Source organism: Bufo bufo, chromosome 2, assembly GCF_905171765.1.
Source record: "Bufo bufo chromosome 2, aBufBuf1.1, whole genome shotgun sequence".
Lineage (NCBI taxonomy): Eukaryota > Metazoa > Chordata > Amphibia > Anura > Bufonidae > Bufo > Bufo bufo.
In genome coordinates, this window is record NC_053390.1 from 612,588,446 (window position 1) to 612,660,534 (window position 72,089).

General features: G+C 43.6%; 1 long non-coding RNA gene across 1 annotated transcript; it reads left to right on the forward strand.

Annotated features, from left to right (window-relative positions):
* Nucleotides 1-8,597: 8,597 nt before the first annotated feature.
* Nucleotides 8,598-32,670, forward strand: LOC120991716. Its single transcript, XR_005776777.1, has 5 exons — nucleotides 8,598-8,609; nucleotides 13,319-13,324; nucleotides 15,844-15,849; nucleotides 18,204-18,214; nucleotides 32,491-32,670. It is a non-coding gene; the product is annotated as an uncharacterized LOC120991716 (long non-coding RNA).
* The last annotated feature ends 39,419 nt before the right edge of the window (nucleotides 32,671-72,089 follow it).

Sequence of the window (72,089 nt, forward strand, 5' to 3'; positions counted from 1 at the left end):
TCCTGGATACAGGTGGTGCTGGGCTCCAGAACGGTTAGTACGGCCCCTTGGGCTCCTTACCAGGCTGATTTACACATATATAATCATTTTTTACACTCCATATAACCACTCAGAGATATGAGACAGGTATATTGCGGACATGCTAGCGGCGATCTAGCCGTGCATGTCCGCATCTCTATAGGGTAAAAAGAGGTGACAGAATCCCTTTAACTTGCTCTATACATCCCCTGTATGCTAATGCTATACATGTACAGCATTATGTGTTAAGGGGTTAAAGTATACCTCTAATTTGAAAAAGCATTTGATATGTTATAGCAACATATCAAAAGTTGTGATCTGTAGGGGTCTGAGTGCTAAGACCCCGATCAGTCCCTAGAACGAGGAAATATAAGTACTCACATAGAGCGCTGTTGCTCCGTGCTGCGGGAGACAGACTTATACAGTGCAGTAAATGGACTGTCTGTGTAATTAAATATGCTATTTGTAACCACTCCACTTTTGCCAGCAGTTAAAGGGAATCTATCACCATGATCTTGGATGATTTTCTTCATTAATACATAAGCAGCACTGCTGATAAGTAGGGATGAGCGAATCGACTTCGGATGAAACATCCAAAGTTGATTTGCATAAAACTGTTCTAATACTGTATGAAGCAGGAGCTCTGTACAGTATTATAATGTATTGGCTCTGATAAGCTGGAGTTATTGCTTCACGAAGTCTCGCGAGACTTCACGCAATAACTTCATAAATTAATTTGTACTGTAAAAAAAAAAGTTCCCGAACGCAGGTTCGGTTCCAAGTTTGGTAACATTTTTATTTTATTTTTTCATTAAAGCAGTTACATGTATACACATATTAATGCTTTATACATCTATATATATATATATATATATATATATATATATGTATAGTATATATCTTGTGTTCACAATATGAAGTATGTTTATTATAATATTTTATTTTTCCCCCGCTTCCCTCCCTCTCCTTTCCCAACTTCCCTTCCTCCCCTTTCCCAACTTCCCTCCCTCTCTTCCACCCCTTCTCTCAGCACAGTTATCTATTTTTAATGATACCGTATTGTCTCATTGTGTTTCAGTTTCCATCGATCCTCATTCATTTGAGCTAATATATTGTTTTCTTCGGGTGATATAGCAAACTATGTCCGGAATATGTTATGTTTCATCTGTCTCTCCTCTCTCTTCTGTCCATGGGTTTTTGGATCTATCTGTCTATCTGAAGTCTGCCAAATCTGTTGGTGTGTTTCCCTAGGAGATACAATGTTGTTAATTTGAAAGGTGCCACTATCATTTGTATTATATATATTGCGTTGGTGAATCTGGTAGTTGTATGTTCATTTTGTCCGGTATTGATTTGCGCATCTCTCCCCAGTAGTAGTGATGAGCGGCAGGGGCAATATTCGAATTCGCGATATTAAGCGAATATTTTCTAGAATATTCGTCATATATTCGTAAATTCGTGAATTCGAGATTATATTCTTGATTGCGAAAATCGTCAATCTATTATTCGCATAATGCGCATGAAATATCGGCGTGGGGTAGACAACTTTTCTATTGGTTGCTAGGGATGTTGCTAAGCTGTGACAAAGGCTTCTCATTGGCCCACAAGCTAGAAGAAGGTAGGGATGATCACCTGAAATGTACTGTGTTAAAAAAAAATATATATAATAATATTCGTCATTACGAATATATAGCACTATATTCTAAATATTCGCAATTATTTTTTTTTTTTATTGCTTTTCGAATATTCGGGCTCAACACTACCCAGTAGTCCTTTACCTTAGGGCATTGACAAAGGCCATGAAAGAGGTTGGTATTTTCCAAGTGGCACTTTTGACACTTAGCTATTTTAGCAGTTTTGTCTTTCCGAGTATAATAGCCATAAATAGCTTTATGAATTATGCGGAATTGAGTTTCCCTCCACGTTTTATTTACTGTTGCAGAGCATACCTTCTTCCATCCCTCCAACACCTCTAATGGCGTGTTTAATTCCGGTATCTATTTTTACAGTTTTGGAAGGCTATTGTTGGATGTTCTATTGATGTCTTGTGTCTGATGTCTTTATATAAGAATGCTAGGGTGACATTCAAATCTTTCTGTCCGATCATTAGATCAAAGTCATTTTGGGAGATTTCGATAGAGCAATCTCTCATTTTTTTTTTTTACCAGTGTGACAATGCTATAATAATGCAGGAAGAAAGATTCTTTTACTCCTGTTTTTGATCTGAATTCCTGAAAGGTATGGTATCTTCCCTGTTCCGGATTGCAGAAATCAGACAGGGTTTGAGTACCTTGCCAGTTTAGTGTTCTCCCTGCTGTTGATACACTTAGCTGTTTTATATCCAGGTATTTGGAACTTTGGCAAGACAGCCCAAAGAGCCTTCTGACTGTTTTCTATGTTGCCCACATGTCTTTGAATATCAAACTGCATTTTATTTTGGGGGGAATATCTACGAGTGTGGTGTGTAGTAGAGTGTTCAACTTCCACGGGTCAAGTAGGTCTGTTTCTAGTGAAACGTTTGAATACCAATCTTTTTCCCTTATCCAATCTATACAGTGTCTCATTAAACTTGCTAGATTATATGCACGGATGTCTGGGAAGTTGATTCCCCCATGTATTTTTATGAGTTGTAAGTTTTTTAGAGATATTCTAGGTCTTTTCTTAGCCCAAATGAAAGCTCTAAATGATTTTTCTAGTGTCACAATATCCTAATGTTTAATGAGTAACGGGATCGTCTGCATAAGGTATAGTAGTTTGGATGTGCTCATCATTTTTATAAGGTGACATCTTCCCAGGATGGAGATTGGGAGATGCATCCATCTGTCCAGGTCCCCAATTATCCTTTTATTTAAAGGAGGATAATTTAATGTGTATATTGAATGTGGTGTTTTACCTATGTATATTCCTAGGTATTTTATTGATGTGTGTGCTATTGCTATTGAACTTGTTATTATCTTGCGGTATCTGGGGGAGTTTGTCGGGGTCAAGTTTAATAGCTCACATTTATGCTGATTGATCTTACATCCTGATATGTTGCCAAAATGATCTAGTAGGTCCATTATTCCCGTTATATATTTACTTGAATCCTTCAAAAAGAACAGAATATCGTTGGCAAATAAAGCATGTCTTATTTCTGTTTTCCCTATCTGAATACCTTTGCTATTAGTTGATCATTGTATCGCTTTAGAAAGAGGCTCCAGTGCAAGGATGAACATCAATGGAGATAACGGGCATCCTTTCCTCGTACCTTTTTGTAATGTGTAAGTAGGTGATATAAAACCCGTTGTGTATAGTCTAGCCTGTGGTGTATTATATAAATTATCCAAATAGGTTTTAAAAGGCCCCGGAGCTTTCCTCAAGTGCAGCATCTTAATGGCATCAGTCACCTCTTGTGTTGTAATGGGTGCTTGAGTGAGCTAAGTTCTTCTTTTGTCAGTTTTGGCATAGATAATGAGTCTTGCCATCGTTTGGCTCCAGGACATGATTGACCACCATCAGAGTATAAGTTCTTATAGAATTCCATCAGAATATTATTTATGTTTTTAGGGTCGTGTGATAATACCCCTGAGTTATCTTTTAGTGCCATAATGGGAGATGCCAATAGTTTGCCTTTGGATAGACGGGCTAGTAACTTCCCTGTCTTGTTCCCATGTCGATATAGCTTAGCTTCTAGTTGTGTTCGGTACATGTCCTCACGTTTGCTCTGCCAATATTCATATTCGTGTTTTTGTTTTATCCATGACTGTTTATTTTCCTGTGTTGGAGTTGTGCAGAACATTGTGTATGTATTTTCAAGGTTTAGGCTATATTTTTGAAACTGTGATGTGGTCAGTTTTTTGCAGTGTGTCATATGGGCTATTATATGTCCCCTCATTTCTGCCTTTCCCGTGTCCCAAAAAAGTTGTTTGCTTTCCGTCCCCTCATTATCTTGGAGGAATTCTCACTCCCAGTGTGTCATCAATTCACAAAACGTTTCACTTCTCGCTAGTATAGAGGGAAATCGCCATATGAAATCTGACCCCTTTGGTACATGATCTTTGAGTGATAATATCACTGGTGCATGGTCTTAAATCAATAAAACCGCTATGTATGCATTCTGTACTTTATGTATATTTGGAGCTGAAATGAAGTTCTTGCAATGGTATATTTTCTGGTAGGCCTTATACGCAGGTTGCTCCGTCTGGAGCGATTCTCCAAATTGTCCACCTTATCTCCCAGACACTTTATCTCTTGCGCTGCCGCTTTTAATGCAGATTGTGCTGTCAGCATCCCTGTCGCCATCATAGTGCATTTTGGGTTTAGTCTGGAAGAATGCGTGCTGCTACCTCTAGAGCTAGTCGTCTATAATCTACTGTATTCGTATCATTATTGTTATGTGGGGCCTCAAAAAGCGCCATTTCCGGTGCTTCGTTCACGCGCTTGGATTGTCTGAGGGTCCCTTTCAATTTGGTTTTGTTTTACGGTATGTGTGTCCGTTTGGCTGGGACTTAAGCACCAATTGTTTGCATTAGAGGGTTTTCCAGGCCAGCGGGCAGATAGCTCTTGTTACACGTGGCTTTTCATGGCAGCGCTGGAACCAGAAGTCTGGGAAATGTTTTTTTTACAGTAAAATTTATTTATGACGTTATTGAGCGAAGTCTCTTGAGACTTCACGAAGCAATACCTTCGGCTCATCGGAGCCAATACATTCTAATACTGTACAGAGCTCCTGCTCCCTACAGTATTAGAAGTCGATTCGCTCATCCCTACTGATAAGGTGACCATATCACTTTTTTTTTTTTCAATTTTCATATTCCTCATTCCCTCACTCTCAGGGTTTAAAGTTGCACTTAAATATGTTGTCGGTGCGCACATACGTATTTTCCATTATGTTGTCATGGCACAGCAGTCCAGACTGTGTATATTAGTGCAGCTTTGAGTATTGATAGAGGGGGAACGGGGGCAGTAGGAAAAAATGGTGATCTGGACTCCATATGAGCAGTATTACTTGTATTACTGCAGATAATAGTCCAGAATATTGGTGACAGATTCCCTTAAAGGATCTATTCTTGAACCGAGGACCCCTCTACTAATTCAGAACTCCCTTATAGGGTATATGAAAATGGGTTATCAAATTTTAGAACCCTTTCAACCCCTCCCAAGGGGCACTGACTTTTCCTGTTTGATTCCCAAGACAGTGGACTAGATGAAGAGCCTGTCAGAGTATGGGCAGGGGTGAAAACTGAAGTAGAACTGTATAGTTGTCACGAGGGTGTCAAGAGCCACGTCTGACTCCATTATACCCGGGGTCAGGAAGTCACAGCGGGTGGCTGCGCGCTCTATGTCTAAAGATAGTGCTGTTTCTTAATGGTAGCTTTCTGGGTTTGCCTTGCAATCCTTTTTGGCTCACTCAGGGATCCGTAGCTTCTCCTCCTCAGCTGTTTTTTGTCCAGCACTCCCAACCTCCTTATATTCCCCTCTCTCACTTCTCTGGTTGCCAGATATAGAGCTTCCTGCCTGGACTTCTATACTGACCCACTGGAGCTGTGTAGCTGTGTAGCTTCCTGGTTGTTGTTCCAGAGCGTTACCCTCCGGATCCCTGTTGGGCTTTTGTTGTCCGCTGTTGTCGCCCACCTGGGATTATATGTTTTGTCTGTATTGTCTGTCCTCTCCTTGGTGTTTTCCTTGAATGTTAGTGGTGCGGACTAGTGTTCCCACCGCCCTATTCACTACGTAGGGCTCATCTTAGGAAAAGCCAGGGTTTAGGCACGTGATCGGCGTACGGGTGAGGAACCCGTCTAGGGACGACAGGGCAGTCAGGTGCCAGCCTCAAGGTGAGTTAGGGGTCACCACCTTTCCCTCTCCCTTGGACAGGGCCTTCCCATTTCCTTCCCTTTGCGTCACGTATGTGATCGGCACGCCGGTCATGATAATAGTGAAACAAGACAGGACCATCCAGTAACAAAACCAATGTTAGGGTCAGAATCAGGATCAGAATCTACTGGATTCTTCTTTTAATAGATTACAAGACTTGAGGTTATCGGCAGCCACTAGTTGCCGCAGAAACCTTATGTAACCGTAGGTGTGAGGAGGGTTAAGTAGCAACCTGCTATGGTCAACCACTGTAAACCATGGTGCATAGATACAGACAGATTTGGGTCAGCACTTGATGTTTGCTTTAATATACAGGTCCTTTAAAAAAAAATTGCATATTGTGATAAAGTTCATTATTTTCTGTAATGTACTGATAAACATTAGACTTTCATATATTTTAGATTCATTACACACAACTGAAGTAGTTCAAGCCTTTTCTTGTTTTAATATTGATGATTTTGGCATACAGCTCATGAAAACCCCAAATTCCTATCTCAAAAAATTAGCATATCATGAAAAGGTTCTCTAAACGAGCTATTAACCTAATCATCTGAATCAACTAATTAACTCTAAACACCTGCAAAAGATTCCTGAGGCTTTTAAAAACTCCCAGCCTGGTTCATTACTCAAAACCACAATCATGGGTAAGACTGCCGACCTGACTGCTGTCCAGAAACTCCATCATTGACACCCTCAAGCAAGAGGGTAAGACACAGAAAGAAATTTCTGAATGAATAGGCTGTTCCCAGAGTGCTGTATCAAGGCACCTCAGTGGGAAGTCTGTGGGAAGGAAAAAGTGTGGCAGAAAACGCTGCACAACGAGAAGAGGTGACCGGACCCTGAGGAAGATTGTGGAGAAGGACCGATTCCAGACCTTGGGGGACCTGCGGAAGCAGTGGACTGAGTCTGGAGTAGAAACATCCAGAGCCACCGTGTACAGGCGTGTGCAGGAAATGGGCTACAGGTGCCGCATTCCCCAGGTCAAGCCACTTTTGAACCAGAAACAGCGGCAGAAGCGCCTGACCTGGGCTACAGAGAAGCAGCACTGGACTGTTGCTCAGTGGTCCAAAGTACTTTTTTCAGATGAAAGCAAATTTTGCATGTCATTCGGAAATCAAGGTGCCAGAGTCTGAAGTCCAGTGTCAAGTACCCACAGTCAGTGATGGTCTGGGGTGCCATGTCAGCTGCTGGTGTTGGTCCACTGTGTTTTATCAAGGGCAGGGTCAATGCAGCTAGCTATCAGGATATTTTGGAGCACTTCATGCTTCCATCTGCTGAAAAGCTTTATGGAGATGAAGATTTCATTTTTCAGCACGACCTGGCACCTGTTCACAGTGCCAAAACCACTGGTAAATGGTTTACTGACCATGGTATTACTGTGCTCAATTGGCCTGCCAACTCTCCTGACCTGAACCCCATAGAGAATCTGTGGGATATTGGGAAGAGAAAGTTGAGAGACGCAAGACCCAACACTCTGGATGAGCTTAAGGCCGCTATCGAAGCATCCTGGGCCTCCATAACACCTCAGCAGTGCCACAGGTTGATTGCCTCCATGCCACGCCGCGTTGAAGCAGTCATTTCTGCAAAAGGATTCCCGACCAAGTATTGAGTGCATAACTGAACTTAATTATTTGAAGGTTGACTTTTTTTGTATTAAAAACACTTTTCTTTTATTGGTCGGATGAAATATGCTAATATTTTGAGATAGGAATTTTGGGTTTTCATGAGCTGTATGCCAAAATCATCAATATTAAAACAAGAAAAGGCTTGAACTACTTCAGTTGTGTGTAATGAATCTAAAATATATGAAAGTCTAATGTTTATCATTACATTACAGAAAATAATGAACTTTATCACAATATGCTAATTTTTTGAAAAGGACCTGTAGAGACACCTATATACCAAAACATAGCTTCCCAAAAGCTATTTATGGGGTAGTCTCCAAATGCTAAATGTGAAAAAATAGCATTATCGTGTGCTCCAAGATGCTGAAGATCCAGTCAACCTGTATAACTACTACAGTAGTCCTGATGACAACTACTCAGATCCTGAGCTCCCATTAAAGTAATCATATAGGACATCAAAATCACTGTTTCCGCTGTTGGTCAGTAATGGGCCCTTTACACAGGCGACAATTGAAACGATCATCACTAACCAGCATTACTAGTAATGCTCGTTAATGGTGATCTGGCGGTGTAAATGGACTGACGATTACCCGATAAACGAGCAAAACGTTCGTTCATTTGGTAATTGTATCTTTTGTGCAGCACAAAAGATTATCGTTTCCCAGTGGCAGATCGCGCTGTGTAAACGCGATCTGTTGCCAGAAAGCAAGAGACAGTATGGGGAAGAGCGATGGCAGAAGATCGATGCATGTAAATGCACCAGTCTCCTCTGCTAGCGATCAGCAGATTGTCAGGAAGGAACGCTTCCTTCCCAACAATCTGCTAGATCGACGTCTCGCGTAAAGGGACCTTAAGACATACAGACATTGTAGATGATTTTCATCACTATTAGAAAGCTGCCTGGTGGAAACTATGAGCCAAAAGCATTGTCAATGGCAGCATTTAAGAGATAGACTCAGTGGAATTTATTTTATGTAAATGGGTTTTATTTTGCACTCTATTAGAGATACATTCAAAGCAAGAAAGTTGTGGAACTCTCACTAAATAAATGATATGAGTTTTAAGATGCTTGTATGAACATAGCAAAGGCTACTTAAAGACTTTAAAGTCTAAGTCCAATGCATTTTTTATGCAGGTTGGAATAAACATCAGAGCAGCAGGCAAAGTCTTTCAGTTTTAGTTTTACTACGGACCAGGAAAAAAGCTGCCTGGGGATTTACAGGCTTTCTCTAAGCCAACTGACACAGTGGTAAAATATGTAACACGTATTCCCTAAATCTAAAAAAGGTGAGGACTATATGTACAGTACGTTACACTATGAATCAGGAGAGCAGAAGATGTTTGCAGATTCTGAGAATATTCTCGTATAAATTTTTCAGTAAAGCTAATAAATAAGGATTAATCTAGCATTTTTTTTGGAAGAATCTTCCGGTACAGTATTGATGACAGGTTCAATAAATCAAATTGATTGAAGCGTAAAATGATTAAACACCCTTAAAGGGGTTTTCTTATCTCAGACAATGGGGGCATATCGCGGTGGGACCGGCACCTATATCGAGAACGGAGCCCCGAAAGTGAAGGAGAGCGCACTGCGCAGCCGCCTTCCATTCATTTCTATGGGGCCGCCCAAAATAGCTGAGTGCTGGCTCGGCTATTGCCGTCTGCCCCATAGAAATTAACGGGAGCATGGACCGCGCATGCGCGGCACGCTCCCATTCACTTCTATGGGAGAGGCGGGGATTAGCGCTTGGTGGTGGACGGACCCCGGGAAATCTGGAGTCCTCCAGCCATAGTGCTCCCCGCTCCATTCTCAGTATAGGTATTAGACAATGGGGGCATATCCTAGCGATATGCCCGCCATGTCTAAAATGGGAATGCCCCTTTAAGTGTTAAGATTTCAAAGATAACATTTGCTTTCTTATTCAAATGTACTCTTGAAATGTTCTAGACAGATTAACCTGTTAGTGTAGAGAAAGCTTATCTTAATGTTGTATTTTATTACATTGCAGAGATCTTTAGTAAGCAGCAAAACAAGATTTAATGTCTTGTCATTCATATTTCTGTATTAAAGAGGTGCTTAGTGAATTATTTAAAATGGCAGCCACCTGTCTTAGAATGTGAGCAGGACTGGTTTCCACCACTGCAGAACTGCCTAGGGAGAAGAGGGAGTGGGGCCTCACTATACACTATGCTCTGGCACTTGCATATACTACATATTGGTGAGGTTTCCTGCCAGGCTGCTGAGTTATGTCATATCACAGGCTGGATCACATCATTACCATCTATTGTACAGCAGTGTAGTGTGTAATGATCAAAGGCCTAATTCGCATATTAAGAAAAAAGTCTCACTACTCAAGAACAAAGCCTTGGATCAACAACAAAAAACAAACAAACAAACACAAAACAGCTATTAATCAGGTGAACCTCAGCTATGTGTCTATACAAACAGTTTGATAGGGAGGTAGGTGGTGACAGATTCCTTTTAAAGTGGTTGTCCAACCTTTACTATGTGATGACCTATCCTCAGGATAGGCTATCATTAGCTGATCGGCAGGAGTCCAACACCCTACACTCCCGCAGATAAGCTGTTGAGGCATAGCTCCATCACCAGTTGGCAGCAGAACTTTGGCGCTCCATTGATATAGCAATGAGCTCCCTACACTACTATTGACTGTGCAGTCCCCACACTGACTTTCAGTGATGGAGCTGCACCTTAACAGCTGATTGGCGGTGTGCAGGCTGTCAGACCCCTGCCGATCAGCCAGTGATGGCCTATCCTGAGGATGGGCCATCACTTAGTAAAGGTTGGAGGCCCTTTCAAAAGCCTGGTCTTACTTCTCTGTAGGCAATGCCCTCAGATCTGTAGTATTAATTAGTGCCTTATTGACACATTTACACAAATTTGAATGGGTAGGGGTAGACTGGAAAATAAAGTGGCTCTGAACAAGAAATCGAAAGCTAGACAAACAAAAGTAGGCCGGGTCAGCAAACCTTTAGGGGTGGTAACTTTGCTGGTAAGTGGGCCCATGCAAAAAACAGATAGGTTATGCTCTAGATTTAGAAAAAACTTTGCTGCAAAAATATCAGTGCAGATTCCACAACTATAATTCTAGAATCAATGTGCAATATGTCTAAACTCATCCTTATACTGAATGTTCTAATACAGTTATATATCCAGTCACATGTGAGAAAAATCTGCAGTATTTATAGTAGCAGTAAAGTGGAAGAGATTTGAAAAAAATGTCATCAACACTGTCAGACAGCCAGGGAGACAGACGCAGTCTCACAGGAAGCATGTCACCAAGTGAAGACGTGTCTCTCATTCTCCCAGGGGGTCTCCAGCCCTCCGGCGAGACATCCCTCACCCCTTCACCCCTCGCTTACCACGAGGGGTGGGGTGTCACCCTCGGAGGGCGGAGCTAGTAAAGATTTGCGCTTTACACGCGCGCGTCACTCTGAGATCCACTACGGATCTTGGTACTGCTGGGAGACAGGGCACCGTCATTCCCAGAGCTGACGCTGGTCAGGGGTCCCGGGATGTCGGAACCCCTAGCGTCAGCTGTTGCCAGCGAACCTCTGTTGTCATGTATCCTGATTTGGACATGGGGTGGGAGGTTCCTTCCTCTGCACACTCTCAGACCTCGCCTGTGCTTCCCTGGTCTGAGGGTGGAGATTGGGTGTGACCTCACCACTGTCAGGTGATCTGTGGAGGGATATTTAAACCTGATCTTTTCCCCCATTCACTGCTGATTATTCAGTTACTTCCTGGTTCTGGATCTGATGACATCTGGTGAGTGGTTTCTCTGGTTATTGACTCTGGCTTTGGTTTTCGTTGTCCTCTGGTTCTTGTGCTTATGTTTACTGACCATTCACGTGATTCCCTATTGTCCATTGCATAGTGTCACGGTATTTACTTTGGGGTTTTGCCCAACTGCAGCCGGTGTGCCCAGCCACCAGCCACCCTGCTATTTGACACCTGGAAATGGCTCGGACAAAGTCCCCTTTCCTGCTGGAGGAGGATGAAGAGTACCCCGACCCTCAAGGGTGTTCAAAGTGTGTCTGGTACGCCGCATTTGCTGGCCGTCAGTTTGACTTTATCGTTACATTAGCATTACACACACCCTGTGAAAAGTTTGTTCAATCAAATTAGCTGATAACTTGTTCTTCTGTGGTGCAGATTTATGCCATGGATTACATACACCTTTTGCAATGAAAATGGTAAAATCTACCGCAAATCTGCAGCTCTAATATACAGATCTGCTACGAATTTTCCAAATTTTGGACTCCGCGCCCCCAAACTTTTCCCCATGAGACCCAGTAGCGTTGTTAGTTTTCTATAAACCATGTAGATTGTAAGCCCTCACCGGCAGGGCCCTCTCTCCTTCTGTACCAGTTTGTAACTCGTCTTGTTTATGATAAGTGCAATTGTCTGTATTATGTATGTATACCTCTTCTCATATGTACAGGGCTATGGAATTAATGGCGCTTTAATAATAAATAATAATAATAAAGATGTATATGATAATACAACTCTGAATAGTACAGTCATACAGTTAACAAATAATACTGTAACGGTCACGTCCACACACACACAGGCGGAAGGATAGTGACCACTGCGCTCCACCCTCACCCCTGGCCCTGCCTACTTGCCTCACGAGTCCTGATGAGAGGGGACAACTGGATGACAGTCCTTTACTTCGGATATGTGCAGGAACGACAGACAAGACAAAATACGAAACATGTACGGACCGGGTCAGAACCAAGAGAGCTACGCAGTAGAAAGGGTTAAGCAAAGAATGGTCAGGAGAAGCCGGGGTCAAATACCAGGAGAGTAGAGAAGTACCAGAGGAGTCTGCAAAGAGTAGTCAGGTGGGAGCCGAGGTCACAATACCAGGAGGGATGTGCAGTACAGGAGCAGCAGGCAAAGGATCGTCAGGGAACAGGATCAGGTGAGTATTCAGTAGTCCAACAAATAGCCAGGAACCTAGAATTAACAGGCAACCTGTGGCCAGCAGGCTGCTTGTATTTATAGTGGGGTCTGAGGGTCATGTGACGTGGCCAGCGCCACATGACCGACAGACAGACAAGTCGAGCACCGAGTGATCAGCTCGGCACTCAAGGCATACCTAGGAGCAGGGAGCCTCCCAGCTAGCAAAGCTGCCCTGGGAACGAGGCCAAACACAGATCGTCGCTCCCGAAGCTAAGCAGCAGGTCTGCGGCTGATGGGAGACCGAGTGTGCCTTTGGTGCCCCGTGACAAATACGCTATGTAAGTGATAATTATTGGGGAAGTGTGTTTTAGAAGGTAAAATAAAGTATATTGTATTTTAAGGGTTATTTATTTTTTGCTCGAAATTTGGTAATTATTATCACTATACTATTTATGAACAAAATCCAATAAACCAAAACCAATCCCACCATACCATGAGCACAAATTACCACCACATAGTGGCTGAACACCACCATGCTGACACTGATTAGAAACCACTATACAAACACCAAAATTACCGCCATACCATGGCCGTATAATGGTAAATACCATCTCTACCCAGACACTCTGCGCACCAAATAAATAATGACAGTACAGTCATTACTTGGTCATGTCATCTCTGATTGTTCACTTTTCTTTTTCTTCTCCGTCCAGCTCAGATTGCCATAAATAATTCCTCCAGCCGTGACTTGTATCTGTCAACTACAGAATCCTTTTGTTCTCAGGGAATGTAAATTGCTACTAGAGGTGTTTGGCAGCGGCGTTGTCCCCGCTTAGGACACATGCATTTTTTGCCTGAGGGGTTAGGAGGTGGAGGGTAGTTTGGAGGAGAGATAACTGTCAGTCAAATGAGCTTTCCACAACAACTATCAAATATCAGATATGTATGGCAAACCTAAGAGATTGCACAATTTTATTAAGGCAATAAATTCGCTTTTATTAAAGTATGTCTCCATTTACTTGCATAGGTTCCATTTTAGATTTTTTTCTAAGACTATTTAAAATTTCCAATTTCCCCTGCATGCAGTAGATGTGTTGCAGAAATTTCTGCATCTGGAAGTCAGTTGAAAAAATATGGATGAGGTTGTCATGGTGGCAATCACATGGATTTCTCCAAGCCCCATTCAGAAAAATGGGACATTCACAGACATTTCTGCAACAAATCTCAGAAATATACACAAATATATGAATTCAACCAAATAGAGAAAACTGAAGCTGAAGATGATCTGTCAGCAAGGCAGATAGGGCAGCATGAACTAGTGACACTGGCCCTGATAAAAAAGGTTGGGTCACTGACTTGGATTGACCCAGTGATTTTCTTAAAATCTAAATTGTGAATTATCGACCATTATTGTATTACGCAGTTAAAACTTAACTTCTCTTTTCACTAGCAACAGAAAGCCAATATCTTGGGGTACAGATTCCTCCTAATTTATCTGATTTGTAAACACTGAATTATCTACCATTATTGCAGTGTAGAACGCGGGACATTAAATCCTATGATAGGCCACAACTGTCTTGGTTTGGTCGGATAAATGTCCTTAAGATGGACATCTTACCACGCTTTCTTTATCTTTACCAGACTATACTGATCTCTGTACCAAATGCATTCTTCAAAAGTTTGCAGAGTATGACTAGAATATTTGCATAGCCATTCAATCCTTGTTCATCCGAAAACCATTGGAGGGACCAGTCTTCCAGACTTTCAGGTGTAATATGAGTCCAGTCCATTGTCTCAATGGTCCCTCCCTTGGATCTCATCCTTGGATTGGCCCCCCCTCACTCCGCCCCCCCCCCCCCCCACTGACTTCATTGTGTGTTCTGCAGCTATGGGAGAGGCTCCTTAGTCATAAGGGTCTCTCTCATTGGCCTGGCCTTAAGACTCCCTTATTTGATAACCCGATATTCCCTCTGGCTGAGGGTAGGGACCACTTTCTTTCTTGGTCTTCCTCGGATCAGACATGTCTGACACAAGTGATGACTGCTGACTCCTCCTTACCTCCACTCGCTGTTTTTCAGGAGGCATAATCGAATAGGATGCTGTCCTGGATGGAATGCGCTCAGCTAATAGACTTCCTCAAAACAAAGTTTCCATTGGGGATTCCTAAAATGCCCAGAACTGACTTTGAATCCCTGCTGTTGAACTCTTCCCCTCCTTTGCATGTTATCTCATCACTTTACATTCTTCTTTTTAACACACCCAAACCCTTGGCCTCCTCTTTCACCATTGCTTGAGAGACGGAATTGGGCCTTAGTCTGTCGGAGTGGCAGAGGGTCTTCCTTAGAGCTTATAAACTATCCATGGCATGGCATGGCATGTCTAGATGGTATCATTGGCCACTATTGTCCCTCTGGTCATGAAATGGAGCCTAGAAGTAGATCATATTCACAGAATGGAAACACTAATGATGGCTAGTACACCCCAAGCGCATAATACAGAGTTACTTTGGCTCCCCTAGCAGACGGCCCTCTCTACTGCACTTGGCTGGGTGATGCAGCCTGAATAGGTTCCCAGTCAAGCTCAGTGGGCTTATCCTTGATGCAACGACAGTATAGAGGATGCGGCTGAGGTAGTGTGTCCTGGCTCGTCGAACACCCTGCAGAAGGCTTCTAGGAAGGCCTGTAGATCCATTATGACTGGGTAATTCCTTTCCCAGAAAGGGTTGATCCAAGCCAGTGCCTCTCCAGTAAGGTGTGACATAAGAAAAGCCACTTTGGCTCGGTCTGAGGCAAATTGGTGAGGCAAGAGTTCAAAATGAAGGGTGCATTGATTTATGAACCCCCGGCACTGCTTAGGGTCACCAGATTCTAACAAAACATATGGCTGGTGGCAGTTGAAGATTTAAACAGAGCATGAGCGACCAGCTCAGTGAGATGGACAAAAAAATAAGGAAAAGAACAAACAGCAGGGGGTGCTATACAGATACATTTTATTGAATAGCTCATCGGCTGTATTAGATTTTCAATTACATGCAATTACAAATGTATTTAGATCCAGGTGCTGGTTTGAAAAACGTAGAATATGCTTTTGACACAACCCCTTTAATAGGTTAGGAATAGTTAAACAATGATCCTAAGATTGTATATGTAAATGTTCAGTACATTATGAGATGCTCTATTTAAAGGTTAGTTGTTTATTTTACAGAATGATTTTGCACTGATTAAAGTTATACTTGAGCATTGCACAGTTTATGCCTTGACACTGTGAAGGACACATAACACAACTCATGAATATGGAAATGAGACAACATAAATATTTCTGGGGCACAGTATCATCTGAATTGGAGATTTGTGTTCTGTTTTCCATTCATAGTTTTCTATACATGCTCATTAGCTCGAATGTTGTGCTGATGAGCAGATTCTAGTTTTGAGACTTGTCAGCCAATTAGGGCAGTATAAAAAAGCCTTCTAGCTCTCTCCCTAATGTTGCATTATGGTGGCAGAGTGCGTTCTTTCTCCTGGGGCTCTGTGTCAGCACAATGAAACTGTAGACTCCAGTTACACTCAGCATTTTGTCAAACAATGTATTCTCTAAACGCTTGTTAAGTGTAATGGTGATTACTAAAATGTTTCAAAATATAAATGTGCCTCTGATTACTGCAAAGAATAATCAATATACAGTAAATAGTTTTTCCTGGTGGAATAGTATACTATTATTATTACTAATAATATCGCTTATGTTGATTACATGGTGCAATATTATTTGCATTCCCTATGCATTTATTATTCCTTATTCATATTAAAAGTAATACTTATTACATGGATTAAGGTGTCATCTTATTTATATGCTGCAGCTTTAACATGTTTTACAGTGCCTTACATTCATGGGAAGTGGTAAAAATAGGAAATAAGTAAATAAAAAACTTTTTTTTTCTCTCACATACAGGGAGTGCAGAATTATTAGGCAAATGAGTATTTTGACCACATCATCCTCTTTATGCATGTTGTCTTACTCCAAGCTGTATAGGCTCGAAAGCCTACTACCAATTAAGCATATTAGGTGATGTGCATCTCTGTAATGAGAAGGGGTGTGGTCTAATGACATCAACACCCTATATTAGGTGTGCATAATTATTAGGCAACTTCCTTTCCTTTGGCAAAATGGGTCAAAAGAAGGACTTGACAGGCTCAGAAAAGTCAAAAATAGTGAGATATCTTGCAGAGGGATGCAGCACTCTTAAAATTGCAAAGCTTCTGAAGCGTGATCATCGAACAATCAAGCGTTTCATTCAAAATAGTCAACAGGGTCACAAGAAGCGTGTGGAAAAACCAAGGCGCAAAATAACTGCCCATGAACTGAGAAAAGTCAAGCGTGCAGCTGCCAAGATGCCACTTGCCACCAGTTTGGCCATATTTCAGAGCTGCAACATCACTGGAGTGCCCAAAAGCACAAGGTGTGCAATACACAGAGACATGGCCAAGGTAAGAAAGGCTGAAAGACGACCACCACTGAACAAGACACACCAGCTGAAACGTCAAGACTGGGCCAAGAAATATCTCAAGACTGATTTTTCTAAGGTTTTATGGACTGATGAAATGAGAGTGAGTCTTGATGGGCCAGATGGATGGGCCCGTGGCTGGATTGGTAAAGGGCAGAGAGCTCCAGTCCGACTCAGACGCCAGCAAGGTGGAGGTGGAGTACTGGTTTGGGCTGGTATCATCAAAGATGAGCTTGTGGGGCCTTTTCGGGTTGAGGATGGAGTCAAGCTCAACTCCCAGTCCTACTGCCAGTTTCTGGAAGACACCTTCTTCAAGCAGTGGTACAGGAAGAAGTCTGCATCCTTCAAGAAAAACATGATTTTCATGCAGGACAATGCTCCATCACACGCGTCCAAGTACTCCACAGCGTGGCTGGCAAGAAAGGGTATAAAAGAAGAAAATCTAATGACATGGCCTCCTTGTTCACCTGATCTGAACCCCATTGAGAACCTGTGGTCCATCATCAAATGTGAGATTTACAAGGAGGGAAAACAGTACACCTCTCTGAACAGTGTCTGGGAGGCTGTGGTTGCTGCTGCACGCAATGTTGATGGTGAACAGATCAAAACACTGACAGAATCCATGGATGGCAGGCTTTTGAGTGTCCTTGCAAAGAAAGGTGGCTATATTGGTCACTGATTTGTTTTTGTTTTGTTTTTGAATGTCAGAAATGTATATTTGTGAATGTTGAGATGTTATATTGGTTTCACTGGTAAAAATAAATAATTGAAATGGGTATATATTTGTTTTTTGTTAAGTTGCCTAATAATTATGCACAGTAATTGTCACCTGCACACACAGATATCCCCCTAAAATAGCTAAAACTAAAAACAAACTAAAAACTACTTCCAAAAATATTCAGCTTTGATATTAATGAGTTTTTTGGGTTCATTGAGAACATGGTTGTTGTTCAATAATAAAATTAATCCTCAAAAATACAACTTGCCTAATAATTCTGCACTCCCTGTACAGGTAGAAACCAGATACCTATACAGATAATTTAGTAAGGAGCAAATTAGTAAATTTATTGATGCTCATTTATGTATTAATTCCTGAGGTCAAAAAGAGGGACATTTAAAGATGAAAAAGGGACAGAGGGATTTGGGTCAAAAAGAGGGACTGTCCCTCGAAATAAGGGACACTTGGGAGGCATGTTTAAAGGTATCCAGCAAAGAACTGTGTACCACACAGTGTACAGTCCCATGTAGTTGGAACGATGGGTGATTGCATTAATTTCAGGCAAGGTTAAGGTATATATCCTGGTGTATAAATCAAATAGAGGTCTAAAATGTTATGTGAACAGACCTTTATGGTGGTTTTACACGGCCCAGTTGTCAGGCAGATTATGTCTCGTTCATCGGGTGATACAGTCTTTCGAGCAGGCAAGTCAATTATCATTCCTGGGCAGCAGATTGTGCTTTGTGAACAGTGATCTGCTGCCCAGAAACAATACAGCTGTATGAGGACAAGCAATTGCAATAGCAATCCCTAGTTCTCATACTCAGTGGCATGCCTAGGGTGTTTGGCACCCAGAGCGGGTCCTTTATTTGGCACCCCCAAATACTTATATAAAAAATTGTGTTCACCCTCACAGTAGTATTGCCCTCATTGTACAACCTTCACAGTAGTTTTGTCCAGATATGTGCCCTCTCACTGTAGTTATGCCCACACTGTGCCCCCTCAAAGTATTTATGTCCTCACTGTACAATTTTCACAGTAGTTATGCCCACATTGTGCCCCCTTCACAGTAGTTATCTATTCATTGCGCCCTCCTCACAGTAGTTATGCCCTCATTGTGCCACCCTCACAGTAGTTATACCCTCTGTGTGCCCCTTTCACAGTAGTAATCCACTATCTGTGCCCCCTCACAGTTGTAATGCCCTCTCTGTGCCCCTTTAGAGTTATGCCCTCACTGTGCCCCAATAACAGTAGTAATGCCTTCTGTGCCCCTTCACAATAGTAATGCCCATTGTGCCCCCTTCATAGTAATAATGTCCACTCTGTGCCCCATAACATTATGCCCACCCTTTTACCAGGGTAATGCCCTCTGTTCCTCCTTCACAGTAGTAATGCCCTCTGTGCCCCCTTCATAGTAGTAATGCCCACTATGCTCTGTTCATAGTAGTAATGTCCATTGTGCACCCTACACATTAGTAATGCCCTCTGTGCACCCTTCATAGTAATAATGTCCATTGTGCCCCCTTCATAGTAATAATGTCCATTGTGCCCCCTTCATAATAGTAATGTCCATTGTTCCCCCTTCATAATAGTAATGTCCATTGCGTCCCCTTTGCAGTAGTAATGCCCATTGTGCTCCCTTAACAGTAGTAATACCCATTGTGTCCCCTTCACAGTAGTAATGCCTATTGTTCCCCATTAATAGTAATAATGCCCACTGTGCCCCCTCCATAGTAATAATGTCCATTATGCCCCCTTAATAGTAGTAATGCCCTCTGTGCCCCTTTGTAGTAGTAATGCCCTCGGTGTCCCATCCATAGTAGTAATGCCCTCTGTGTCCCATCCATAGTAGCAATGCCCTCTGTTCCCCCTCCATAGTAGAAATGCCCATTGTGCCCCCTTCACAATAGTAAAGCCCTCTGTGCTCCCTCCATAGTAGAAATTCCTATTGTGCCGCCTCTGTGTTAAAAAACAAAAACACAGTAACTACTCATCTTATCCCATTCCTGAAGCTCACATCCAGCTCTCCCCTGCAGACATAGATCACTCTGCAACACTGTGTGGGCAGAGCTTAGGCAGATTCCCAGGCTGCAGGCTCCTCCCACACAGGCCAGCAGCGTGATCTGTGTCTTCAGGCTGAATGGCGGAACAGGGAGAACTCTCCCGACGGAGCTCTGGGAGCTGGTCTGTATTGATGGAAGCGCTCATTGCTTCTAGGCTCTGGCACTCCCCAGAGAGAGGGCAGCCCCCCTCCCCTCCCTTAGCACACCACTGCTCATACTGTGGAGGTGATAGCTGCATGTAAATGCAGTGCTTCACCTCCACTGAACGAGCAGCTAGTTGTAAACTTGCTTCTCCTCGCGAGTAAACCTGCCACAAGGGTCTATTTACTATGGGTTGATTCACAAAAAATCTATTATGCCTTATTGATGACATGTCCTATGTGTACAATGATAACAATAAAGCTTACAATGCAGTTAAAGGGAACCTGTCATGTGGATATTTGATTATAATCTAACTAATTATATACAATTATTAACTACTAAAAAGTGCCTTAGATGTATTCACTTACTGGTGTGACAGATGGTTATCTCATAATATACACACAAAGATGCTGCATGCCGCATGCTAATGAGCTGATTTGAGTCCGGCTTGATGTCATTGAGTCCAGCGTATATTTAATTCAGAGCTATAGCCACTCCCCTGCCCACCTGCTGCTGATTCATATGGAAAATAACTGTCAATCAGCAGCAGGTGGGCGGGGAGAGTCAGGAGCTCATGAATATTCATGACTCATCATTATCAGCTGCAGCTAGTTGACCTGCTAGCTGTCTGAGCCTAATTCCCCTTGTGTGAACTGTGCAGTATTTGTGAGATAGAGACGACCTGTCTAGGTAGAGCCCAGATAGGCAGGTGTTTATTTTGATGTTTTTTGGTGTTCTGTGCTACGGTTTCAGCCAAGTGACTCTTAACTTGGATGCCACGAATTGTGCTACGCTGAGGAGCAAATAAAGTGCTATTTGGACTTTTAACCCCTGAAGTCTAAGAGTCTGTGATTACTGACCCCACTGCAAGTACACAATCCCATACAGTTGGTGGAGATATGCAAAGGGTAAGTTGCTAAGGGCAACGGTATGACAGAATTGTTTTGGCAAACCTGTATGTCCTGGGCGAAGACTGCAGCCACTGTGCATGCCACTAAATCAGCTGGCACAAGCCAATGCAAAGTAACAACAGACCAATGCACAGCAACAGCAAGCTAAGCTGAGAGTTGAAGAGGCCCAGGCATGGCAGCAGATTGCTCATGAAGAAGCAATGGCAGCAGGAGACAAATCACCTGTTAATAAGTCAAATAGCTGCATTGAGAGAAACCAGAACTGTCCACAGAGTGGAGGAAAGGCCTATAGAAACTGTGAATGTGAGAAGAGCTATGCAGCAGTCCTTGCAAATAATGACACACGATGATGACGTTGAGACCTACCTCATTGTATTTGTGAGAGTGGCAGAGAAGGAGAGACTGCCAGTTGCGGAATGGGCAGAAGTGATTGCTCCCTTTCTGACAGCTGAACTGCAAAAGGCATACTATGACCTTAAGGAGCAGGATGTCCGGGACTATACCAAATTGAAATTGGAAATCCTTGCTCGCCTTGGGTTTACCCATGCCAAATCCCAGATGTATGACCTCATCCACCTCGTAAGGAGATGGCTGGAACCAGACTTGTGGAGAAGGTGGTGGTGGATCACAGCCTTCGAACCCTACCTGCTGACATTTAACGTTGGGTCGGGCATGGGGACCCAAAGGATGCCAACCAGCTAGTCAACTTGGTAGAACGGTTCCTGTCGACAGAAGACTACCTCCGCGATGTCCCAATGATGCCATCACCACCCAGAAGCCCCAACTGACAGGAAGCATCTGGTAAGAGAATTCCAGCTGTTGGCGAGTTGTGGAGGGGGGATCATAGAGGGGACAAGTCTCTGGAGGTTAGGCTTGGGCAAAAGACTGGTTGTCCCCAGTTGCAAGCTAGCCCAAGGAAGGACACCCCGCCAAGGAGACCAGGACTACTCCAGTCCTGGAGATTCCTTGAGTGGGAACATCTGGTTGCCCATTGCCCGCTTACCTCTGAGTCCATGGAGTGTGACGCTGACTGCCGTCAATCAATGTCCAGAGAGACTGTGTGTGTTATGCACCAGGACTGGGGACTGAGCCACAAATATGTAACATTATAATAAATGACTGTCCGGTCAAGGCTTTACTGGACTCGGTTAGCTTGGTAACCCTGGTACATGCCAGCTTTGTGGCTGGGGAATATTGAATGTTATGGACAAACTTATGAGTGTGCTTTGAATCCATTGGGGCACCAAAGTGCACTCAGTAGCATGTGCAAATGTTAAGACTTTTAAAGGAACTGCCACATGAAGTAGGGGTAGTGAAAAATGTAATGCATGGTGTGTATATATATATATATATATATATATATATACACACATATATATACATTGTTTACCCTTTCTGCTATGTATATGTAGAGCACTGTGATTTTACAGGCTCAGAAATTGAGCCCACTCCATCAGCTAATGTTGTCAGCTACAACATGCAGCTACTGTAACACACTGCAGTAGCTGTCAGGATTGGAGCTAGTTCCAATTCTGACATTTTAACCATTAAGATGCTTTGTGTAGACATAGCAAACATAATACATACTACACATAAAATGTAATACAATTTTATAAAATGTTTAAAAAAAACACAAAAAAGCCCCACCAAAACCACTTTCTCAATATGACCCCAACACCCCACACCCCCAATAATGAGTGGGGCGCTATGATTTCTACATACACCCTGGCAATATATTATAAATTAATGTATAATACAGATTAGTGGCCATATGCAATAGATTACTCACGTTCAGGCAACCACTTTTCCAATGAGGTCCCTCACACTTTGCCTTAGTGCTATATTAGACCTGGAGATAGTCAGCCAGATCATAGGAATAGTGTAGGTGCTGCCGATTATCCATTGAACAAGCGAACACTCGTTCATCGGGCAATCGCAATTTTTAAGCAGGTTAAAAAAAATCATTGTTTGCTGGCGGGAGATTGTGCCGTCGAATCAAGTTTTGCTGCCGGCAAAAAAATATTTTTTATGGGGACAAAAGACTGCTCTGCTTCTGTGTAGGAGATCACTGCATTTAATTGCAGCGGTCTCCCCACTGACGAGCAGGGGATTGTTGAGAAGAAATGCTTCCTTCATGAAAATTGAAATGCTGATCTGCAGGTCTAATACAGGCCTTAGATTGCACTTGATTGTGTCACCTTTACAGGCCATTCATGTCTAGGCACCTAAAACACTTGAAAAAAAACCATCCTAAATAGTCTGTTCTGTTCAAATAGATCAATAAGTTACCTTGGACTTTGCATTCCTGTTGTGACTATGAATTACAACTGTTCCCTCAGGTTCCCCAGGGAAAATGATCTCACTGTTGATTTGTGTTTACCTCTTGTACAAATGTCAGTGTTACATCACAGGACATACTGATTTCCAGAAGTCCATGGAGATCATTATCAGGAAGGCTGTTCTGGCCGCAATTTCTGCTCCTATTCTTTTCACTCCTCACTTGTCTGTCTTAGTAAATACTTTTTTCACATGAGCATTTATTTTTACAACTGCAATTTTGGCCATTCTGCTGTTATTCCTGCTAGAAGTTTATGAATAAAAGTACAGCTAAAAGGAAGGTAATAAGAGCAGAAGCTGAAGCCAGAAACAGATTTTCCCCAAAATTAGGTCAACAGTAGCTCCTGATAATGATGTCCATATCTATTTCTGGTGGTTGTTAGGTCATCTTTATTTATATTATCCCTTTGAACCTTTATACAGCTTTCATGACCAGGGATATCATGAACACCAGAGCAAGATGTAAGATTTTGGAATGCTACATATTATCTCCTTCCCAAGATCTGCCATACATGTATGGTGCAGCAGGCAAGGAGTTCCCTTAAGACATTATTAACCCCAAATGCCGGATCCCCATTTTTCAAATCTGACATGTGTCACTTTATGTGGTAATAATAACTTTGGAACACTTTTACTTATCCAAGCCATTCTGAGATTGTTTTCTCATAACACATCGTACTTCATGTTAGTGGTGAATTTGAGTTGATACCTTTTACTTTTATGCATAAAAAATCAAAAATTTGCAGAAATTGTTGAAAAATTTGCTATTTTAAAAATTTGAATTTCTTTGCTTTTAAGACGGATAGTAAAACTTTATAAAATAGTTATTACTTCACATTCTACATATTTTATACTTTATGTTGGCATCATTTTGCAGATGTTGTTTTATTTTTTTAGGAAGTTAGAAGACTTAGAAATTTAGAAGCACATTTTTACATTTTAAAGAAAATTTCCAAAACCCACTTTTTTAAGCACCATTTCAGTTATGAAGTCACTTTGTGGGGCTTACTGTCAATGCGGACGTGCACTCAGTATAACAGATAACTCCCCAACCAGGCTCTGGGCGAGAGACAGGGGAAGGGTCACCTCCTAGCTAATCCCTGACCTCTTTCTCTGCCCTGCTCAGCCCACCTACAGACCTTGAAGGTAGATCTGAGATGTCCCCGTGCCTGGGCTGACAAAACCCTGAATTCCCTGAGATGGTGAAGTGGGAAATAGGAGCAGCCTGCTCGCACAGAACCTGGATGGGATAGATGACACAAAACAACCAACTAGAAACAACACTTATCTTCCTGAGCTGGAACAGACAGCCAACCTTCCTTCCTAGCTTCCAAGACCACAATGATGAGTATAATCCGCTCAGGGCACTGGGCTGAGGAGCTATTTAAACTAATGACTCCACCCAGTGCACCTGATGAGGCGCGGATCCAGCACGACTCCAAAACAAACACTAAACTCGTGCTGCAATCCTGGCCGACCTCCGCACATCGTCAGAGTGGGGCATGACACTTACACAGTAGAAACCATCCATAAATGACCACATTTTAGAAATTACACCCCTCAAGTTATTAAAAATTGATTTTACAAACCTTATTAACCCTTTAGGTGTTTCACAAGAATTAAAGCAAAATGGAGGGGAAATTTTAAAATATCATTTTTTTGGGCAGATTATCCATTTAAATCCAATTTTTCTGTAACACAACAAGAGTCAACAGCCATAGAAACCTTAATATTTATTACCCTGATTCTGCAATTTACAGAAACCCCCCATATGTGGTCGTAAACTGCTTTATGGGCACACGGCAGGGTGCAGAGGGAAAGGAGTGCCATATTGTTAACGGAGGGCAGATTTTGCTATAATGGTTTTCAGGTGCCAAGTCACATTTGAAGAGCCCCTGAGGTACTCCTAGAAAGAAAACCGCAAAAAGTGACCCGATTTTGGAAACTACCCCCTTCAAGGAATAAATCTAGTGATGAAGTGAATGCTTTGACCCAACAAGTGTTTCATAGAATTTAGAAACACATGCCAGTGAAAATGAAAAATAAAGTTTTATTTCCAATATAAAGTTGCTTTAGCCCAAAATTTTTCATTTTAACAAGGGGTAACAGGAGAAAATGCACCCCAAAATTTGTTATGCATTTTTTTTTATAATACGGCAACACCTCATAAGTGGTCATAAACCGTTGTTTGGGGGCATGGCAGCATTCAGAAGGGTAAAAGCGGCATTGGGATTTTTAACATGTAATTTGCTGAAATTAGTTTAGGGCCCATTACATTTGTATTCTGTTGTTTAATATGGTTATGGCGATACCAAATTTATGTAGTTTTTTTGTGTTTTATTACTTTTTCAGCATAAAATCACTTTTGTGTTAAAAATAAATTATATTTTGCATTGCCATATATTAAATTCCATAACATTTATATTTTTTCACCATTGTAGCTGTGTGGGGGCATGTTTATTGCAGGAGGGGCTGTAGTTTTTATTGGTATAATTCTGGGGTACATATGTCTTTTTGATCACTTATTATACCATTTTTTGTGAAGGTGAAGTGGGCAAAAATGGCAATTCTGTCAGTATTTTTAATTTTTATGGGGTTCCTCTTGTGGAAAATATTATATGATTATTTTATTCTGTGGGTTGATGGGCTGTAGTTTTTATTGATATCATTTTTGGGTATTTATGTCTTTTTGATCACTTGTTAATTTTTTTTTGTGGACTTGTAGTGACAAAAACAGCAATTCCGTATTTTTTTCTACATTATTTTTTACAGCGTCCACCGTGCGGGATTAGTAATATGATACTTTGATAGATCTGGACATTACGGACGTGGCGATACCAATTATGTGTAGATTTTTTATTTTTTTATTTTTTTAATGACTTAAATGAACAGATATCAGAAAAGACAATTTAAATTTAAATAAAAAATTTATATTTTTTTATTTACATTTTTATTTTTTATTTTTCAAGAAGATCCAGTGGGCCTGATGGCTATACAGTGCATTGCAATAGTCATATATTGCAATGCACTGTACACCGTGTGCAGAATTATTAGGCAAATGAGTATTTTGACCACATCATCCTCTTTATGCATGTCGTCTTACTCCAAGCTGTATAGGCTCAAAAGCCTACTACCAATTAAGCATATTAGGTGATGTGCATCTCTGTAATGAGAAGGGGTGTGGTCTAATGACATCAACACTCTATATTAGGTGTGCATAATTATTAGGCAACTTCCTTTCCTTTGGCAAAATGGGTCAAAAGAAGGACTTGACAGGCTCAGAAAAGTCAAAAAATAGTGAGATATCTTGCAGAGGGATGTAGCACTCTTAAAATTGCAAAGCTTCTGAAGCGTGATCATCGAACAATCAAGTGTTTCATTCAAAATAGTCAACAGGGTCGCAAGAAGCGTGTGGAAAAACCAAGGCGCAAAATAACTGCCCATGAACTGAGAAAAGTCAAGCGTGCAGCTGCCAAGATGCCACTTGCCACCAGTTTGGCCATATTTCAGAGCTGCAACATCACTGGAGTGCCCAAAAGCACAAGGTGTGCAATACTCAGAGACATGGCCAAGGTAAGAAAGGCTAAAAGACGACCACCACTGAACAAGACACACAAGCTGAAACGTCAAGACTGGGCCAAGAAATATCTCAAGACTGATTTTTCTAAGGTTTTATGGACTGATGAAATGAGATTGAGTCTTGATGGGCCAGATGGATGGGCCCGTGGCTGGATTGGTAAAGAGCAGAGAGCTCCAGTCCGACTCAGACGCCAGCAAGGTGGAGGTGGAGTACTGGTTTGGGCTGGTATCATCAAAGATGAGCTTGTGGGGCCTTTTCGGGTTGAGGATGGAGTCAAGCTCAACTCCCAGTCCTACTGCCAGTTTCTGGAAGACACCTTCTTCAAGCAGTGGTACAGGAAGAAGTCTGCATCCTTCAAGAAAAACATGATTTTCATGCAGGACAATGCTCCATCACACGCGTCCAAGTACTCCACAGCGTGGCTGGCAAGAAAGGGTATAAAAGAAGAAAATCTAATGACATGGCCTCCTTGTTCACCTGATCTGAACCCCATTGAGAACCTGTGGTCCATCATCAAATGTGAGATTTACAAGGAGGGAAAACAGTACAGCTCTCTGAACAGTGTCTGGGAGGCTGTGGTTGCTGCTGCACGCAATGTTGATTGTGAACAGATCAAAACACTGACAGAATCCATGGATGTCAGGCTTTTGAGTGTCCTTGCAAAGAAAGGTGGCTATATTGTCACTGATTTGTTTTTGTTTTGTTTTTGAATGTCAGAAATTTATATTTGTGAATGTTGAGATGTTATATTGGTTTCACTGGTAAAAATAAATAATTGAAATGGGTATATATTTGTTTTTTGTTAAGTTGCCTAATAATTATGCACAGTAATAGTCACCTGCACACACAGATATCCCCCTAAAATAGCTAAAACTAAAAACAAACTAAAAACTACTTCCAAAAATATTCAGCTTTGATATTAATGAGTTTTTTGGGTTCATTGAGAACATGGTTGTTGTTCAATAATAAAATTAATCCTCAAAAATACAACTTGCCTAATAATTCTGCACTCCCTGTATAGTCAGTGCTAAACTTACACTAAGGCCTCTTGCACACGAACGTGTGCTGGCCGTGCCCGTGCTGCGGACCGTGGGCCAGTCGCATGTGGATCGCGAACCCATTCACTTGAACCCATTCTATCTTTTTGCGGAACGGAAGCGCGGAACCCCACGGAAGCACTCCGTAGTGCTTCCGTCCGTGGTTCCGTTCCGTTGCACACCGCATCTCCGAATTTGCAGACCCATTCAAGTGAATGAGCCCACATCCGTGATGCGGAATGCACACGGCCGGTGCCCCGTCTACAGAGACTAACCAATCGGAGACCTTCCCGGCAAGGGACCACTCTGATTGGTCCCTTGCTGGCTTCCCCCGGTGTCTCTCCTCTCCGAGAGAGCAGGGACTCCGGGGCTGTGACACTTTATAGTGTCACAGCCTCGGTAAGCAAATTGGATGTGACACTAATGCAGGATGTGACGTTCAAATGCAGAAAATCACTTGCAATTTGGACGTACAGTTACATGCAAATGCGTGAAAGGGTTAATGTTGGCTCAGAGATTGAGCAGGCACAGGAGCTGTGCTCGCTCAATCACGGAAGGGGCTTTGCTGTGACTGACTGCCAGGCTCCTGCTGTAACTGCCGGCAATGGAGACAACTCTGACACCAGCTATTTAACCCTTCAGATGCGACCATCAATTCTGACTGTAGCATCTAAGGAGTTTACAGCAGGAAGAGGCACCTTCTCTATCACCATTGGCTTCCTGCGATGCAGTCGTAGAGTGCAGATGGTTACTATGGCAACTAGGAGCCTTACAAAGGCATTACACAGTGTGTATTGCAATGCATTGTACTAATGATCAGACCATAAGATTCAGTTTAGTTAAAATAAAAACTAAAAAAGTATTAAAAAGTTCTATAAATTTTTAAAAAAAATATCAGTAAAAAAAAACTTTCCCCTCATCAAGACTTTTTAATTGTAAAAAAATAAAAAATAATAGACATATTTGCTATCTATCCTATCAGGTGAACACCATAAAAACAAATACAAGTATTCTGGAACAGCTATTATTTTGGTCTCCTTGCTTAACAAAAAGTATAATATCAAGCAATCAAAAAGTCAAATGTACCTTAATATGGTACCAAAGAAAATATCACCTCATTCCGTAAAAAATCTAAAAGCAGTGGTGGAATTGCTGCACTTTCTTCTTCTTGCTTCCCAAAATGCGAAATAAAAAGCAATCAAAAAGTCATAGGTACCTCAAAATAGTACCAATGATAATGGCAACTCATCCTGCAAATAATAATCCATCACTCAGCTCCATTCAGGAAAAAATAAAAACGTATGGTTTTAAAAAAAATTGATGTATTGATACTCCAAAGGCTGCGCTAAAGCAACAAGGCTCCCATAACCATCCATCTATGCTGTAAAAGCCATTCTGAACCCTGCACTGTACCAAAAAAGCAGTTTATATCCACATCTATGCCATTTCTGTACCCAGTAGAACCCGCCTAAAAATTTAAAGTTAGTGGTGTGAGTCTCAGATGGCACAAGGTGGGCGCAGCATACTGTGCACTGACATGCCATAGCTGTGGAATACTTACAATTTGCACTTTGCATGGTCCTCTAAACACTAATTTCTGCAAAGTGCCTGTGCCATCAAGATGCTCACACCATCTTTTAATAAACATCTTAGGGGGGTGTGGTTTCCAAAATATGGTCATTTATTGGGCATTTCCATTGTATGGTACCTCAGGGGCTCTGCAAATGTGATGTAGCACCCAAACAACAGTCCTGCAAAATCCATGCTCCAAAAGCCAAATGACACTCCCTTCTGAGCCCTGCTGTGTGCCCATACAGCAGCTTACATCCACATTTATGGCATTTCTATACCCAGTAGAACACGCCAAAAACAACTGTTGTTTCTCAGATGGCACCAGATGGGCACAGCATATTGAGCACTGAAATGCCATATCTGTGGAGAAAATGCAATTTTCACTTTCACTGCAAATTAATTTCTGCAAAGTACCTGTGATATGTGCTCACTCTACCCTTTAATAACTTGATGGGTAGAGTTTCCAAAACAGGTTCACATCTCTGGGTTTCATTTATTATTTCATCCCAGAGCCTCTATAGTTTTTAGCACAAACTGTGTCAATTACCGCATCGGGCCTCAAATGCACATGGTGCTTTTTTTTTTATTCCCGACACATGCCAGGAACACAACATACTGGGCACTGAAATGGAATATCTGTGGAAAAATTCCAGTTTTCACTTTGCATTGCATGCTGTTCATTAATTTTTGAAACACCAGTGGGGTCAAAATGCTCACTACACCCCTTAGTAAATCCTGTGGAAAGTGTGGTTTCTAAAATGGGGTCAGTTCTTGGAGGTTTCTGTTTTTTGTTATGTAACCTCAAAGCCTCAGCAGTTGTCAGCACAAGCTTTGTAAATCACCAAACAAGGCCTCAAATGTTTGGGGCTAAAGCAACATTTTATTAGAAAAAAAATAATTTTGCATTTTATTTTTAAAACACCCATGGAAAAATCCTCACTACACTCCTAGATAAATTCCTTGAGGGGTGTAGATTCCAATATGTGGTGTAGGAATGTAGATTCCTATATGAGAAAACTATTTAAGAATCACTTGGTAAAGTAAAAGCATTCCAATGTTTTTACCACATTAAGTAATACATCAGATTTGCAAAATGAGGTTGTCAGGAAGGTGAAAATTGACTGTGTCTGGTAGGGGTTAAACATGTACCTTTTTTTATTATTGCTTAGTCTATGCAGAAACCAGTTATTGGCTGCTGCAGAGAATGTGACCATGCCCATGATGTTCTGGAAGTAAACACTGTGGGGGCCGGAGGCAGCACGGAGGACCAAAGCAGCAGGGAGCAGTTAAGTATCAATCCTTAGCTCAGGCCGGGTTCACATCACCGTTATGCATTCCGTTATTGTTTTCCGTTATAACGGAATCCAGTACTTTTCTGTGTTTTCCATCCGGCATAGCGGAAACCAGACGGATCCGTTATGCTTGCCTATAGACTTCTATTATGACAGATCAAAACGGAATGCCTCTTTAAGGCTGGGTTCACACGGGCGTTGCGGGAAAATGTGCGGGTGCGTTGCGGGAACACCCGCGATTTTTCCGCGCGAGTGCAAAACATTGTAATGCGTTTTGCACGCGTGAGAAAAATCGCGCATGTTTGGTACCCAAACCCGAACTTCTTCACAGAAGTTCGGGCTTGGGATCGGTGTTCTGTAGATTGTATTATTTTCCCTTATAACATGGTTATATGGGAAAATAATAGCATTCTGAATACAGAATGCAAAGTAAAATAGGGCTGGAGGGGTTAAAAAAATAAAATAAAAAATTTAACTCACCTTAGTCCACTTGATCGTGTAGCCGGCATCTGCTTCTGTCTCCTTTGTTGAATAGGACCTGTGGTGAGCATTAAGTACAGTTACAGGACCGGACCTTTGATGACGTCACTCCGGTCATCACATGATCCATCACCATGGTAAAAGATCATGTGACGTACCATGTGATGACCGGAGTGACGTCATCAAAGGTCCTTAACTGTACTTAATGCTCACCACAGGTCCTATTCAACAAAGGAGACAGAAGGAGATGCCGGCTACGCGATCAAGTGGACTAAGGTGAGTTAAATTATTTTTTATTTTTTTTTAACCCCTCCAACCATGTTATAAGGGAAAATAATAATGATCGGGTCTCCATCCCGATCGTCTCCTAGCAACCGTGCGTAAAAAAATTGCACCGCATCCGCACTTGCTTGCGGATGCTTGCGATTTTCATGCAACCCCATTCACTTCTATGGGGCCTGCATTGCGTGAAAAACGCAGAATATAGAGCATGCTGCGATTTTCACGCAACGCATAAGTGATGCGTAAAAATCACTGCTCATCTGAACAGCCCCATTTAAATGAATGGGTCGGGATTCAGTGCGGGTGCAATACGTTCACCTACCGCATTGCACCCGCGTGGAAATCTCGCCTGTGTGAGCGCAGCCTAAGGCTTCCTTTTTGATTTCCGTCTCATGGATTCTGTTATTTTCTGTTATAACTATGTTATAACGGAAAACAATAACGAAATGCATAACGGTGATGTGAACCCAGCCTAAGTTGGGCAGGCTGCTGGCACTTAGTAAAATGTCATTATTAACAGAGAACCACTTTTAATATTATACATTTATCTTTATTATAGGGAATCTCCCCTCAAAAGCCTAAACCAAACCCACACCAATAGTTTAACACTGCTTTCCATAATGCACACACACAGTACAAATGCCTCCCAACTGTCCTGGATCCAGTGGAAGAGTCCCAAATTTCAGGCACTGGCCAACTGCCCTGGAAGCCTGCCACATGTTTTTGGGAGGCAGTTACATCTGCATACAGTGGTGAAGCATTCCCCCTGAGAAGCCACTGTTGGCAGCTTGACACAGGCAGGAACAAGGCAGTGACATCATGATTAGTGTTCAGTGCGAATATTCGTATTGCGAATTTTTATCGCGAATATCGACACTTCGAGAATTCGTGAATATTTAGACTATAGAGCTATATATTAGATTTTTTTTTTTTTACCAGCACACATGATCCCTCCCTGCTTCTAGCTTGTGGGCCAATGAGAAGATTGCAATATCTTTGTCAGAGCTTAGCAACATCCGTAGCAACCAATAGGAAAGGTGCCTACCCCTTACTATATAAGAACTTCCCCAGCAGCCATTTCCTGCTGTTTTTTGCAGTTGCGAGGGAGAGAGAGGAGTGTTGTGCTTTGCTGTGTCATCATACATTATATTAGGGTACTTTCACACTTGCGGCAGAGGATTCCAAACAGGCAGTTCCGTCGCCGGACCTGCCTGCCAGATCTGGCAATCCAGACTCAAACGGATGGCATTTGTCAGACAGATCCGGATGCTGATCCGTCTGACAAATGCATTGAATGCATTGAAATACCGGATCCGTCTCTCCGGTGTCATCTGTCAATGCAGCAATTTTAATGCCGGATACGGCATTAATACATTCCAATGGAAATGAATGACTGATCCGGCATTCCGGCAAGTGTTCAGGATTTTTGGCCGGAGAGAAAACTTCAGCATGCTTCGGTATTTTCTCTGGCCAAAAAACGTAAGAGGGACTGAACTGATGCATCCTGATGCATACTGAATGGAATGCTCTCCAATCAGAATGCATTAGGAAAAAACTGATCAGTTTTTTTCCAGTATTGAGCCCCTTGGACGGAACTCAATACCAGAAAAGAAAAACGCTAGTGTGAAAGTACCCTTAGATAGCTCATATATATTATATAATACAGATAGTTAGTTAGTGGGAGATACTCAGTGTAGCTTAGTTAGTAAATAGTGTAGCTGATAGGTTCAAGTGCAGGGTGTTAAGGACATTATATAGTTAGTTAGCTCAAATAGATAATACAGATAGTTAGTTAGGGGGAGATAGTCAGTGTAGGTTAGTGAGTGTAGCTGATAAAAAGTATTTTCCTTGCTGTTTTAGTGTCATTGTCTTAGGGTTTCGTGTGCTAGGGAGGGATTATTGTCATCGTCGTTCGTCTGTGAAAAAAAAAAAAAAAGTATTTTGCTGCCTGGTTTTCTGTCATTGTCTTAGGGTTTCGTGTCTATTTTATTAAATTTTTGCCCCATTTTCCCAAACCCAATAAAGTTAGCCCAAATTCCCTCTTCATTTTTCATGAGTGGACGTGGGCGTGCCAGCAGCCATGGTCGTGGTTGGGGAGTCGGTTCCAGTGCTGGACCGCTGCCACCACGGGGCCACTCCTCTACCCATGGAGGGGCGGGCGCAGCTGGCAGGAGCATCCGCCTCATCAGAGATTTTTTTGGGCGTGGCAGCTGCCCCATTTCATCTCAGGACACCGAGGCAGTTGTTATTCGTGACACAAGCCAGTGGCACGAAGTCCTCTGCCCCGACTCTGAGCAGCAGCAGCTCTCCGCCTCCTGCAGGACTATCCCCCAAGACTCGTCCCTGATGCTGTTTGACAGCGACAGCGAGAGGGACATCTTGGGGGACGTAATGCAGGAGAGTGAGCTGCAGCTTGGTCCAGATGTGCAGGACCTTTTGGAAGGGATGGAGGAGGAGGTGGAGGGGACCCCTGCACCTAGTCAGACCCAGGCGTCAGCCGGGGGACAGTGGAGCGAGGTCAGGGGCTCCACGTCTGCTGTTCCCCTCAGTCCACCACTGGTCGACCTTGGGTCTGACAATGCAGGCGACGAAGAGGAGGGTGACCAAGAATGGGTGCCACCTCTCTTGTCAGGTGACAGCAGCACTGATGAGAAAGGTAGGCACCCGAGGCAAACGGTGCACCAGGTCACCAGGGAGTCCAGTGGCAGGGGTTCCACTGGTTATGGCAGCAGGAGGCGGTGGCAGCAACAGCAGGTGCGGCAGCAGCAGCAGGTGCCGCCTCCACCTGTGCGCACCGAGCCCGAACAGGCACAAGCCAGCACTACCCCATCTGACAGGAGGTCAGTGCGTAAGTCGCCTGTTTGGGCTTACTTCACCCTGGCAGAAGACATAGAAACATAGAATGTGTCGATAGATGAGAACCATTTAGCACATCTAGTCTGCCCAGTATACTGAATACTATGAATAGCCCCTGGCCCTATATTAAAGATGGCCTTATGCCTATCCCATGCATGCCTAAACTCCTTCACTGTATTTGCAGCTGCCACTTCTGCAGGAAGGCTATTCCATGCATCCACTACTCTCTCAGTAAAGTAATACTTCCTGATATTAGTTTTAAACCTTTGCCCGTCTAATTTAAAACTATGTCCTCTTGTAGCAGTTTTTCTTCTTTTAAATATTCTCTCCTCTTTTACCTTGTTAATTCCCTTTATGAATTTAGAAGTTTCTATCATATCCCCTCTGTCTCGTCTTTCTTCCAAGCTATACAGGTGAAATTCGAAAAATGTGAATATCGTGCAAAGTTCATTTATTTCAGTAATGCAACTTAAAAGGTGAAACTAACATATGTGATAGACTCATTACATGCAAAGCGAGATATTTCAAGCCTTTATTTGGTATAATTTGGATGATTATGGCTTACAGCTTATGAAACCCCAAAGTCTAAATTTTGAGGTACCCTTTGCTCAGGGGATATGGATTAATTAGCTGACTAGAGTGTGACACTTTGAGCCTAGAATATTGAACCTTTTCACAAAACTCGAATTTTAAGCTGCATTAATGCAATTCCTATTAATATGCATTACTGAAATAAACGGACTTTTGCACGATATTCTAATTTTTAGAGTTTCACCTGTACATGTTAAGGTGCTTTAATCTTTCCTGGAAAGTTTTATCCTGCAATCCATGTACTAGTTTAGTAGCTCTTCTCTGAACTCTCTCCAAAGTATCAATATCCTTCTGGAGATATGGTCTCCAGTTCTGCACACAGTACTCCAAATGAGGTCTCACTAGAGCTCTGTAGAGCGGCATGAGCACCTCCCTCTTTCTACTGTTAATGCCTCTCCCTATACACCCAAGCATTCTGCTAGCATTTCCTGCTGCTCTATGACCTTTAAGTCTTCTGAAATAATGACCCCTAAATCCCTTTCCTCAGATACTGAGGTTATAACTGTATCACTGATTTTATATTCTGCTCTTGGGTTTTTACGCCCCAGGTGCATTATCTTGCACTTATCAACGTAAAATTTTAGTTGCCAGATTTTTGACCATTCCTCTAGTTTTCCTAAATCCTTTTTTATTTGGTGTATCCCTCCAGGAACATCAACCCTGTTACAAATCTTTCTGTCATCAGCAAAACGACACACCTTACCATCGAGGCCTTCTACAATTTTGCTGATAAAGATATTAAACAATATGGGTCCCAGAACAGATCCCTGAGGTACCCCACTGGTAACAAGACCATGGTCTGAATATACTCCATTGACTACAACCCTCTGTTGTCTGTCCCTCAGCCACTGCCCGATCCATTCAACAATATGGGAGTCCAAGCTCAAAGACTGCAATTTATTGATAAGCCTTCTATGTGGGACAGTATCAAAAGCCTTACTAAAGTCTATATAAGCGATGTCTACTGCAATTCCGCCATCTATTTTTTTAGAAGGCAAGAAAGGGGGAGGGGTGGCCCTGTATGTGAAAGATAGCATAAAATCTAATCGAGCAGACAATTGCCATCTGTCAGCTGTGCCATGCCAGGGTGAGGAGAGGGAGGTCTGTTGCTCGGCTGTGTACCACTGCCCTTACCAAGCACCTGAGAGTCAACCACTGGTAGGAGTGGAACCAGATGCAGGGTGGTCGCAGCAGTGCCAACAGCAGTGCTGTAACGGTCACGTCCACACACACACAGGGGGAAGGATAGTGACCACTGCGCTCCACCCTCACCCCTGGCCCTGCCTACTTGCCTCACGAGTCCTGATGACAGAGGACAACTGGACGACAGTCCCTAACTTAGGATACGTGCAGGGAAGACAGACAAGACAAAATACGGAACATGAACGGACCAGGTCAGAACCAAGAGAGCTACGCAGTACAAAGGGTTAAGCAAAGAATGGTCAGGAGAAGCCGGGGTCAAATACCAGGAGAGTAGAGAAGTACAAGAGGAGTCCTATGAGAGTAGTCTGGTGGGAGCCGAGGTCACAATACCAGGACGGATGCGCAGTACAGGAGGAGCAGGCAAAGGATAGTCAGGGAACGGAATCAGGTGAGTATTCAGTAGTCCAACAAATAGCCAGGAATCTAGAAATTAACAGGCAACCTGTGGCTAGCAGGCTGCCTGTATTTATAGTGGGGAGTGAGGGTCATGTGACGTGGCCAGCGTCACATGACCGACAGACCAACCAGTTAAGCACCGAGTGATCAGCTCGGCGCTCAAGGCAGACTTAGGAGCAGGGAGCCACCCAGCAGTAAAGCCGCCCTGGGAATGAGGTCAAACACAGATCCTCATTCCCAAAGCTAAGCAACAGTTCTGCGGGCAATGGGGGACCGAGTGCACCTTCGGAACCCCGTTACAAGTGCGCAGGGGACAGCAGCTCCTGCCACTGTCCTGCCGACACACCCCACTCCCTTCCAACAATGCATTCCCATTCCCCCACTCCTTCTCCTAGAGGTACTGGTACCAGCAGCCAGACCTCTGCCTCCTCTGCACCCTCCTCTGTTGCCTGCACTGCCGTCCGGCACCAGCCGTCGGTTGCTGAGGCATTTGAATGCACCACGGGGACCGACGGATGCGTTAACTCAATGGGCTCCTGGCAAGGGTTATCGCCCAACATCTGCTGCCGTTCAATATTGTAGAGCAGGCCCAACCCAGATGGCGTGTCTCCAGCCGCCAGGACAGGCATCCCTGCCCTACACCAGCACATTGTGCAGAATGTATCCCTGTTGCTGGATCATGTTGTCAGCGACAGGGTGCATTTGACAATGGATGCCTGGACCAGCATACATGGGCAGAGATGGCTATATCAGCTTCACAGACTATTGGTTGTCCCTACGAGGCGCTGGGGAGGGATCATCAGATGTGGCAGCATCTCAGTTTGTGGTGCCACCCCGGGGTGTCCAGGGGAGAACTGCTGCTCTCCCTCAAGCCACTGTCTCCACCGCTGCTGAGCCTCCAGCAAGAATCCCCGTAGTTACACAAGTGTGGGGCGAGTCCGCTGCCAGACCGTGCTCCAGCTTGTGAGCTTATGGAAATGTAGACACACTGGACCTGATGTTCTGGCTGCCCTCCAGGCTCAGGTCCACAAGTGGCTGACACCCCGAAGGCTCCAGGCTGGTATGGCTGTCTGTGACAACGGCAGCAACCTCCTCGCCGCCCTCTATACTGGCAGTCTAACACACGTGCCCTGCATGGCAGATGTCCTCAACCTTGTGGTACAGAAGTTCCTACGCACATACCTAAGGTTGAGTGACATCGTTCAAAGGGTGCGGAGGATTGCCAGCCACTTCCGACGTCACCAACCATCACTGTGTCGCTGTTCAAACTGCAGCAGGAAAACATCCTGCCACCTTACAGGCTGACGTGGTGGAACTCCACCCTCCACATGCTGGAGAGGTTGTGGGAGCAGCGACGGGCGGTGAAAGAATACCTGCCTGACCAAGGCACTTCCGGGCCATCACACCCACTCCCCTACATCACCAATGCTGAGTGGGGGCAGATACACCATGTCTGCCACGTGTTGGCCCCATTCGAGCAGGCAACCAAGATGGTCAGCGGGTGCATGTCGGCCTCAATGATGTGCTCCCCTTAGTGTTCCTGCTGGACAGGACACTAGAACGCCTGCTCGATACTGGGGAGAGTGCCTTGGTGGACAAGAAGAGGCAACAATGCTCCACCAAGACCAGGCCCAGGACGAGGAGGAGGAGGAAGAATTTTTTGAGGAGGTTGTTGACATCCAGGAGTCTTGGCCTGGTCAGGAGGGAGAGCCGGTTCTGGGGGCACAGTTAGTCCAGGGGTGGGGCGACTCCCAGAGGGAGAAGCAGCAGCAGTAGGAGGACCAAGACATCCTGGTCCCGGGCAGCCAAGAGGAGTCACAGTGGGCTGTCCTCTTCCCCATGGCTGCCTACATGCTGCCCTGCTTCTGGAAGGACCCCAGATATGGAGAGGGATGATTTTTGGAAGGTCACCCTTTTAGACCCTTTGGCTGGCCCAAGCACCTTTAGCCGAGCAGGTGATCTTATGGGTGAGATGAGGCTGTTCTACCAGCCTGTGCGATCCAGTAGCAGCAGCAGTAGCAGTCACCACCAGCGGCTGGCCTGCATGGTGGCTGACTACATGGGGTCCGTCGGTGCTTCCGACAGCATAAACACTGACGACCCCATGGAGTACTGGGTTGAATGAGTCTTGGATCAGCGGCGACTTCTTGGCCCCTGCCGTCGGTTCAGGGCGCTGAATGGGTCCCTTGTCAATCCCTCTTCTTGGCTCTCCCTCCAAAACATCCTTGTTTTTTAACTTCTGTATATATTTCTGGATGATTTTATTTATTTATTTAGGGATGAATTTTTTTATATATAATTTTTTTGATTTCTTTATTTATATATTTCTGTATAGATGAATTCCTTTATGTATTTCGCAAAGAATTTATTTTTATTTTTATCAATCGATGAGTTTATTTATCTATTTTTTCATTAATTTATTAAACCTTTTATTTATTTATTCATTCAATTCACTTATTATCAATATATATATATATACACTCACCTAAAGAATTATTAGGAACACCATACTAATACGGTGTTGGACCCCCTTTTGCCTTCAGAACTGCCTTAATTCTAAGTGGCATTGATTCCACAAGGTGCTGATAGCATTCTTTAGAAATGTTGGCCCATATTGATAGGATAGCATCTTGCAGTTGATGGAGTTTTGAGGGATGCACATCCAGGGCACGAAGCTCCCGTTCCACCACATCCCAAAGATGCTCTATTGGGTTGAGATCTGGTGACTGTGGGGGCCATTTTAGTACAGTGAACTCATTGTCATGTTCAAGAAACCAATTTAAAATGATTCGAGCTTGGGGGGCGTGGCTAACTGCCGACATGAGCGGCCGCATCTGAGCTGAGCTCCGGCTCCCGTACAGAATCCTGAACAATCCTGAGCACTGACACGGTCTATCTACCAACGGAATAGACAAGCGATACCACGAGACCTCACAGAACCTTACCATGGGTCCCAGCAAAGGTCAGGCGGCGGCTGACCGCCTGAAGGAATATGCGCGCCAGGACACCCACCATGGCGACCAGCACGCCCCGCACCCAGCATACTCGTGGCCAGGCGGCCCAGCAGGCGGTCAATGATATAGAAGATACGCCAGAGCTCTCACCGAAGGAGGCACACGAACAACTCCTGTCAGCGATTCTGGCCTGTCAAACTTCCCTCACTACCAAGATTGATGAGGTGCGTGTGGATGTAGGCCTACTTAGACAAGATGTCCAGCAGCTCAGGGAGCGGGTGAAGGGTGCGGAGGAAAGGATCTCAGACCTGGAGGATCTTACTCGCCCCATGCCAGCCAAGATTCATGCCCTGGAGGATTCGGCCTCTCTGTGGAGGCAAAAATGTGACGACCTGGAAAACAGGGCCAGGAGGAACAATGTGCGTATTTTGGGCCTACCGGAGCGCTCGGAGGGGCCGGATCCTGCTTCTTTCCTAGAGGCCTGGTTCAGATCTACCTTCCCGGAAGCAGCCTTTTCCATGGCGTACGCAGTGGAGAGGGCCCACAGGGTTCCAGCACGTCCACCGCCACCTGGAGCTCCACCTAGGCCGTTGTTAGCACGCATGCTGAATTGGAAGGATCGTGACCTCATCCTTACACAGGCGAGGAGGAAACAGACCATTATGTATGAGAATGCTAAAGTATCTTTGTTTCCTGACTTCTCTGCCGAGCTCCAGAAAAAGCGGGCGACCTTTGTCTCGGTCAAGAGAAGGCTGCGGGAATTTAAATGAATTTACCTTATTCTATGGCTTATCCTGCTAGGCTAAGGGTGGTGGATGGAGAAAAATCACACTTCTTTACTGACCCCAAGGAAGCGGATGATTGGGTCGTAAGGAAATCGTGCAGGATGGCTCCATCTTGAGGTGTGGTATGGCGTTGATACCCCTTTTTTTTTTCTTTTCTCCTTGATCGGGGACTCTATCAGTGGGACTCACTGTTACCTGGGGGGAGGAGATTGGCTATCTACATTATCTGGACATGTTCAATTCTGGACTTTGTAGTGCTCGCGATCTCCCACCCCCGAAAAGGGCTTTGCTGATACGTTGGTATATCATTTGTTATATGTCAGTATGCTATACAATATCATGGGAGCTGCTCAGCTACCTGCATAGTTGAGACACCACCTTGTAATATGCAGGTCCCTGACACTGTTGCCACAGGGAAATCATTTTCCCATTCCCATTCTGGGCAAAATGCATACTATTGCACCATTTGTTTATGGCATGTTTTGTTTTGCCTTAAGTTTGTATACTCTGTTTGGGCATTATATGGTACGCCACTTAGTACAGGTAGTTGTGTGAATATGTGGAATGATGTGATGGGAGGAGTCTATTCGACATTGCAGCAGAAGTGTAGACTCGTATGGATATGTGAGGTGCGAATGCTATGGCCGCCTTAGTTTTAATGTCCTGGAATGTGAGGGGACTTGGAGATGCGAGTAAAAGAATGTCTGTTTTTACGCATGTCCGCAGATATACTCCTCACATACTCAGTTTGCAGGAGACCCATTTGACATCTGACACTGCTGGTAGACTCAAGAAGCCATGGGTTCAATATGCGTATCACTCGTACGGTACCTCCCATTCCAGGGGTGTATCTCTGCTAATGAATCGCTCTGTCAGATGGGAGTTACATACGACTGAGAGCGACCCGGAGGGTAGATATGTTTTTGTCTATGCACACGTCAACGGCACTCCTTATGTGATCCTGAGCGTTTACTGTCCCCCTCCTGCTGATTTAACTATTCTACAAACTGCAACCATATTTGCAGCTCAATATCCACATGCGAGATTTCTATGTGTGGGGGACATTAATATGGTCATGGACTCGCAGAGGGACCGCTTCTGTGCTCATCCCGCCTCCTCGACTCGCAGCCACTCTACATTGCTGGGGGCTTGGACTGGTGAGGTGGGATGGCTAGATTTTTGGAGGGAGAAACATCCAGATGCAATAGAGTACTCTTGCTTTACTCCTTCCCATGGAGCTCTGTCTAGGATAGACTACATATTTGGGTCCCCTGATGCCTACTTGGACCTGTCCACCATTCTCCATGGCCCTCAAAGTGTCTCTGACCATGCGCCTTTGATTGCACAAATTAATGTTATTCAGGGGTTGAACCCTTGTTTGAAAACAAGGATTCATCCATTTTGGCTTACCTTACTGAAGGAGCAGGATAGGATCCCAGATCAATTACAGGTTTTCCTTGAAGTACATGACGCTGATACGAATGCCCTCCTTCTCTGGGAAACACTAAAGGCATATCTAAGGGGATGTCTTAAGTCATCGATTTCTTATATTAAGAGGGACACCAGGAGAAAGGAGGACTCCCTTAATTCTGGTGTTAGGGAAGCTGAAGCTAGGTTCCTGGCAGACCCATCGGAGACACATAGGCAGGATTGGTTGTTGAAAGGTAGGATGTATTTAGTCCACTTGCATGAAAAAAGTGACCGCAAACTATTCTTCTATAAACAGCAGGCCTTTGAAATGGGTGACAAGGCAGGGAGATTACTAGCTCATATAGTGCATAGAAATACCTCTGCCCCGCCGGTTCTACGTATCCGGAACATGGAAGGGGAGGTCAAAGAATCTGTCCCGGATATAGTTGCATGTTTTGCTGACTTCTACCGAGAGTTATATCAGACACGAGTGTCATACTCAGAGATTGAACTTGAGAACTACTTAGATGGAATATCTTGCCCATCACTCTCATTGGAGGACAGCAACTTAATGGAGGAAGATATTACTCTGGAAGAGATACAAAATGCAATTGCTAGACTGTCAAACGGGAAGTCCCCGGGCCCCGACGGGTTGCCTCTGGAGGTATACTTCAAGTATGCTGACGCTCTTGGGCCCCAATTGAGAGAGATGTTTGGGGAAGCGTGGCGTCTCGGTAGGCTCCCAGACTCCCTATATGAAGCATCCATAGTAGTGATTCTTAAACCTGACAAGGACCCGTTGGATTGTTCCTCCTATCGGCCAATATCTTTGCTAAACCTGGATTACAAAATCCTCACGAAGGTTTTGGCCAATAGGTTAAACAAAATAGTGTCTAGCATAATCCATTGCGATCAGACTGGGTTTATACCGGGAAGATCAACTTCCAGTAACATTCGCAGAGCACAAATCATAGCCCAAATTGGGACCTGTCAAGGAAGGCAGTGGGTGATGGCCTCATTAGATACGGCCAAAGCCTTCGATTCGCTAGAGTGGCCATACCTGCTGAGAGTGTTGGGGAGATTCGGCTTTGGTCCTAGATTCCTACAATGGATCCGGGTATTATACAAAAATCCGAAGGCTAATATCTCAATTAACGGTACTGCCTCCTCCTACTTCCCTTTGCAGAGAGGTACGAGGCAGGGTTGTCCTCTCTCTCCCCTTCTGTTTGCGATTGCCATAGAGCATCTAGCTCTGCGCATTCGCCACGACTCGATATTCAGAGGAGTTGGATTGGGGGGGAGGGAGGACAGAGTAGGCCTATATGCAGATGACCTTATATTGTATATGAGTGATATGGATACTTCCTTATCACAAGCGATCACGATCATAGAGCAATTTAGCCATTTTTCAGGACTGCACATTAACTGGGCTAAGTCTGCCTTGATGCCGCTGTGGCGATCTGATTGGCCCGAAATCTATCATAACCTTAGAGTAGTGGATCACTTTAAATATCTGGGGATAGTCATTACCAGAGTACCGGGAGACTCCTACTCCAGAAACGTTGCCCCTCTAGAAGCCTTATTCACTGAGAAGTTCAAGGTATGGAAGACCCTCCCTCTATCTGTCATGGGCAGGATCAATCTAATCAAAATGGTCCTACTACCTAAAGGATTGTATATACTGGAACATGCTTGCACCCCAATACCAAGGAATCTCTTGGACCGCCTACACTCCTTAATGATTCAGTTCATTTGGGGTAGGGCCAGACACAAACTCGCTATGAATACATTGCAGAGGTCCAGAGTGCAGGGGGGGGCGTCGCTACCAAATTTCCATTTGTACTTTTTGGTAGGACAAATAAGATTCTTAGCTAGTTGAGTTAATGGTGAGCCGCTGCAGAATATGGAATATTATTTGCAACAGCACCTGGGTTTATCTAACTTGTGGCCTGTACTGGAGAGGGTAGGCTCCTTGTCGAGACATATGCTACCGGTGCATAGGCTGGCACAGCAGGTTTGGAGAGACGCTAAACTGAGACAATATCAAGACTGGGCCGACACCATACCTTTATGGGATAACCCTTTATTCCCCCATTTGCAAGGGATAGAAGGAACACATACATGGGCAATGTCCGGGATTGTGGTCTTGCAGGATTTATATAGCGAAGGTGTCCTACGCTCCTTCTCTCAAATTCAAGAACGATTTGGAATAGTACGTACCCAATTCTTAAAATTTCTACAGATTAGGCACGCCCTTCAGGAACAGTTTGGAAATGGAAATAAGGCCATCTCTTCTTATCCCCTCATTGGAGTTATCAAATCACAAGGACCCCGAGGCATAGTGGCTGTGCTATATACTCATCTCTTGGAGAATCACATGTCAGAACAACCCATATTAGCTGAGGCCAGATGGAGGGGGAAAATTCCGCATCTCTCAGCGGAGGATTGGACAGAGGCGTTAGAAGCAGTCACTAAGGTATCTCCTTCGATTAACAATAGATTGATCCAGTTATTTATGTTGCATCGCAGCTATCTAACCCCCACTAGGTTATAAAGGATGGGAAGGATTCCCCAATCCAATTGCTTAAGATGTGCACATAATAACGCAGATTTCTGGCATATGATGTGGGAGTGTGAGTACATCAGGTTATACTGGCAAATGGTACTGGGGGTACTTTCATCACTGGGCTTAGGTCCTATCCCACTTTGCCCCAAGGTTTGTCTCCTAGGGATCCTGGATGATGATAGCTGGACCCATTATAATTAGATATTTTTAAGCGAATCTTTATTTTTAGTTATTGCTCTTAAATGGATGGCGGATGATTTACCAACTCTGGGGACATGGAAGAGGTTGGTTAATCAAGTAATCCCTTTTGAGAAGGTGTTATATGTCAACACAAAGTGCCCTGATAAATTCCAGAAGGTGTGGGGTCCATGGTGTGAGTCACATTTAACGACCTCAGAGAGGTCAGCGGTTTCTTTAGGCCCTTGATAGGACTAACACATTCTGAGTCTTACGCTACACCTTGTATAACTCAGTTTAAGTGCTGTGTCTTCTCTCCTTCGAATTGTTTATGTATATACCACCACTACTCAACGTGATCTGACCTGTAATATGTCTTTGTATTTTGCCTGTAAGACTGTACCATGTATATGCCTTGTTACTCTTTTTCAATAAAACGAGTTTAAAAAAAAAAATAATGATTCAAGCCTTGTGACATGGTGCATTATCCTGCTGGAAGTAGCCATCAGAGGATGGGTAAATGGTGGTCATGAAGGGATGGACATGGTCAGAAACAATGCTCAGGTAGCCTGTGGCATTTAAACGATGCCCAATTGGCACTAAGGGGCCTAAAGTGTGCCCAGAAAACATCCCCCACACCATTACACCACCACCACCAGCCTGCACAGTGGTAACAAGGCATGATGGATACATGTTCTCATTCTGTTTACGCCAAATTCGGACTCTACCATTTGAATGTCGCAACAGAAATCGAGACTCATCAGACCAGGCAACATTTTTCCAGTCTTCAACAGTCCAATTTTGGTGAGCTCGTGCAAATTGTAGCCTCTTTTTCCTATTTGTACTGGAGATGAGTGGTACCCGGTGGGGTATTCTGCTGTTGTAGCCCATCCGCCTCAAGGTTGTGCGTGTTGTGGCTTCACAAATGCTTTGCTGCATACCTCGGTTGTAATGAGTGGTTATTTCAGTCAACGTTGCTCTTCTATTAGCTTGAATCAGTCGGCCCATTCTCCTCTGACCTCTAGCATCCACAAGGTATTTTCGCCCACAGGACTGCCGCATACTGGATGTTTTTCCATTTTCACACAATTCTTTGTAAACCCTAGAAATAGTTGTGCGTGAAAATCCCAGTAACTGAGCAGATTGTGAAATACTCAGACCGGCCCGCCTGGCACCAACAACCATGCCACGCTCAGAATTGCTTAAATCACCATTCTTTCCCATTCTGACATTCAGTTTGGAGTTCAGGAGATTGTCTTGACCAAGACAACACCCCTAAATGCATTGTGGCAACTGCCATGTGATTGGTTGACTAGATAATTGCATTAATGAGAAATAGAACAGGTGTTCCTAATAATTCTTTAGGTGAGTATATATATATACCTGTATATATACTACACATTAAGCCCGTTAATGTGTAACGGGCGCTAGAACAGTGGTGCATAAACATTAGTAGGAACAGTCTATATTAAATGGCAAGGGAACTTGACCACATTGGCTTTTTGTGTCGAATTACTCGGTTCAATTGATTAATCGTTTCAGCCCTACTATAGTGTACCCCATAGTCCTCTGTGTGATCTCTGGACCTCTCAGATACCAATCGCCACACAGCGCTCCACAGGCTGCCCACAACGGTCTGCTCTCAGTTTCCATATCGGGCACATCGAGTCTGGAGAAGAACACTTCGGTAACGCAGTCTGCCGTGCCATGTGCTGATTTCTCCAAGCCAGAGGGCAGCAGGACTGGCAGGGTTTAGCAGCGGCTCTCTTATCCTCCTTTTGTCTGTGAGGAGGCATGGGTACTGCTGCTCGCCCCACCCATACATGATCAGTGCTGCACACACGGTGGGCTCCGGCCATCAGCAGCACCCAGCTGTCCTCTGCCCGTCTGAGCACAGAAGCCAGTGAGGAACCAACTTGCCTTGGCCCGGGTCTGGAAGTGTCCCCGGCTCTGCAGCCAGGATTAGTTCCCCTCCCCTCATTGATGACTCAGTCACAGTCCCCGGCTGCCTGCGGGGTCCTCGGCAGGCAGCTTTGCTGGATGACAGTGTAGATACTCCACGGTTCCTGTCAGCCTCTATCTGGTGAAGTCTGGCCCGAGCTGTGTGACAATACCCCTCATGTGTAGCCAAGCCTCGCAGCTAAAGGCTTATTCAGCATGCTGACCTGCAATCGATGATCCGGGCTGTGCACTGGAGGCAGCCGCCGAGGACTCGTGACTGAGTCATCACCGAGGGGAGGGGAACTGATCCTGGTGACAGAGCCAGGGACACTTCCAGACCCGGGCAGAGGCAAGCTGGTTCCTCACTGGCTTCTGTGCTCAGATGGGCAGAGGACGGCTGGGTGCTGCCGATGGCCGGAGCCAAGCATGTGTGTGTGGTGCTGATCATGTATGGGTCATGCGAGCAGTGGTACCTATGCCTCCTCACAGACATAAGGAGGATGAGAGAGCCGCTGTTCAACCCCGCCAGTCCTGCTGCCCTCTGGCTTGGAGGAATCAGCACACAGCGCGGCAGTCTACGTTACCGCAGTGTTCTTCTCCAGACTCAATGTGCCCGATATGTAAACTGACCGGTGCGGGCAGCGTGTGGAGCTAATGTTGTCCTAATTTATTGTGGGTTTTACAAACAAAAAACACCTTTGAAAAAAAATATTGACAAAGGAAAATATTGCATTTTGTATGCATGGGAGCACATTCCTGCTCTAGACGAAGAATCTGCTACTGTCAGAGGTGTCTAAGTTTATTTTTGGTGTTGCCCCAGTCTAGTGGGGGCCCATTCCTGGGAACACATTCCTGCTGCAAACAAAGAACCTGCTGCTGTCTGTTTCTGCTGAGTTAGGCCGAGCTATGTGTAGTCCTTAGATTCGACCATTACCATGTACCTGCTGCTGCTGTCTGTCCTGATTATGCTGAGTTATGTGTAGGCCTTATACTCCACCGTTACCTTTACCTGCTGCTGCTGTCTGTCCTGATCTTGATGAGTTATGTGTCAGCCGTATACTACAGCATTACCATTTACCTGCTGCTACTGCTGTCTGTCCTGATCCACAGGAGTTAGGACCAGCTATGTGTGTGCATTATACTACAGTGTTACCATTTACCTGCTGCTGTCTGTTCTAATCCTGCTGAGTTAGGCCCAGCTATGTTTATGCCTTATAGTACAGCGTTACCATTTACCTGCTGCTGTCTGTTCTTATCCTGCTGAGTTTGGTCGAGCTATGTGCAGGCCTTATACTACAGTGCTACCATTTACCTGCTGCTGTCTGTCTGTCCTGCTCCTCCTGATTTTGTTCGAGCTATGTGCAAGCCTTATACTATACCATTAACAATTAGGTGCTGCTGCATTCTTGTCACGACCATGGTCATGGTCGTGACTCCTATCACCGCATGCTGTTGCCTGCGGTCTCGTATGGTTGTTTCAGCCACAGGTGAGGGCCGCTTCTATGTTGCCTCACTTGTGGTTGCCGTTGGCAACATGCTCTATTTATGTGCCTGGCAGCATAGTAGCCTGAGCAACCTGTCTTTGTAGGTGTGCCTTGTTGTAGGTTTGGTGTGCACGTGGTTTGTGTGTGTGCACTGACACTTCCCTTCGCCTGTGGCTGCCCGCGGCAACGTGTTGTATTGTTTACATGTGCTGGCAGTGTCTCGGCCTTAGTGCCGACTCCCTTGACACGGTTGCCGCGCATGTCGTTGCCTGCGGTAACAGCTGCAGGGTAATTGTGTGTGTGTATTTCCCTTTTAGTTGTGGTCTTCCCTTCCCTGGTGTGAGAAGGGTTAATTCCCTTCTGTGTGTGTGTGAACACTGGGTGTGTCTGTGTGGGTGTGGCTACATGGGCTATAATGCCTCAGTTGAGACCTGAAGTTTGCGGGGGGGTACTCCAGCCTTGTCTGTAAGCTGGAGGGCACCCTCCTGGTTTATACCATCTGCCACTGAGAGCCACCCTTGTGGTCATAAATCTTGTTTGATGTGATGAAGATGTGTCTGTTGTATGTTTCTTATTGCAGCTTATGGTCCTGGGTTCCTGTGTGATGCGTGCTGTGTGCTGTGTCCGTGTGTGTTCTTTGGACAGCAGCGCTTTTGCATGGGTTCCAGGCTTTGTGTCTGTGGCAGGTAGGTGCTATACTTGCTGCATTTACCTGCCATTGCCATAAGTTGTATATGTTCCCCTTTATTGTAGCCTGGCCTGTGAGACTCCTGTTCCTCCGTGTCTAGGAGGAACAGGTCGTCTTACCCTGCTCCTAGCTTTAGGGAACGGCGGAGGGTTACTAGGGATCCGAGGTTCCGGTCGGCTCATGCAGCTAGGAGTCAGGGTCAGATTAGGGATGCGTTAGGAGGTGACCTGCTCCCTAATTCTGTGCTCCTGGCCAAGCAGTGACCACCATCTTCCGTCATCGCACGGCTGAGGGTTTTCCCCATCCTCAGCCGTGACAATTCTGTCCTGATCCTGCTAAAGACAACCAGCATGGGCCACTTATTAACCCTAGGACTTTATCAACTATCGAGTATTAGAATTATCTTAAACTGGTGTGCATGCTAGGTGGGGACCGCGTGTGGGCTACCCTTGTCAAAAGGTCTTGTGCAGTTAACATTGTACAGGACTGATTGAGGAACCTAAGTTTATTGGTAGGATCTAATGTAATGATGGACGGGGCCTTTTACTGGAATACAGAATGATGATGGCAGTTTATGTATTTATATACACACACACACATATATATATATATATATATATATATATATTTATGTGTGTGTGTGTGTGTGTGTGAAACGCACAAAATCAGCCGGTTACATCATACATCTGTACCTCGCTGTGTGTATAAATATATATATATATATACTCATGGCGAGGTAGAGATGTATGACGTAACCTGCTGATTTACTACATGTGACGTCAGTTAATAAGTAATCATTTGTAAAGGGATGAGATACTTATTTGCATAACTGTATATATACATTACAGAGAGATACAAAAGTAATGTAAGCATTGTACCCGGGCATATTCTGTCACAAATCTCTCTGATCTGCTCCTAGTTCCTCCTCTTCAAATCGGACCATTTCTTGAGTATGGCCATCTTAGTATGCCTGCCATTAATCTTCCGCCATAGCTCGAAAACGGATCCCCCTCACGATCCTCTGCTTGTCAGACTGGACCCGGGTCCTGTCATAGCCCTGCTCCAACATGCGTTGCAGGATAAAGATGCAAGCATGTAATCACAATTTTTTTAAATACAAGTATTGAAACTAATGTCCTCAACAAAACAGCAAAAAGTATTTAAGTCTTCGAAGGGGAAATATTAGATTTAATTTTACCGTTATAAGATCGAATTGTATTGCGATTGTATGTGTGGGGTCTGAGCAATCGGATATTGGCCAGCTGAGCAGAGATGTACCTGTCTAGTGAAGTGACGGTACGGTATGGGGTGTAAAGCTGGTTTCCCGTGGTTCACCCTGGGTAACTCTAAATGAACCTGAAAATATTGGCTGTCAGACAAAGAAAGCTTCTCCTGAGTCCTGACCAACAGGACACAAACTCTAATCTATAGACTGTGTGTGTGTGTGGTATATAGTGTGCGGCAGGAAAATGGATGTGCAATGTGCATGTGAGAGATATTTCTCTGCTGTTCATACATACATGCTACAGACATAGTGCTGTGATGTCACAAAAATACTTAGTGCACCAATCAGTAATATCTACTTAGACCTGATAAAATGTGAAGTTGTATCTATTGCGAAAAAACATTTGCATCATTAGCGACGATTTTCGCAATTGCGAATATTTAAAAACACTGCATATAAAGCGATTATTCTGACATGCATGTAAAATGTAATCAAATACACTGCTGTAATGTCAAATTACTTACATTGATCAGAAGTTCTTCCTCACTGTCATAAAAAATTGCTGCCAACCATTTTTCTAATCTCATCAAACTTTGTTTGAAGTTTTAAAACAGTTGCTAAACTAGACTACACCCGTTTTGCGCATGCGCAGTACGCAAATATTACATTGCCGATTTTCGCAATGAAGAAAATAATGAATGGAGATCGCGAATTCTCGAATTTGCGAATATATGACGGATATTCGCCCAAATATTCGCAAATTTGAATATAGCGCTTGTCGTTCATCACTAATCATGATGCGTGCAGCGCCAAGCCGCAGACAACACAGATTGGAGCAAACCTGCTCTGAGTGATCTGCTCTTTTCATTGTGGGAATGGAGGCTAGGTAAATATTCAATTTGGAGGAACTAAGGGGGCATCTGAGTGGGGAGGCACTAAAGGGCCATCTTACTGCATAGGGGACACTACGGGACATCATGCTTTGTGAGGAAGCACTAAGGTGGCATCTCTGAAGGCACCTCTAGGCGACTGTGTAAGGGGCACTAAGGGCTATTACTATTATGAAGGAGCTTTAAGGTGGTATCCTTCTTGTGTGGGAAGATGCTAAGGTGGCAGCACTACTGTAAGAGGGCACTAAAGTGGCATCACTACTGTGCTGAAGGCACTAAAAAGATAATTATAACATGTGGGGCCACTAAGGGGGTCTCTTTACAGTGTGGTAAGGCACTAAGGGGGCATCCTTACTGTAAGGACATTTGTTCTATCAATAACTTCCTTTCACATCTCAATTCCACCGACTGGGGTATCACTTTATCCGCAACTCATAGCCAAGAAAAAATTGAATACTTGGACCTGGAACTGATCGTCACCAACAATAAATAAGAACCACCACTTTTTTTTCCTTTCAGCCAGTTCAAGCGAATAAGAAGAAACTGCTCCTAAGATTTCATTATCCAGAGCGAAATCATCCGCAAGAGGTTTATAAAAACCTATTTTTTCCACTCCTCACATCTCCCTTCTTTCATTCATTTATTCATTTTTCTTTTTTCATTTTTCTCCTTTAATTTTTTCCTTTTTTCTATTTCTTATTTTCATTCTACTACCTCTGGTCTCTAACTGTTACAACCCTGAGGCCACTTGACAGCGATCACTAGGACCCTACCATCTCCCCCTATAAGCCATCCTGCTCCTCGCACTGATTGTGTTGCGCACGCTCCAGTAGCACAGCCGTGGGCGCGGCTGGAAGCGTACTTGTTGCACAGCAACAGGGCGGCCGCCTGTTGCCGGCTAGGCGCGATCACGTGATCGGAACCCGATCACGTGGCCATCCCCTCAGTACGAGCGTTCCCGTAACCAGGGACACCATCTGAGTGCGGCCACTTTGTCATGTCTATTTTGTACACTGCCCCGGCTTCACCACGCCACTGATGTCACCACGTCCCTAACCAAACTTTCCTCTCATCATTATTTCAATTCACATCTGCAAAAAGGAGATAAAATTAGCAAAATACAAAACAAACAGCAGGTAATAAAAGAAAGCAAAACAAAATTAAAACGTTTTTTAAATATATAAGAGCTAAAAAAAAATAGGTCTGAGCAGGTAGGGCCCCTAAATAATGGTAAAGGGGGGGGGGGGGGGGTAGTCACTGAAGATAAGGAAAAGGCAAATTTCCTAAATAGGTTTTTTAGCTCTGTATATACAAAAGAAGAGAAAGGAGCTGATATCTGTGGCGCCGGAGTTGCTAGTACATCCAGTGATATACTCAATTGGCTAACGTTAGATATGGTCCAAGAGAAGTTATATAGGGTAAATGTATGTGAACAAAACTTCAGATGGATTACACCCAAGAGTGCTTAAAGAGCTCTGTTTAGTCATTGCTGTGCCCCCTTTTATAATTTTTAAGTATTCTCTAGGGACTGGTACAGTGCCCAGTGATTGTCGCAAGGCAAACGTGGTGCTCATATTCAAAAAAGCATCAAGGTCCTCCACAGGTAATTATAGACCAGTTAGTTTAACTTCTGTTGTGGGAAAAATGTTTGAAGGAATCTTAAGGGACTATATACAGGAGTATGTGACTATAAATAATATTGTAAGTGATAACCAGCATGGGTTTACCAAGGACAGACGTTGTCAGACTAACCTGATTTGTTTTTATGAGGAGGTGAGTAGTAGCCTGGACAGAGTGGCGGCTGTGGATGTCGTGTTTCTGGATTTTGCAAAGGCTTTTGATACTGTCCCTCATAAACGCTTAATAAGTAAAGTAAGTTCTATTGGCTTGGAAAGTATAGTTTGTAATTGGATTGAAACCTGGCTGAAGGACCGTGTCCAAAGAGTTGTGGTCAATGATTCCTATTCAGAATGGTCCCAGGTTATAAGTGGTGTACCCCAAGGTTCAGTGCTGGGCCCTTTATTATTTAATTTATTTATTAATGATATTGAGGACTGGATTAATATTTTTGCAGATGACACTAAGCTGTGTAGAACTGTACGGTCTATGGAAGATGTCCACAAACTACAAGCTGACTTGAACACTCTGAGTGATTGGGCATCAACTTGGCAAATGAGGTTCAATGTGGACAAATGTAAAGTTATGCATCTTGGTAGTAATAATCTCTGTGCTTCATATGTCCTAGGTAATGTAGCACTGGGAGAGTCACTTATGGAGAAGGATTTGGGTGTCCTTGTGGATGGTAGATTAAATTACAGCACACAATGTCAATCAGCTGCTTCTAAGGCCACTAGGATATTGTCATGCATTAAACGAGGCATGGACTCGCAGAGCAGGGATGTAATATTACCACTTTACAAAGCGCTGGTGTGGCCTCATCTGGAATACGCAGTCCAGCTCTGGGCACCAGTACATATAGAAAGGATGCACTGCAGCTGGAAAAAGTACAGAGGAGAGCGACTAAGGGTACTTTCACACTAGCGTTTTTCTTTTCCAGCATAGAGTTCCGTCACAGGGGCTCTATACCAGAAAAGAATTGATCAGGCATATCCCCATGCATTCTGAATGGAGAGTAATCCGTTCAGGATGCATCAGGATGTCTTCAGTTCAGTCATTTTGACTGATCAGGCAAAAGATAAAACCGTAGCATGCTACGGTTTTATCTCCGGCGAAAAAAACTGAAGACTTGCCTGAATGCCCACTTGCCATTTTTCCCCATAGAAATGTATTAGTGCCGGATCCGTCATTCAAAATACCGGAATGCCAGATCCGTCCTTCCGGTCTGCGCATGCACAGACCGGTAAAAATGTGAAAAAAGATACAAGACGGATCCGTCTGTCCGGGTGACAAGCGGAGAGACGGATCCGTTCTTGCAATGCATTTGTGAGACGGATCCGCATCCGGATGCGTCTCACAAATGCTTTCAGTCACATCCAGATCGGTAGATCCGGCAGGCAGTTCCGACGACGGAACTGCTTGCCGGATCACACTGCCGCAAGTGTGAAAATAGCCTAAAATGATAAGGGGCATGGAGGGTCTTAGTTATGAAGAAAGATTAAAAGAATTGAATTTATTTAGTCTTGAGAAGAGACGTCTAAGGAGGGACATGATTAACCACCTCCGGACCGCCTAACGCAGGATCGCGTTCCGGAGGTGGCAGCGCTGCGCACAGTCACGCATATACGCGTCATCTCGCGAGACGCGAGATTTCCTGTGAACGCGCGCACACAGGCGCGCGCGCTCACAGGAACGGAAGGTAAGAGAGTTGATCTCCAGCCTGCCAGCGGCGATCGTTCGCTGGCAGGCTGGAGATGTGTTTTTTTTAACCCCTAACAGGTATATTAGACGCTGTTTTGATAACAGCGTCTAATATACCTGCTACCTGGTCCTCTGGTGGTCCCCTTTGTTTGGATCGACCACCAGAGGACACAGGTAGCTCAGTAAAGTAGCACCAAGCACCACTACACTACACTACACCCCCCCCCATCACTTATTAACCCCTTATTAGCCCCTGATCACCCCTAATCACCCCTGATCACCCCATATAGACTCCCTGATCACCCCCCTGTCATTGATTACCCCCCTGTCATTGATCAACCCCCTGTAAAGCTCCATTCAGACGTCCGCATGATTTTTACGGATCCACTGATAGATGGATCGGATCCGCAAAACGCATCCGGACGTCTGAATGAAGCCTTACAGGGGCATGATCAATGACTGTGGTGATCACCCCATATAGACTCCCTGATCACCCCCCTGTCATTGATTACCCCCCTGTCATTGATTACCCCCCTGTAAAGCTCCATTCAGATGTCCGCATGATTTTTACGGATGCACTGATACATGGATCGGATCCGCAAAACGCATCCGGTCGTCTGAATGAAGCCTTACAGGGGCATGATCAATGACTGTGGTGATCACCCCCCTGTCATTGATTACCCCCCTGTAAAGCTCCATTCAGATGTCCGCATGATTTTTACGGATGCACTGATAGATGGATCGGATCCGCAAAACGCATCCGGACGTCTGAATGAAGCCTTACAGGGGCATGATCAATGACTGTGGTGATCACCCCATATAGACTCCCTGATCACCCCCCTGTCATTGATTACCCCCCTGTCATTGATTACCCCCCTGTAAAGCTCCATTCAGATGTCCGCATGATTTTTACGGATGCACTGATAGATGGATCGGATCCGCAAAACGCATCCGGACGTCTGAATGAAGCCTTACAGGGGCATGATCAATGACTGTGGTTATCACCCCATATAGACTCCCTGATCACCCCCCTGTAAAGCTCCATTCAGATGTCCGCATGATTTTTACGGATGCACTGATACATGGATCGGATCCGCAAAACGCATCCGGTCGTCTGAATGAAGCCTTACAGGGGCATGATCAATGACTGTGGTGATCACCCACCTGTCATTGATTACCCCCTTGTAAAGCTCCATTCAGATGTCCGCATGATTTTTACGGATGCACTGATAGATGGATCCGATCCGCAAAACGCATCCGGACGTCTGAATGAAGCCTTACAGGGGCATGATCAATGACTGTGGTGATCACCCCATTAAGACTCCCTGATCACCCCCCTGTCATTGATCACCCCCCTGTCATTGATTACCCCCCTGTAAAGCTCCATTCAGATGTCCGCATGATTTTTACGGATGCACTGATAGATGGATCCGATCCGCAAAACGCATCCGGACGTCTGAATGAAGCCTTACAGGGGCATGATCAATGACTGTGGTGATCACCCCATATAGACTCCCTGATCACCCCCCTGTCATTGATTACCCCCCTGTAAAGCTCCATTCAGATGTCCGCATGATTTTTACGGATGCACTGATAGATGGATCGGATCCGCAAAACGCATCCGGACGTCTGAATGAAGCCTTACACGGGCGTGATCAATGACTGTGGTTATCACCCCATATAGACTCCCTGATCACCCCCCTGTCATTGATCACCCCCCTGTCATTGATCACCCCCCTGTCATTGATCACCCCCCTGTCATTGATCACCCCCCTGTCATTGATCACCCCCCTGTCATTTAGCACCCCTCTGTAAGGCTCCATTCAGATATTTTTTTGGCCCAAGTTAGCAGAATTTTTTTTTTTTTTTCTTACAAAGTCTCATATTCCACTAACTTGTGTCAAAAAATAAAATCTCACATGAACTCACCATACCCCTCACGGAATCCAAATGCGTAAAATTTTTTAGACATTTATATTCCAGACTTCTTCTCACGCTTTAGGGCCCCTAGAATGCCAGGGCAGTATAAATACCCCACATGTGACCCCATTTCGGAAAGAAGACACCCCCAGGTATTCCGTGAGGGGCATATTGAGTCCATGAAAGATTGAAATTTTTGTCCCAAGTTAGCGGAACGGGAGACTTTGTGAGAAAAAAATTAAAAATATCAATTTCCGCTAACTTGTGCCAAAAAAAAAAAATTTCTATGAACTCGCCATGCCCCTCATTGAATACCTTGGGGTGTCTTCTTTCCAAAATGGGGTCACATGTGGGGTATTTATACTGCCCTGGCATTCTAGGGGCCCCAAAGCGTGAGAAGAAGTCTGGTATCCAAATGTCTAAAAATGCCCTCCTAAAAGGAATTTGGGCACCTTTGCGCATCTAGGCTGCAAAAAAGTGTCACACATCTGGTATCGCCGTACTCAGGAGAAGTTGGGGAATGTGTTTTGGGGTGTCATTTTACATATACCCATGCTGGGTGAGAGAAATATCTTGGTCAAATGCCAACTTTGTATAAAAAAATGGGAAAAGTTGTCTTTTGCCAAGATATTTCTCTCACCCAGCATGGGTATATGTAAAATGACACCCCAAAACACATTCCCCAACTTCTCCTGAATACGGCGATACCACATGTGTGACACTTTTTTGCAGCCTAGGTGGGCAAAGGGGCCCATATTCCAAAGAGCACCTTTAGGATTTCACAGGTCATTTACCTACTTACCACACATTAGGGCCCCTGGAAAATGCCAGGGCAGTATAACTACCCCACAAGTGACCCCATTTTGGAAAGAAGACACCCCAAGGTATTCTGTGAGGGGCATGGCGAGTTCCTAGAATTTTTTATTTTTTGTCACAAGTTAGTGGAAAATGCTTATTTTTTTTTTTTTTTTTTTTTCATACAAAGTCTCATATTCCACTAACTTGTGACAAAAAATAAAAACTTCCATGAACTCACTTTGCCCATCAGCGAATACCTTGGGGTCTCTTCTTTCCAAAATGGGGTCACTTGTGGGGTAGTTATACTGCCCTGGCATTCTAGGGGCCCAAATGTGTGGTAAGGAGTTTGAAATCAAATTCTGTAAAAAATGACCTGTGAAATCCGAAAGGTGCTCTTTTGAATATGGGCCCCTTTGCCCACCTCGGCTGCAAAAAAGTGTCACACATCTGGTATCTCCGTAATCGGGAGAGGTTGGGGAATGTGTTTTGGGGTGTCATTTTACATATACCCATGCTGGGTGAGAGAAATATCTTGGCAAAAGACAACTTTTCCCATTTTTTTATACAAAGTTGGCATTTGACCAAGATATTTATCTCACCCAGCATGGGTATATGTAAAAAGACACCCCAAAACACATTCCTCAACTTCTCCTGAATACGGGGATACCAGATGTGTGACACTTTTTTGCAGCCTAGGTGGGCAAAGGGGCCCACATTCCAAAGAGCACCTTTCGGATTTCACAGGTCATTTACCTACTTACCACACATTTGGGCCCCTAGAATGCCAGGGCAGTATAACTACCACACAAGTGACCCCATTTTGGAAAGAAGAGACCCCAAGGTATTCGCTGATGGGCATAGTGAGTTCATGGAAGTTTTTATTTTTTGTCACAAGTTTGTGGAATATGAGACTTTGTATGAAAAAAAAAAAAAAAAAAAAAATCATCATTTTCCACTAACTTGTGACAAAAAATAAAAAATTCTAGGAACTCCCCATGCCCCTCACGGAATACCTTGGGGTGTCTTCTTTCCAAAATGGGGTCACTTGTGGGGTAGTTATACTGCCCTGGTATTCTAGGGGCCCAAATGTGTGGTAAGGAGTTTGAAATCAAATTCAGGAAAAAATGAGGAGTGAAATCCGAAAGGTGCTCTTTGGAATATGGGCCCCTTTGCCCACCTAGGCTGCAAAAAAGTGTCACACATCTGGTATCCCCGTACTCAGGAGAAGTTGAGGAATGTGTTTTGGGGTGTCTTTTTACATATACCCATGCTGGGTGAGATAAATATCTTGGTCAAATGACAACTTTGTATAAAAAAATGGGAAAAGTTGTCTTTTGCCAAGATATTTCTCTCACCCAGCATGGGTATATATAAAATGACACCCCAAAACACATTCCCCACCTTCTCCTGAGTACGGAGATACCAGATGTGTGACACTTTTTTGCAGCCTAGGTGGGCAAAGGGGCCCATATTCCAAAGAGCACCTTTCGGATTTCACAGGTCATTTTTTACAGAATTTGATTTCAAACTCCTTACCACACATTTGGGCCCCTAGAATGCCAGGGCAGTATAACTACCCCACAAGTGACCCCATTTTGGAAAGAAGAGACCCCAAGGTATTCGCTGATGGGCATAGTGAGTTCATAGAAGTTTTTATTTTTTGTCACAAGTTAGTGGAATATGAGACTTTGTAAGGAAAAAAAAAAAAAAAAAAAAAATCATCATTTTCCGCTAACTTGTGACAAAAAATAAAAAGTTCTATGAACTCACTATGCCCATCAGCGAATACCTTAGGGTGTGTACTTTCAGAAATGGGGTCATTTGTGGGGTGTTTGTACTGTCTGGGCATTGTAGAACCTCAGGAAACATGACAGGTGCTCAGAAAGTCAGAGCTGCTTCAAAAAGCGGAAATTCACATTTTTGTACCATAGTTTGTAAACGCTATAACTTTTACCCAAACCATTTTTTTTTTACCCAAACATTTTTTTTTTATCAAAGACATGTAGAACTATAAATTTAGAGCAAAATTTCTATATGGATGTCGTTTTTTTTGCAAAATTTTACAACTGAAAGTGAAAAATGTCATTTTTTTGCAAAAAAATCGTTAAATTTCGATTAATAACAAAAAAAGTAAAAATGTCAGCAGCAATGAAATACCACCAAATGAAAGCTCTATTAGTGAGAAGAAAAGGAGGTAAAATTCATTTGGGTGGTAAGTTGCATGACCGAGCAATAAACGGTGAAAGTAGTGTAGGTCAGAAGTGTAAAAAGTGGCCTGGTCTTTCAGGGTGTTTAAGCACTGGGGGCTGAGGTGGTTAACCTGTACAAGTATATAAATGGGCCATACAAATAAATATGGTGAAAAGCTGTTCCATATAAAATGTGCTCAAAAGACAAGGGGGCACTGCCTCCGACTGAAGAAGAAAAAGTTCAGTCTCCGGAAGCGTCAAAGCTTCTTTACTGTAAGAACTGTGAATCTGTGGAATAGACTTCCTCAGGACGTGGTCACAGCAGGAACAGTGGACAGTTTCCAAAAGGGTTCATTTGAATTCTTAAAAGTAAACAACATTAATGCTTATAAAAACGTGTAGAAATCGGAGTCTCACTTCCCTCTGGGATTCGCATCCCCACCTATCCCTTGGTTGAACTTGATGGACGTTTGTCTTTTTTCAACCGTATTAACTATGTAACTATGTAAATTCTGTTGTCCACTAACCACTCCCCCTCTAGCCCTGCCCCCTTGTTTTTGGCATTTTTTTTTTATATTTATATATAGGCTGTGTGTTTGTTTTAGTTTGTAGTTTGCAGTGTTCTGTACCTGATGAAGGGGAGTTACTCCTCGAAACGCATTGTACTTCTGCATTAAAGATTCATCTCTACCATTACCTCTGGACTGGATTGTGGTTGGTTTTCTTGCTCCCTGGGAAAAGTATATTTTATTTTATTTACTTTTGGATACCTTACCACTTCTTGGAGACCCCAGGTATCTCCGATAAGAAGACCTCCCTCAGCGGCTGCAGATCCACCACTCAACCGTGTCATCAGTATACGTCCTGATGAGCTTTCACTAGAGTTGTGCCTATAGGTAGCACAACCATCCAAGGTGAGCCTTCTACTGGAACCATCCTTTTACCTGTCACAAACGATATTACCCTATGGTGCGCCCTGATTTTGTTTTCTAACAGCACAAAATAAATCCTGTGGATTTGATTACTGTAAGGAGGGCACTAACAGGCCACCTTACTGTGTGTGGGTCACTAAGGTGGCATCATCACTCTGTGGGCACACTATTACTGTGTGCCACACAACGGACACTATGAAAGCACAAAGGCACACTATTTCTGTGCAAGAGTACATATGGACTGGTTGGAACTGGGCATTTATAGACAGGTATTGGGTGAGGTTAATGTAAAAAAATAAATAACTGCCTCAGGACAGGAATGTTGAGAGGTGTGCGGTAGTTCCTGGTACAATGCTTATTTGGTGCTTGTCACAGTGCCTCTTATCATTATGCCAGCCATTATACACTATTTGTTGTTAAAGGTAGTACCCCCACCCAGTCCCTGAATCACATTTGTCAGTGTTTATCTGTCAGAAGGATCAGTCTTCTTAAGCCTGCCATAATGTCTGGCAGAGCTGGTCCTGCTGAGTAAAACCATGCTATTTCTATTACTTGTTTCTACAATGCAGTATTGTGGAGAAAATCTACTTTTCTAAAACGAGTTTTCCAGGATTTTATATTGATGGCCTATACTTAAGATAGCCCATCAATATCAGATCGGTGGGGGTCCGACACCCTGCATCCCTGCCGTTCGGTAGATCCTGAGTAGCTCTGGGGCCAGAAACAGGCACCAGCATACCTCCCAACTTTTGAAAAGAAGGAAGACGGACAATGTGTGGCGCATAAAGCATACTAGGCCACGTCTCTAACTCCGCCTAAAACATAACTATACATACCTAATCCCACCCATTCCCTTAAATGCACCTACATACTAGTTATTCTCCCTTTATGCCACCACACAGTAGTTATGCCAAAATTGTGCCCCTTTCACAGGTTATACTCAGATATGTGCCCCCTTCACAGAACTTATGCCCACATTGTGACCCCTTCACCATAATCATGCTAACATGTGCCCCCTTCATAGTAGTGAGGCCCAACTATGTGTCCCCTTCACAATAGTTATGCTCACATGTGCCTCTTTAACAGTACCTATGCCCATACATGCTCACTTCACAGTACTTATGCCCAGATATGTTCGCCCTCAAAGTAATTATGCACAGATATATGGCCCCTCACAGTAGTTTTGCCCAGATATGTGCCCCTCACAGTAGTTATGCCCAGATATGTTCCCCTCACAGTAGTTATGCCCAGATATGTGCCCCTCACAGTAGTTATGCCCAGATATGTGCCCCTCACAGAAGTTATGCCCAGATATGTGCCCCCTCACAGTAGTTATGCCCAGGTATGTGCCCCCTTATAGTAGTTATGCCCAAGTCCAGCGACCTGGCCGCAGGGGTAATATGTTAGTGTTGGTGGGCTGATGGGGGTCGTAGTTGTTTATTCACTGTTCTGTAGAGCTCCCTGGGCAGAGAATGGAAGGACAGCACCAGTTTCTTTGGGGTTCACTCTGCTGTCCAGGGACTCCCGCCAGATGGTGGTTGAGGTGCCCTTGGTGTAATGGTTTAAGGTGCTGTGGACAGAGGGTCCCTGGTGTTCGTGACGCCAGCACCGTTGGGTGCAAAGGAAGGTGGTAGAAAAGATGAGGAGTCAATGGTTGTAAACAACAGAACTTTTTGCTTAATCAATTGCCTTGAGGTTGTTAGTGCAGTACATTTACATGGCAAGGGTGACAACCCATATGATGCATACAGAATTGGCTTAGCTACAATCCTAGTAACAGGCTTGACAATAGGTGCATTGAGATTTTCCTTTGGCTGATATGAGAGAGTTCCTTTCTAACTGTCCTCACTATGTCCACACTCTAGCCGCCAGATATTGGATATAATTATGACTCTTACTTGTGTTTGGCAACCCACAGGGCGGTCTCCCTAATGGCAGGCATGAATCCTCTGCTCCATTGTTTGCACTTGTTGCTTTCAGAAACACTGGTCCACAATATCCACAGAGGTACAGTATGTGGTAATGGACAATCTTGCGCCTAGTCGTCCGGCTGTGTCCAGGTGTTTTTAGGTTTCTCCCGGTCACTGGTGCTGTGGAGTCCTAATGCTGCTTCTATCTCCGCTAGACTTTCTCTATATCCACAGTTCACTCTGGTCTGTGTTAGGTAACTGTAAGGATGTTCTCCCTACTCCCTCAGCTTGGCCAGGGCCAAGGGGCTAAGATAGCAGCTACATATTGGACTTTGCTTCTCCTGCTCCTCACACATCACTACCTCTCTCCTTACTCCTCAGCTAACTTCCTTCCTTGTACTCAGAACTGACACACCCTTAGGTATATATATTTATGTGGTTCCAGCACCACCTAGGGGTGAATGGATGTAATGCAACTACCAGCCTGTTGTAGGGAATTTGCAGCTTAATACATAGAAAATACAATGGCATAAAATGACATACATGGCATTTAGGGGGCCCACTTCCAACATGGAGTGGGACACTGCACAAGTACATTATGTGCCCCCTTCACAGGAAGTGAAAAAAACAGCAACAGGCAGGATACATATCGTAATGCTGGGCTGTGTAAGAGGAGGAGCACAGCTGACTCCTGGCCTGCCCTGCCCCCCCCTGCACAGAACAGCAGTGTGGAGCGCCAGCAGGGGGGGGGGCATGGATGGTGAAGCTGGGAGCTCCCTACTTCATCATTACAGGCAACTGTCACTGTGTCCTATGCCCGAGAGTGGGACATACTCACCTGTTCTGGGACTTTCCCGCCAGATCCGGGATGGTTGGGAAGTATGCACTTGATCTACAGAGCTCCTTCCACTGTGTCGTGGACAGATCTGGTTACTGCATTGTAGCTTCTATTCACTTCAGTGGGAACAGGAGAATGACAGTCCAAAAATCCTAGAAAATTCCTTTTAATTTTGATTGGCGCTTGTGCAGTAGTACTCCAGATTTCAGTTGCATCTACTGCACTTGAACTGATAGATCTAGACGGCCCAGACACAGAATTACAAGGCCAGGCATCATGATACTCTTGATACCTGGCCCTCTCAATCAAGAAGAGGGAAGGGCACAACTAGACTGAGCAGAACAGCTAAAATGCATCAAGGGGCTAAGGAACCCCTCTCGCCCTTCCATTCACTTAAGTACTCAGGTACTGTTTTGTAAGAAATAAATGAAAGGTATACTTTTACTCTGCAGGATCATGTCTGGCTTAAGAAGGTTGATCATGCTGAGCAATTGTGTCCTCTCTGCGTCCATTAAAAGTATCCTGCACAAAAATGGCTGCATTAGGCTGGGTTCACATCACAAAAATGTATACCTTAAACGGATGCCTCAAATGGATGCCATACAGTGGCATCCATCACCATAGATTTCCCATTTAAAAAAATAATGTACATGTTAATGTATATATGTTTTTGCAGGACTCTGCAGGATGGAATAGCATACTGTACAACGCTTTTGCATCCTTTTTTGCCCTATGTATAAGTTAAACGTAGGGTAAAAACGTCATGTGACCTGTGACATGCCACCTACTCTAGCTACCTCTTACCCTGGCTGTGCTAAAACCTGGTATATACACAATCCCAATGGGGATCTGCAGACAGTGATGGCAAAAGAGGGCTAGTGAGACTGGAGTGGAGGTTTACAATTATAACAATTTTTTTCAATTACCTTTTTGGAGAAATTTGTCTAAATATCTGATTATATTGTTTTACATTTTAGAATCTCTTTGCTTATTTGGCCCAAAGAACGTGATATTTATTTCAGTGTTGAAGAAGCACAGAGAATAACTGGGCAAAATCCAGAACAATATTGCTTCCAATTCCTGTATAATATATTTATAAGTTGGATGAATTACTAGATCTAGCTGTGAAGAGTTTTACATTATTTTATTTATTAGCCCCTAGCATATGTTTAGTAGCCCGATGGAGTACTAGATTTCCTTTGCAATGTTGTTTTTCATTACCTCAGTAACCATATGTTGTGTAGTTTTATAATGTCACTCTAGGCAAGGACGTATCTCACAAGGAAGAGAACCTTCTCGCCAACGCCACCTCTTGGAAGTGGATTACTATGAGTAAAAATCAGATTTTCCAACAAGCCTTGGGATTTGACAAGAGAATATAATCAAGCCAGATATCCACCCATAGACAGATATTTTGGGGTGCTTGCCCCTCATCAGTGTGAAGTAGGAATCTGGCTTGCTCCCGAGAATCAGGGCGTGCGGCCAGCAGCTCCACCCAGTGGGCAAGTTCGAGCTGCCTTTCTTCAGTATAAAAGGCAGTTGTCTGTGAATTTATTTTCCTCTGGATTCCCCTACTGATCCCTTGGTTTACTGAAGCCGCCTTTAGCTTGAATTCCTTGATTTAGTATTTGATTCTGTGGTTTTGGTATTTCATTGATCTCCCTGCTGGCATTTGGCCCTTTTTCGGTATGACGACTATCTTAGTGTTTGTTGGTTTGTTTGTCCTCGTTTATGTGTTGCCCCTTCACATATTGCAGTATAGGGACTGTCATACAGTTGTGGGATCACTGCCTAGGGTCACTGCGCAAGTAGGAAGGGATAGTGGGTCTGGGTGGTTTTAGGGCTGCACCAGTGCACTATCCCTGTTTGTGTATGATGGTTGTCATTATCCTGACAATCATCTTGGTAGCATCACTTCTTGGAAATGGCTGTGTAAAATATCTGTGTAAATTGACCTGAAGTGTGGATCTGAAATCTGCATTTCAATTTATGCTTTGGATCTCCACTGCTGATTTCAACCTTTGCAATGGTGAGGGTAAAATTCACTGCCATTGTTGCATTTTTGTGGATTTTGACTCTGTATTTTCCGTCATGTGGACCATGTCATCATATGGGCTACCTCATGGTAGTAAACATAATGATGTTTGCTATGAAAGCATAATAGTTCCCATGACAAATGCAACATTCTCATAGAGTTCTGGCAACTAGGATATAATAGAAGTTACCATAGTAATGGTGACAACATATTGGCTGTCAAGACAAAGATGATGTCATATTGGTGATAACAGTGACATCCTGAATGTATCTTGAGCATGGTGGGCCACCATTGGTGGCATCACTGCAGTTGCTAAGATGTTGGTGATATAGCAAGACACCATGACAAGGCCATTAGTACTGATGTTGTCATACCAAGGATGTTATAGTAGTTACCTTGACTACCATGAGATTCTCATGATCATCAGTACAGACATGAAAATAGTTACCATGACAACTTTAAATGGCATAATAGTTGTCATGTGAGTTGTGACATCATAATAGTAACTGTAAACTCCATGGCACTGGTGGTATCTTATATGATAAATTCCCTAAGAACTCCTTAATATTCAACAATCTCCTCAAAAGGGTTGCCATTTCATTTTTTGGGCAGAGTATAAAGGTTGTCAAGAGAATGATAACAGGATATATGTTGCTTTGGCAACACATAGTTGTCATGGAAACTGCACAATCAAGGGTGCTATTTTGTGACAGCATTGAATGACTTCAGTCTTTCCAATTGCTGAAAACATTAGGGTAACTGAGTGTTGTTGCACCTGCTGAAAGTCGCCCCCATCACACATTCTGGGCAAGGACGTGTAATGTTGCCATATGAAAACTATGCTTGGGTCTGAGGTGGAGATCACTGGTAATGGTAGTTAATTGCCATTTCCCTGTCCTGGGGGAGCATGTTTTACTGCATATGCCTATTATAGCTTAATACCTGTTTTTAAGCAACCAAGGTTATTACAAAGACTTCAGGGTTCTTTACATATACTGTACTTGTATACTTACGTGTCTTTTTTTAATCCGTAGAATAACAGGGTCACAAATTCTAGCACCGTACAGCTACGGCACTCTGATCAGCTGCAGGGATCCGGCAGTGACTGATAGCCAGACCCCTGCTTTATGCGCCGGCATCGGTGAAAACACAGATGCTGGCACATTAACCCTTGCACTGCCACGGTCAGCGCTGACCACGGCAAGTGCGGTATCCTGCCGGGTGTGGGGTGGCCATCGGGTCCCAGCGCTGCTGTGACGGGGACCAGATGGCTTGGACGGCAGCCGATGACATCCTTAGGCATCGTGGCTGCCATCCGTGTGAGCGAATGCGATCCAGCCCCCTGGATCTCACAGGCAGGAAGCTGTACAGGTGAAACTCGAAAAATTAGAATATTGTGTAAAAGTTTATTTATTTTAGTAATGCAAATTAAAAGGAATTGCATTAATGCAGCTTAAAATTATAATATTCTAGGCTCAAAGGGTCACACTCTAGTCAGCTAATTAATCCATATCCCCTGAGCAAAGGGTACCTGAGATTGTGACTTTGGGGTTTCATAAACTGTAAGCCATAATAATCCAAATTATACCAAATAAAGGCTTGGAATATCTAGCTTTGCATGTAATGAGTCTATCTCATATGTTAGTTTCACCTTTTAAGCTGCATTACTGAAATAAATGAACTTTGCACGATATTCTAATTTTTCGAGTTTCACCTGTAAGTGTACACTGGTAATACACTTACAGCCAAAGCATTACAATACAGAAGTATTGTAATGCATTGTAAAGAGGATCAGAGCCCCAAAAGTTCAAGTCTCAAAGTGGGACAAAAAATTAAGTTAAAAAAGATGTAATAAAAATCAAGTTTTGCAAAAAGTTTCAAGCTAAAAAATGTGTCCTTTTTCCAAAATAAAGTTAAAAGATTGTAAAAAAAAGGGGAAAAGAAAAAAGTAGACATATTAGGTATTGCCACGTCCATATCGACCAGCTCTATAAAAATATCATATGATCCACCCCATCAGATGAACTCCGTAAAAAATAATAATAAATAAAAACAGTGCCGAAACAGCCATTTTCTGGTCACCTTGCCTCACAAAAAGTGTAATACCAAGAAATCAAAAAGTCTTATGTACCCCAAAATGGTACCAATCAAACCGTCATCTCATCCTGCAAAAAATCAGACCCTACCTAAGGCAATTAGCCCAAAAAAAAAAATGGCTTTCAGAAAATGGCAACACAAAAACAAGATTTTATTCTGTTCAAAAAGGCTTTCACCGTGACATTTTATGATTTTAAACAAGGTCAAGATTTCTATGCTAGCTGAGGTCCACAGAGAGATACAGCCTTTAGAAATCAGGTCAGGAGTGAAAACAGTAGATATGGCAGCTCTTACTGGGCCCCATTTCTAAGGGCTCTAATTTGTCATGCATTTTGACAAGTGCTGCGATCTTGGTCTTGTTTTAAAGCTTAGATTGGTTTAAAACAAGACTAAAATCGTGGCTGTAGTGTTATCACCGTCTGAGCTATAGTCCTCAGAAGTGTCCCTCTTTTGCAGCCACGCAGCCCCTGAACAGTGTTTGTTCAAAACAGTATTGTCCTTTCTTGCCTGCGTAAAGAATGTTCGGGAAAGTCAGTGAGGGGTTAAAGCACAGGGATCTTTCAAAATCTGATCTTCACAATACATGTTTGTGGAAGTGTATCATAAAATGAACAAATGAGATTTCTGGGGATGTTGGAAGAAGAGTTGTTAATACTTATCAGGCTGGAACAGGTTAGAAATTACTCTAAAGATTTTGGACTCCACAGTCAGTGTACAAATGGAGAAAATTCAAGACCATTATTAGCTTCCCCTGAAGTGGTCAAACAACAAAGACAACACCAAGAGTGAGGTCACAAAAGAACCCAAGGTAACCTCTAAGGAACTAAAGGTCTTTCTCACATTAGCTAATGTTCATGAGTTCACCATCAGGAGGACACTGAACAATAATTGTGTGCATGACAGGATTGCAAGGAAAAAGCCAGTGCTCCAAAAAGATCATTGCTGCCCAACACACAAGTTCTTCTACCAGTGCATGGTTAATAAAGAATAAAGTTAAAGGTTTTGAATCACCAAGTCAAAGTCCTGAGCTTAATCCAATAGAAATGTTGCAGAAGGACCTGCAATGAGCAGTTCATAGGATAAAACCCGCCAAAACAATACATAATTCTGTTTTGTACAGAAGAATAGGCTAAAATTCCTCCAAGCTGATGTGCAGAACTAATCAACAATTACACAAGAGGGTCACACCAGATACTGAAAGCAAAGGTTAACATAATTTTGCCACTCACAGACATGTGATATTGAATGATTTTCCTCAATAAATAAATGACCAGGTCTAATATTTTTGACTCATTTGTTTGATATACAGTAATTATCTTTATCTACTTTTAGGAGATGCGAAAATATAATGTAGTTTTAGGTCAAATTTATGTGAAAATATAGAAAATTCGAAAGGGGTTCTAAAACTTTCAAGCAGCACTGTATATTAGTTTTAGCTACAGTAAAATAGAAAGCTAACTAATGCTATGGTATGTGATTGTAATACAAATCTTCTCTTAGGAAAGAACAGCTACATACAAAGACAGATAGTTGGATAGACTAGTTTTATCTTTTCCCTGTGAAGTTGCCACCTACCTAAAGGACACAGGCTGTAACATCATTCTGTTTGTAGTCAATGATTGACTGGTAGTGCAATACAAGTGAATGTAGGTAATAGAAGAGGTTCTTGGAAAGGACTAGTTTGTACAGCTAAGATCACACATGAAAAAGTTGATGGGAATTTTGGGCAGAATCTGCATCAAATCCACGGTCAAACTGCCTCCATGGAAGTTAAAAGATTTCAGCAACCACATTCACAGACATGCTGAAAAAATCAGCACAGAGATTGAGGATGTTCATTCTTGCAGCTAATCCTTGTGCAGATTCAAGTCAATCCTTGGCAGAAATCTAAGTGTAAAGGCTCCTCTACACTTTCCGAGCATCTTCTAGATTATCGCTAACAAGTGAACGAGCGAGTAATATGATTGTTTGTGTAGTCACCGAAATCATCCAACAGCTCCTTCTTGGTGTGTTATTTTTTTGTCAATGAGCGCATATATAGTATGTATGTACAGTACGGTGACACGCACATATATATATTGTAGGAAGGCGCAAGGGTCCGTCATTGATGGAAGGTATATGTCACCGAGCCAAAGTGCTGGGTGGGTGGCTTCTCCCCACGTTCCAGCCCGCGTCTTTACTAGCCTATATTAAACCCTGCCAGCAGTCTCAGTTGGGTGTGGTTTTCTCCTCTCTGACAGTGGAGCGCTGTCAGTCTCTGTGTGTTTGGGAACTGAGAACTTTCCTGGGAGTGAAAGGAGCCACATCTCACTGAGAGACGCCTGCTGGAAAACAGGCCCTAAAGCCTGCTGAGGACTGCGGGTGGAAAAACTGCTGACCAGGTGAAGGCTTTTGTTCTGTGAACTATTTATGGTGTGAACAAACACCAAGACTGCAAACCGTTACTTTTTGTTTTTCCTTATGTGTGAATAAAACACTGAACTGTTTAAGTTAAAGACTTTGTTGTTGCCTCTGTACTGCGTATTCTAGCCTGTCTACCAGAGAAAATCCCCACAATATACATATACAAAATAAGTATTCAAAGTTAGGTGCACACAATCCAGACCTTGATCAAATAGTCCCAAATAGCATGTAGAAGGGATCATGGCACTCTAGGGATGTGAAAAAATTGTTGATTTATTCCTCTGTATCCATAAAAACGAAACGGTTCAGCTAGGGATGAGCGAATTGACTTCGGATGCTTCATCCAAAGTCAATTTGCATAAAACTTTGTTTTAATACTGTACGGAGCGGGAGCTCCATACAGTATTAGAGTGTATTGGCTTCAATTACAAGAGACTTCGTGTAATAACTTCGGGAATTAATTTTTACTGTAAAAAAACCTTGATACAGAACTCGGGTTAGGTTCCAAGTAATGCTTCGGCTCATTGGAGCCAATACATTCTAATACTGTATGGAGCGCTCGCTCCATACAGTATTCTAACGAAGTTTTATGCAAATTTTATTGCTGTGACGATCCTTTTTCTTTAAAACAGCATCAATGCTTCTAGGTACACTTTCACGCAAATCACACAAATCGTCTGTGGATGTAGGTTATCTCTAATCCTTCTGTCTCTTAATGTAATCCCAGACAGACACGAGGAAGTTGAAATCAGTGCTCTGTGTTCTTCTTTATGCTGAAGATATTTAAAGGGTTATCCTGGAAAAGATAATGATGACTTACCCTCAGGATAGGTCATCATTATCACATCAGCGGAGGTCCAAGTCCTGGCATCCCCACCAATCAGTTATTTTAGGCCACCGCTGTGCTCACTGGAGCTCTGGTGAGCAATGCATGCTCCCGGCGGTTTTCCAAGGACAGCGCTGTACATTGGATAGTTGCTGTGCTTGGTATTGCTGCTCAGTTCCACTGACTTGAATGGGACTGAGCTGCAACAAACCCATGTGACCAATGTACAGTGATGTCACTGTTCTAGGAAGAGGCCGCAGTGCTTAAGACTTATCAGCGGGGGTCCCAAGTGTCACACCCCCACAGATCTGATACTGATGACCTACCCTGAGGATAAGTCATAAGTGTCTTTTCTTGGATAACCCCTTTAATGACATTGGTTGTATGTCTGGGTTGTTGTCCTGCTGCAAAAAATGAAATAAATCTAAACTATTAACACATATTTTTAAAGCATTTCTACTTTGCAGTATTTTTTAACACCTAAAACTTTTTCACATTACTGTATGTATACTGTGACACAATTATACACACCTTCTCAGTAGCAAGCTGCCTATCCAGTCAAAGCAGAGAACAGCTGAAGACATCTGAAGAGGACAGGAGCACACATAACAGATGGGGGTACAGGACAGGAGAGCAGCTAGAGCCTGGGGGAAGCAGAGGATAGCAGGTACACTTCCCAAAAGTAGCTTCTGAGAGCCTTTTTATACGGCAGCCCTTCAAATACAAAATCCTATGTGCACTTTTGGTGTCATATTTCTCTAAAGCTTGTGTGAGGAATTGCAGAGCTCTGACCAATGTACCTCTGTGGTGCTTTGTTGCAATTCCAGACACAACTCATGGTCAAGTGTCTCAGTATTTCTGGAAGAAAATAGCCATGCTTCTCTAACCCCATATAATCGTACTAACAATCCAAATTGATTAAATCTGCTCCCTGGCTCTTGTTTTTCTCTCCAAGATACTGAAAAGCAGGAGGATCTATAACTTTTGAGTGTTGTTTTCCTCTTAGTATAAGCAGTAGTCTCCTAGTCTGCGCTAGTCACTTTTAGACTTTGTGTTTTCTTGATTACATTGCATTGTTCTGACACCTATATCACAGCTTCCTCTATGTTACCTTGTCATGTTTCATCTTTTGTCTCACATTATTTCATCTTCCTATTTTGCATTTCAAAATCACTTTCTGTTTATGCATTTATATAAAATGCTCCAGGGGCAGCATCTCCATTCACCAAAGCAGAAAACTCCTGATAGAGACAGGCAGACAAAGCAAGAGCTTGCTGTTGAATAATGCATATACAAACACGCTTTCTGCAGTAATACTGTGAAATGTAAAATAAATTAAAAGTTGCTGTGTTGCCAGAAAAGTTATTTTTTAGCAAGATCTGTAGTATAGTTTATGTATTTGGAAATTGTATGAATGAAGTTGGGATGTAAGGGCAGAGTCGGCTGTTCGATTAGCTGGACCAGTTATCGGAAATGAGCGTTTCTATGAAAATCCTGCAGTCTAATCGTGCAGAGCCTTTAGTCCTCTAGACATGTATAGTGTTGCAATTTGTGTTGAGCGAATTGAAGTATCCGAAGTGGACTTCGATCCGACTTTCAGGAAAAATTCGATTTGCCACAAAGCTTAACTTCCTCGTGATTCGTGGTAACGAATCAATTTTCTCTGAAATGGCGGTAAAAATAAAAAAGATCATACTCACCTCATTCATTTGAGCGTGAAGAGGCCGCCGTGGTCATCTTGATTACGCTGGCTGGCATGGTGGCGTCTTACATCACCGTGCACATGATTTTGAGCTGGAACTTCAAGCAAGATGACTGCGGCGGCTTCTTCGTGCTCAAATGGATAAGGTAAGTAAATTAAAATCCTGTAAAGGCCTTCAAATTAATCTCAGATGCTGTGATCAGTGATGAATGTGGCATCTAAGGGGTTCAACGGTGGGGGCAGCACATTCACTGTTCCCCTTCATTGCGCCCACTACTTACAAAGAAATGCGCTTCGTGACTAAGTAATTTGTCACAAAGCAAATTTTTTGCCTCCTTTGCTGGCCTAATTAATTTTTCCATCACATTATACACTGCTCATTTCAATAGTTACGACCACCCTGTAATCCAGGAGCGTTGGTCGTGCTTGCACACTATAGGAAAAAGCAGCCCTTTGTGCGCTCCCACGGTCTCGGCCACCAGAGAGGTTGACGTTTTTTTTTTTAGCATGAAAGCATGACCACCACTGATGGATTGCATGGGGGTTGTTACCATGGAAACGAGCAGTGCATAATGTGTTTGGAAAAATTAATCCAGCCAGCAAAGGAGGCAATATGGA